This window comes from Pyxicephalus adspersus, chromosome 5 (genome assembly GCF_032062135.1).
Source record: "Pyxicephalus adspersus chromosome 5, UCB_Pads_2.0, whole genome shotgun sequence".
NCBI lineage: Eukaryota > Metazoa > Chordata > Amphibia > Anura > Pyxicephalidae > Pyxicephalus > Pyxicephalus adspersus.
Window position 1 is genome coordinate 63,563,308 of NC_092862.1, and position 72,089 is coordinate 63,635,396.

Here is a 72,089-nt window from a genome sequence, read left to right on the forward strand (position 1 = left end):
GTTATCATGGCTCAGCGAATCAAGATGACTGAAGATTGCAACTAGGAAGAGAAGAAGGAAGAAGATGGCAATGGGGACAGTAGAGTATAGAAGGGTTTAGTTTCAATTTAAAGGTTACCCCCAGGCACCAAAACTTTACTCGAAGTATAATTTTAAATAGCTGGATATAGGATATATGAAGTAACCACTTTTTGTGCACAAGATGCGAGTGACAATATCATTGTGCTCCATGTAGCTTGCGCAGAGAGCAGAGCTGTGGGACAGGGCCATCATTGCCATCCCATCTTTACACGTGTCATTGTTCAAGATGATGTCATGTAGAACAATCTGGGAACCCAGGAGTTTGGATTTCTTACCCACGTTTCGTTTTTACCTAAAAAGGCCTAAAGCCTTGTTTAGAAAACAACATTCGAAAATGGGTAATTCTTCAAATGCACACATTGATAGTTTAACAGGCAATGTTTGGATGAATAATTGACAACCTGTGAGTGAAAAGGAGGAGGTATTGACATGCATTAAAGGGCATTGGTTAAACGTTCTAGTAAGCGGTTGCAGTGTGATTTCCATTCACTTCTCAGGTCTCAAAGGATCATTTGGCTGTCCTTCAAAACACTTTTTAATGCTGAAAGTGTTCCTATTCAACTCTTTGGGGGGTTTTGGTGGCAAACTGTTTTCTTAGTTAGCTAAGTTTATGGAAATGATTGCTAAAAATGCTGAAGTTCCTGAATTTTCAACGTTTATTATGTAACAATGTATAAGCAAACTTATGCCATGTAACATTGTAGTTGTAAATATTTTTTACATTGCTCAGCATGTTATACTTGCATAAAGAAAACCTAGAGTGAGGAAATATAAGGGCTTCCTACTTTTTCTGATCTCTCCTAAAAATACTATTTGTCATGCTGGTCCAGTGGCAACAGTACATTTCAAGTCAATGACTCAGGACAAGTATACAGATTAAGACTATCAGACTTTCCTAATCCGCATGCTTGTTCCAGATAGGTTAAAAAGAAAATATTGAAGACATAGACGTCAAAGTTAGCATTGTCTAAAGGAGGTTGGCAATGTCAGGCCCTGTATTGCAGTACACACTCTAGTACATAGTCCCCATTCTTCATTTCCAAAATTAATTACATCATTAGACCTTAAATTATCCTGAATGGAAATGAGCTACCAGTTTATTGGGTTTCCAGTGTGCTGGTAATTATTTATTGAAAGTACACAAATCTTTGTGTATGAATGATCACATTTAATTAGAATTTTGAGAACTGAGAAAATTGAGATCTGAGAAAATTGATCAGAAGTTTTGAATATTATATACGTGGGTGCAGGGCTTTGGGACTTCTGACTGGTTATTTTACTATTGCAAAACTGATTTGATCGATTGTCAAGTGCAAAACTGGCAGCAGATCTGTCACTAGGTGTACCAGGCTTCACAGATTGCCATCAAATCAGTTCTCTTTAATTTTTTTTATACCAGCAGGCAATGGATGAAAGCACAGCTCAAAGCATAAGTGATGCATATCTGTAGGAACAAAAGCATGCTGTCTTACAGACCTTAATTTCTAGTTTATGTGTGAGAATATAAAAGTGCAGTTGTACACTTGCCGTTGTTTGCAACTGATTATATCCAATAGGACTACAGAATATACACGAGAAAATAGCTGTTCTCATTTTGCTATTGAACCCCTATCGCTGCATGGCTGGAGCAGTGTACACAGACTTTTCTCGCACAAGTTCAGATGTACTTTAATAGTTATAAAACTTGAACCAGTTTCCCCACCCACTCATAACTAATATATATAGATATTATACTATCAAAGCCAGTCTTATAGGCCTCAGATGATAAGTGAACCCACAATAAATGTCATCACAACCTGTAGGCAATTATCTGTGTTAGTAAATTTTGTAGACAGTGTAACAAATTGCATGCAATTCTTTTTTTTTACAGATATTTCTTGCATAATGTATACAAATGTACATTTGTGCCAACAAACAATATTGATAAATATGTCTGACATATCTATGTTGTGCACTGTAGATGATCCACATTAACATATGGAAGGGATGTTAGATTGTAGGATTGGACTTTTTCAACATACAAAGGGATCGCTTTGGTATGTGTGCATTGCTCTCAGAAATGCAGGCTGTGGCTCACCAAAAAACTGGCCTAATTAAACAACTATGTATGTGTGTTTATGGATAGTAATATGCACACTACAGCGAACTAGCGAGTGCAGTATATTAGTTCAGCTAGTTCACATGACCAGACAGCTGAAACATCACGTACAAACATTTAAAAGCTGACAGGTAACATATTACAGACTAATGAAAAGAATTCGTTTAACTACTGTTTAAAAAAAACACAAACCTGAAATAATAGAAAAATATGTATTTTAAAATTTGAAAAAATACATGATGGTGGATGCGATTGGTCCTGGACGCCTTTGTGACAAAACAATGCAAATCTCCAGTGATCACATTACACTCCTTCTGCTGAGTGTGTCAGAGTGCACACCTTTACCTGAGGGAAGGGAGAAAACTACACAACCATCAAAGTTCTCTCCCAGCTCCATTCTTGTAGTCAGGCAGTTTGGTATTGGGTGGAGATGGAAACACCCTCTTTCCACTCCAAGCACACACTAACCATCTCCTCGGCCATATAAACACTTGTACAGGTTGCAGCTTGTCCCTTTCATTCTGCCTGGAAATCATTCACAAAGCTTTTTTTCCAGGTTTCATTTAAAGAGTAACCCTGGACCACAAGAAGGATCAGTCACTCACCTTTAATTGTAATACTTTATATATTCACAAGGATCATCTGAGGCTTGTGGATATCATTGCACACTTTTTATGCTTTCTTTGCTGTCCAAGTTCCATTCAGGCAGCACAGACCTGCATTTTTTAAATGATATGATTTTGGCCTATTTAAAAAACAGCGTAACGTGCAACAGCTAATCCAGATGTCACTTGAGCTTTTTAGTACTGGTATATATAACAAAATTGGAAAAGTTCCAAAACCACATAATACTTTCTTGATGTGCCCTTTTTAAATTTTTACAAAACTTTTAAAAAATATGAACTGGCTGTGCCTATATTAATTACCTATTTATGTGATAGTTGCATGTTTAGATTTGAAAAGTAACTAGCATATACTTTTTATAATGACTTTTGAGATACAAAATACTCCTGGCACAATGTTATGTAACAGGTATCATTTTTCTGCCGGCTCTGAACACATCAATACTCATCTGTCCAAACTCAAACTGTTTTGGCAAATGTTCAGACACATGTGCAAATCGAATCACTATTATTAGAAGAATTCTGAAGCTTTTTTGTCTCTCAAACAAAGAGTAAAATGTAACAAAAAGTTGCCATGGGCATCATAAATATCACACTTAAAGTGTGCTGTTTTTCTTTAAATGATGACCCTATTGATCTCAGTTTTGCTTGATGACTTATTGGAAACTATCCCCCTCCTATTGTGTGTTACTTCCCCCACCTCCTAGATTCTTACCTCTTTGGGACAGGGTCCTCTCCTCCTCCTGTGTCACTCTCTGTATCTTTCTGTCATTTGCAACCTTTATTTATTGGTGCTGTATATTATGTTGACACTATATTATTCCTGTTTAATATTATTATTATTTATTATTATTATTCTCACAGATTACAACTGAAAAACCAAATTTAGAACCGGGGCAAATGAGTTACCTTCTGGCCTGGCATCTCAATTCAGTTAGATGTGGTGCAGAACTGCTGGTACCATAAATATGTATCTAATGTTGGGTAGATGTTTATCTATCTATCTATCTATCTATCTATCTATCTATCTATTCATCTACTGCACATAATTTCGTCTTGATGACAGTTCGAATAAGCACATTCCATTTCTTCAGTCTGGTTACACCTTTTCCCTAAGGCACATTGTCTTGATCTTGAGGAATAAATAAACTGGGCAGGTGTCTTAAAAGACAGCAAAGAGTGAGGCATATCTTATTACATACTTTTAATAAGTTGGAGAAGCTGTATCAGACTGTAAACTGTATCTGTATCTTTTCTAGAAACACCAAAACCAGCACTGCTGCTGGTAATGGTCTTGAGCACACAAGAATTAGAAAAGGGGTCGGCAAACTTTTATGGCCACTAGGCCATTTATGGGGTGGGCTGGAGCACACAAGGCCGGACTCTGGGTCCTGCCCTAATAGCTAAAAGGTAAATCCCTCTCCTCCGTGTGCATTGCTAAAAGTGGGATTTACCTTTAGGGAGCGTTTCCTATTTACCGCAGCGGCGGAAGTATCAACGGTGGCCACAGTAAATAGGGGAGCCACAGCAAGGAGGCAGCACCGAAGCTCTGGCGGCTTTGGCTCCAGTAGTTCCTAATGCCCCCTGGAAGATCCGGCCGGCAACCCGCGGCTCCGGAGCCACGGGTTGCCGGCCAGCATTAGGCCAGATCAGCCACGGGGCGTTTGGTCAGAACAAATTACCGGCTAGGCTGTGTCTGGCCTAAAGGACGGAGTTTGCCAACCCCTGACTTGGGATCTTATGCCTTGCTGTTATGTGTATGTGTTAATATAAAGGTTTTTGTGTGTGACACATTAAGAAATTAACATATTAACATATGAAAACTTACAGATTTTACAACTTTGAGGACTGATGACATTCCAAGTTCTTCATGCCTTTGGAATTCGGATCAGTACATTGGTCTGGTATCTGCCAAGTCAATGATCATTTATATATTTCCAGATATAAGACAGTACAAAAAGGCATAAGAAGGTAAAAAGATTAATGAAAACAAAGCTGTAATGGAATCCTCCCTCATTAGTGCAGCAACCATTGAATAACAAAATATTTACTAGTGGCTTGGCCTTGCAACCCAGCCTTAGGTTTGGGAGTAGCCTATAACAATGGTTAAAATCTAAAATAAAGAGTATGCTAATATAGTGCCTAGAACTTTAAATAAACACAGACCTGCTAAAATATTACACCTGAAGAAACCATACACTCATATACAACAGTGGGGCCACAATACAGATACAATGTCAGTCTATAATTCCATCAGATTAGCACAGTTGCAGTGTCTTCAAGACACTACTCCAAGCATAAGTAAACTGTTGACATAAGTACTTTACTTTGAAGCTAGTTGCAAGTGCTATTATCACCAGCCTCCTGTAATCTTGTAAAAAACCTATTGCATTTGGATTCTACAATCTTTGTAACATCTGTTTTAGAGCCTTCAAACTCTAAACTATCAATTCAGCTAGTAACCGGTATAAGAAAGTAGTGTAGTGGCTTGGGTGTGACACATGTCTATGTTTACCAAAACATTTACCTACAATTCTCTTGGACTCTTTATTTCTTCATAAAATCCTTCATATATGCAATCTGTGATTTGATCGTTACATTTCTATGAGAAAGCATCAGTGCTTAGACTTGCAGATAGAGTTTGTAACTTTTTGATTACATTTCATAAGCTCTACTTGCCTACACCTGTAAAACTCAAACTATAATTGAAGGTCTTAGTATTTAAGGAGTGGATCGCTGGAAAAGTATCAGACGCCCTGTTGTGTCTTTATGCTATGCTGGCATGTACTAATGTTGTAGTTAGCTGTATTCAAAACACTTTCGGAACCATTTGCTGTCTGGGTCTTACAAAGCTTAAAAACTATTTTACAAACTACATTGTATACAGTACAATTTAATTAAAAGCTTCATAACCTACTGTTCATAATATGCTTAATCTCAATGTAATATTTACCTAACATTCCCATAATATGTTCTCGCTGTGTGGCCTCATTGTTCCTGTTTCTCTGTAGTTCAGTAAAATTCTCTTTTCTAAGAGAGTAGCTTTAAGCAGTTCCAAGGATCTGAGAATTTAATAAGCTGCGGAATTGTGTTTACTTGACTTGGATGAAGGCCTAAAAAGAAAATTACTGCCTGGGACCTTTTAAACAAAAAATTAATAAATAAATAAATAAACACAATGTTATTTCACCAAGGGTGCTCAAACTGTCTCTTCCCTAGACACCCTTTGTAGAGAAGGAAATGCATTTCTGATTACCAAGTCCAGTTTAACTTAGTTTAGATCATTAATGTCACACTTTTTCAATTATTGTCAAACAAGTAAGTAAACACTGCAAGAGATTATTTTGTATGTTTTTGTCTATTGATTTTTAGCTTTAAAATTTTGAATTTTTTGCAATGTTTGAGTTCCCAACTGCCATAAATGTGAGCATTGTGAATAATTACAAAGGAATAACAAAAATAGATGATTAGGTAATAAAGTATGGAAATTCACATCCACGTCAATTTTATAGTCACTTGATTCCACATCTGACTGAATTAACTTGTATGCATACCTAGATGACAATAAAAAAAAAAATCCAATGTATACTGCTGAACCTGCCAGACTGTTAAAGAATTGGCTGACTTTTAATAATGCATATTGGTACATCTTGATGAATATACACTGATCAGCCAAAACAGTAAAATCCTAATAGTGTATAAGTGTCCTTTGTGTCCCCTAATCAGCTTAGACCCGTTTAAGCATGGAGTCCTCAAGACTTCAGACAGGGTCATGTGGTATGTGGTACCAAGTTGTTGGCAGCAGATTTTTTAAGTCACACATCCTCTGCCATCCTTCCTCCTACAGTACTGCATTTTTCTGCCCTAGGTAAAAATGCATGCAGCCAGTCATCCATAGGATCTAAAGGGAGAATGTGTTTATCAGACCAAGCCACTTTCTTCATTGCTCTATGTTCCAGTTCCTTTGCCCATTGTAGACACTTTCAGAAGTGTATAGGAGTCAGCATGGGCACTTTGACTGGTTCATGGTTGTGCAGTTCCATACATTGCAAACTGCAATATACTATGTGTTCTAACACTTTTTTTTCTCATAACCAGCATTATGTTTTGGTTGGTACCAACCACTGCATATCTGGAAAACACCACAAGGTCTGTGGTTTGGGAGATGCTCTGACACATTCCATTGTCCCTTCTTCCCACACCTTCAAGAACTAATTGTTCACTTGCTGCCTAATACCTAGCACATACCTTTTTAGGTACCATTTTATTTAATGAAGGCACATCATAGGGGGAGCACAGTGGCTCAGTGGTTAGCACTCTGGCCTTTGCAGCACTGGGTCCCAGGTTCAAATCTCGGCCAGGACTCTATCTGCATGGAGTTTGCAGGTTCTCCTTGTGTTTACTTGGGTTTTCCTCCTAGATGCAGTTAGGTAATTGGTTTCCCCTAAAAATTGACCTTAGACTGTATTAAAAACATATGACTATAGTAGGGACATTAGATTGTGAGCTCCTTTGAGGGACAGCTAGTGACATGAATATGGACTTACTATATAAATATATGTAATAATCACTTATATTATACTGATTTAGTATACCACATACCACACTTCCATTGCATACAACCCACTTTTTATTTCAGTGGTATCTCTATTTCCCCAACACAGAGGAGAGATGACACTGAAGTCTCCAGGGGCTATAAGATGCTGATGGGTGATTTAGCCTTCTAGATCTTGCTCAAAACGTATTTTATTGTTTAGTATATCAACACAGATAATCCTGATTTAAGTACATTTAGAAAACCGTGGTTCCAACCTTTTTTTTTTATCCAGGGTATCCGCCAGAGGTTGCTTGGGGTTCGTTGAGCTGTGGTTGATGTTCTACCATTTGATGGAGCTGGCATAATTCTGGCTTTAAAGCAATTTGCCAGATTCAGCAGCATGACACTTATCAGATGACTGTAAGGGTGGAATTCTGACTAAAGCTATAAGTGAAGCATTCTTTCCATTGACCACTGACATATATTTTAGTAGGGGTTCCCTGACATGTAACAAATATTCTAATGGTCCCTCTGGTTTAAAAAGGTTGGCAAAAAGGCTGGTTTACCATATGCCTCATACTGAAAGCTCCATAATCTCAGAAAAGCATTCTTGTTTTCTCATAAATTCCCCAAACACAAAAACCAAATAAATTAGGTGCAATTACACCCAAAGTAGGTTGAGCAGTTATCAATGGCACATCAATGTGTGTTCATCATAGTCAATCTCTACGGTTTAGAGATATTTGTGGCTGTGGGTAAAGTTTTCACCATTGTTGAAGAAGCAATGCCCCCTTGTGGGACATGTGGGCTGTTACAATGTAAAGACACGCCTGTCTGTATTCTTTTGTTACTCTGCTATTACAGTTATCTGCTATTGTTCATAGAGTTTGCAGACAACTAGTTATACACTGGCTTAGATCCGGCACATCATCTCATTTATTATCACTAGACACTCTCTATAATACCGCTTCCTATATACAGCTCCCTTTTCCCCTATTGAATAAATATTGCCACTAGGAATGTTTCTTCACCAATAGCGCAGGAGTAGCTGGAGTTATGATAGTGAGTCTTCTGTTAGGAGATGCTGTTAATCCACACACTACAGCTTGGCATGGAGGAAATCTTAATATGGTACATCCAAGCATGCCATTCCTCATCCTGTATCCTAAATATGGAACTCAGGGATGCAAATTGACCACAACAGCATGGTTGTATTTCCATGCTTGTATGAACAGAATAAAAAAGGAAACCAGGAAACTGGTAGGATCACCGGGTATTTTACAGAAAACCTAGTTAACTATCTAAAAATATAAATACACAAACACATGTTCCTTATTTTGGGGTTAACATTCACAGTATTTACAAAGTGTCCATTAATAGGTTAATAATTTGATTTATTAAAGGGTTTTGTAAGGGTTTAGGTAAACGATAATCTTATATTTACTAAAATATGAGTGAGTGAAGTAACGTACACTTGTATGCACTTCAGGCCTAGAATACCTGCACACTCAAGTCATTAGGCTCTCCAAATAAATTAGATAAATTGGATTAAAATACCAAAGTAGATAGCAGGAAATGCATCGTCATCTGAGTGATTATTGCAGAACCCATCAGTAAGGCACCATGGGTGGAATATGTGGATTCCAAATATGTAACTGTAACTTTAACAGAAATACAAAACAAACAGATTTAAACAAATACAGGTAGTCCCGGAGTTAAGAACATCCGACATACGGACCACTCCTAAATACAAACAGGGCTTCCTCAGGATGAAGGCTGGATGGGGAGAGGGGTGTTTTTCATGACTTGCAGAAAAATTCTTTTGCTAAACACAGCTGAGGTTGTGGGTGATCTTAAGGGCTGAGCTGTTCTGCAACCTTTTATAACTCTAATGCCCAAGACAAACTCTGCAGTTTCTTCTTTTTGCATATCAAAGCACAGCTTGCTCCAGAAGTTAATGAAGGTCTAGGCTTCATAAAGAATTTTTTTTGTTTTGTTTGTGATTAACTCACAGTGAGGATTTTATACAGTAACTGACACCACGCCGCCTAATAATATGTTGAGACAAACATCTGTCCTAATTGCATTTATTAAAATTAATTACCGGTTCCTACTACTCGTATGTAACCCAGGGACTACCTGTACTGATAAAATCTGAGCTATACAGGCATCATCATCTTTAAAAATTGTTAAGTTATACAATAAGGGCTCTATTTATAAAATAATGAATCTGACATGCCTGTAAAAAAAACACAGGGAATGTTTGAGGGAATGTCAGATTCCCTGTTTTATAAATAGAACCCCAAGAAAATGAAAATCATATAATGTCAGTAAATAAATCTATTTATTTGATTAGGATATGATAATATATCTGTAGGTTGACCAATTACTTTGTTACTTATGTTACTAACCAGTCTCGGTTGAATTTTTCTGGCACCATGAGTATCCTGTGATCTGGACAGATAAAACAATATTTCAGTCATCTGCAATGTCCAATGGTATTAGTATATTAATTTATATCACTTAAAGTGTTCCCTATATAACTCAATTTAATGAACCAGTAAACTAAATTATTACAAAATGTTGAAAACCTTTGCAATAAATGTTGATTAAAAGCCAGATTGCCTTCATTATTTGTGTCTTGTGAAATATAGGCTTGTAGGACAGAAAAGTAATTATATATTAATGATATTTTGTAACATAAAATTAGACAATAGGGACACTTTAACAACTAAACAAACATGTCCAGAATGATCTTTTGTCCAACAATAAACAATTAGACATTTTTATTGTTTGCACTGAATTATTGATATACTGTAATGTGATTAGATCTTGCGGCTCAAAATATTTTCCATCATTTCTTTTTATGCAAAACAATTCCTAGCTTTAAATATTCATACTGCAAACCATCTCCAGAATAATAGCACTGGGATCTGTCATATATACCTATCATTTTAATGACCTCAGGTTCCAAAAGTAAAACTGTAGACAAACAATAGCCAAAAAGACTTTATCTATCAAGCAAGGTTACAGTTAAAATTCCAAAATTCCTGCCCCAGCTTCAATGTGATCACAGGTATTGCAGAGTAGGGTTATTAGCGTTAATTAATTATTCATTATTAATGAACCACAATCTTTAAACCCACCCCCGCCAAAAAAAGAAGGTAGTTTTTACCTTGTATAAAACGGTTGTCTATCCTTTTATCTTAGGTAAAGTTTTTAGTTTAGGTCTGATTTAAATGGGATTTGGAAGGTAAAGGGTGTTTGGCCTGTCCAATGCACCTTTAATTAAAGTTCCATATTTTAGGTAAAAAAGGAGTATATTGTTTGATTATTTTGGACCTTCCAATTTTCTATCCTATGTGTATTATCCTTCTGCAGAGGGAATTATTTCTTTCAACTTTAAAACAGTTAAAGTTTTTTGATAAACTCAGTATTGTGACCCATGAAATGAGTAGTAACATTGGCCTAACTGGCTCTGGTGTTAGAAAGTCATTGGGGCAAGCCCATACTGATATAATTAGACAAACACACTGGCATCCTATATTGACCACATGATGAGCATTAAGTCCAATTTGTTGTGTTTGAAAGCTCTAAACATTTGGTTTTCCAAGATTAACAAGTTCTTTGCAAAGACAAAGATTTGTTCTCGGCAGTTGTTGGCACATGGAATTCTTGGCACATATTTGTGTCAAGGGTGTGGTTCAAAAATGTGTGGTCCTTTTTCATGAAGGAATCTTCCAGATTTCAAGACTTGTTTATTGTTTATCCAGTATCACCATCAAAATCTTGGTTTCCCAGAATTCGATAAAATTCATATATTTCATATAATTCATAGACCTATATGTCCCCATCTCTAAACTATTCCATATCATCCAATACTTCAAACATGCTGTTTGAAAAACTGGAATTTTTGCAAACATCATTATTATTACAAAGACGGAGGTTCTGGCAAGTAATCCACCTATATAGATTCTATACATCTAAGAATTCATTATGATAAGCTGTATGTATAAATTCTTTTTTAGCATTCCAGATACTTCCCCTCCCACTGCTGGAGCAATTCGGAATAGTATTGGTTCCATATATATGCTGTAAAACTAACATCAGAATTCTTGGCTGTTTTTTTTGGTGTGGTTGATCTACACATGCAGGTAACAGCACATGTAATGCTATCGAGATATACATTGTTTATCATAAGATTTAGATTGATTACATATATGTGCATATATATGGTTCTTAGACACTTTTGTCTTTTATTTTTAGAAAAATACTCTTAAAAAGCAGCATTATTAGCCGCGAAACGTGTCGAGAGGAAGCAAGCTCATGTGGAGCCCATATACAGTATATTTTGGTATTTTTCTGAGGTTTTGTTAAATATTGTTAAGATTTAGAAGAGAAAAACTCCCTGTTTTTCAAACTGCATGTTTGAAGTATATTATAATTTCACAGAATTTAGCCAAAAGAAGTTGGACACAAACTTTCCATGGTAATATAAAACTTGTGAATAGGCAGGGATGCTTCTCCCTTTTGTTTGCAGCTAATTTTATGCACACACTATGCCACACATCTTTGCCTGCTCCTCTTCCGGGTTCAGAATCTTCAGACCTCTTAATTTGTGTGGACTGTAATGTTTGTTCATTTCTAGCAGTTGGCCATGTTAGGATCATATATTGAGCTATGCATGCATTACATTATATTAAAAATTAGATTATTATGCATGTGTACATTAAAAAAAAGAAGATTGTGAATCCTTTAATCATAGAAATATTAATTTTGCTTTTTTTTTATATTGAAAACCTATTTCTTTATCAAGGGTACAGGAAAGGTCATCTGCTACCCAGACAAATTATCATTAACTCCAGAGGAGCATTGCGACTGCATCTCTTTTAGCCCAGTTCCCAAGTGTTTCTAGGAGGCTTTCCTATTCCCTGGGACAAATATTTGTAGAATGTATATTCCTGCTAACTGTGCTTACTGCTGTAGCTTGCTTATCTTTTGTACAGTAACCTGCCCACACTATACTTCCTAATCCCCTTAGCCTGCTCCTGCAAGGTACAAACCTAAATTAGGTAAAAAGACTTCTTTAAAAACAAGAGATTACACACTCTATTCTTGTATATTAAAATATGCAGAAAACAATGAGGTTTTAGATTAACTTTATACAACAATTAATTCCCACCTATGACGGAAATTTTGATTAGTACAGTCTTTGTTTAGAAATGTTCATTTGTGGCTGTTGGTTGTGTGCACATATAAAGATTATTATGTAAGATGTTTGATGCTTGCAGATTATAGTGTTGGCTAATAACTCACTGTGCTGATGTGCAGGAGTGGTATGTAAGGAAATTAGGTTTAAAATGAACCTTGCCAAAAAATGTAAATCCAATTTATTACATCAGGCCCCCTCTCTGCATACCAATAGTTGAAAAATATTTCTGAAGAGAAAAGTTAGCATATATACCAATCTAACAAATACAGAATGTTTGGACAATACTGTTTATGTAAGTGTCAGGATTACCATGCTATCTGTGTTTCAGACAAAACCTTTGCTTCCCTGCCTTCTCCACACCCAGGTGTGGCAGCATAGAAGCCAGTACAGAACCAACTTATGTATCATGGGGATTTCTCCCCAGGAGTCAACCCTGATAAAAAATTCTTCAAGCATGGTATCACTGTGAATCCATTCCAGTCACACCCATGCTACAACAAAGCCGGTTTTACATGCTTTCTAGCCAAGGTGATTACCACACCTAAATGTCCATCTAAATTAAAAATGTAAGCAAGTTTGTCTATACAGCCTGCTGCAGCGCTGATGACTAACTTGTCGGCTGGTATTCTGGATAAAAAGACCTCAGGTCTTTATGAACAAATGGGAATTGTTCTCATAAAGCCTAATTCATTTTCTTAGTCACTGTAAGAGGTTGCTTAACATGTAATTTACATTCTTCTGTATGTTATACTGCCACAAATCATTTCATTCTCACACCAGTATGTTTTCTATGTGCTAGTGAATGCAAAATAGACATCACAAACACACCTTCTTATCAATCAGTTATAATTGTAAGGAAAGGAATATCACTTATCAAAACTCAATACCATCTCTTTAAGATAGTCAAATGTTTCTCAGATTTTATTAAGAAAGAAACTGAAGCATAAACTGCATCACCTAAAGAGGAATATAAATATTTATCACCCAATATGCATTTTACCTAAAACAAATGCAAATACTTTTTACCAATCCCTTATCTTTTCCTCCACCCCTCCTCCCCCTTCCCCGGTTATCTGAACAAGCACCATCATAACAGGGTCACCATGTATTATTTTAATGAAAGGTCCTCCTGCTTGCTCCCATATTCCCTATCCTTCCTTTCATCCCTACTTTCTCTCCCCCATCCCTCTATTTTACCCCCCCCCCCCCTTTTCCGGAAAATAATACTCCTACTTCCCAAAAGTAGACCTAAGGAGGAAAAGTTACTGGCATACCTATATAAAAAAAATAGAAATTTCATTTCAAACATGTACTTCTAAAAACATATACAACATACAATAAATAAAATGACCATCACATAGCTTTAACTCACAATTTGTGCACAAATATAATACAAAGCGATCAGGTTTTTTGTGGTAGTAGCCGCTTTTTCAGAGGATTTGATAGCAGAACAACAAAGCAAACAAACATATATCCAAAGCACCAAGGTGATGTTAAAATCCAGGTCAGTCCCACACTGTATGCAAGGTAGGTATTATAGAGAGCTTTGCATTAGCGTCATTGGTCTCAGGTGAAGGTAAATTTCACAGGTGCCCCTTTCCTGGGTCAGTGAATCAAAGGTTGTTTGATACGCTCACTTCCGCCTGATCCCACTATTCACCCAGCAAACAAGAAAGCATGCCATAAGTGGTCCCAAAAAGCACATAAGGTGCAGAGTAAAGGATAAATAAAGAGATTAATTAAAGCCTAAACACCATTAACCTCCCTGGCGGGGAGGCTAAGCATACTTTTTAAATGTAAAAGCGGTACATTTAATAATACTTATTTTAAATTTCCCACCTGGTCCCGCCTCCCAGCCTCAGGCTTGCATCCCCAATGTTCACAATCCAGGGACGCAGACGCCGGGCACCGCTTAACAGGTAAGCTTTTTAAACTCCCTGGCAATTACACCCCGAGGGTGCTCAGGGTTACCGCTTTTGGTACTGAAAATAACCCTCGAGCCACAAAGGATTACCGTCAGGGAGGTTAAGGACCAAAAAAGGTGGGGAAAGGAGAAAACAGAAAGAGAAAAATAACATACAGGAGTATGGTAAGTGCCATATTATTATTCAATGATAAGAGATAATAGGGAGGATATAAAATGCAATATGTAATGATATAGAAAGAGAATTTACTTCGATATAATTTGATACTTTAAACTCAATATGTTTTTAAGGAGGATATATAATGGGCACTAATCTAATGCATGATTAAAATTATAAATATGACAGGACATGTTAGGGTAACACTAAATATTGTATACAAACACAGTAAGTTTTGAATTACTAATGTTTGTATTGTGAATAATAAGACAATCTATGAGACACAATTTAATTAAATACATTTGGAATAAAAAAAAGTTGAGGGAAAATGACAACATATATTTGATTTTATAGTTGATGTAATAAAGTTGGAAATTGTATTTAAACATGGAAGAGGATATGATGCACATTAGGTAAATAGTATTTGCATAAATGGTAATATATTTCATGTATTTAGTGATATATATGTATATTCCTCTTTAGATGATGCAGTTTATGCCACGGTTTCTTTCCTAATAAACTCTGGCAGAGAAACCTTTGACATCCTCTTAAAGAGATGGTATTGAGTTTTGATAAGTGATATACCTTTTCTCACAATTATCATTACTTTGTGATTGATAAGAGTGTGTGTTTTTTGTGTGTAATATATACACTCTTTCCTTCCAAAGTGACCCATCCTTGCTTTACCCTTTGTGTTCAATCACATAAAAGAAAGAAGCTGGTGAGTGGCATCTCTGTTTATAAATAGGTGTGGATTTTGTAGTTATTATAAATAAATTGTATATATTTTTGTAGAAAATATTAGGAGAAATCCCTTTGCTGTGTTCTGATGAAGCTTGAAAGCAAAACGTGTCAAGAACAGGGATAGGCTACAGTAAAAGTATTGAGAACTGCAAACATTCAGCAGGAGGTTGTCAGAGATTACAGGCATACTGCAAGAGATGGTCAGAGGCTCTTGGAATTATTGAAGACCTGCTTCCAGAGACAGTTATAGACTAAAAATATAATACAGAAGAGGGTTAGGGATCACTTTTATTACAGCACTGTGATGCCCTGGTATTATCAGTCACCAGTAGTATATAATAAAGAGTGCGGGGGTCAGTGGTCAGTATCCAGCACTCAGGCATCAGCAGTATGTAATGTAAAAAGCAGAAGTCAGTCATATGTAACTAAGTGCAAAAGTCAGTAGTATGTAAAAAAAAAAGGGTCAGTAAGACATAACGTATAATGCAGAAGTCCGTAGTGTGTAAAGCAGAGTGCAGAGGTCAGGAGTTAGTAAGTGATTGTGCAGAAGCCAGTAGTATGTTATGCAGAGCTCACACACCAAAGACCAGTCCTGCATACAAATACATACAGAACATACATTTACACACTATCTTACATCCACACAATCACATACATACACACCATCACACACACAGACACTAACACACAAATATACCAGTTACCACTTTTGTGAGTCCCTCTTGAGTCATGGCTGTCTCTCACTCCAGCCTTTTCAGTGTCTGGTTCCCACATGTTTCTCATATATAAAAGACTATTATACTTTTCACATGCTGCTCAAAATGTATAACATTACAAAACTCAATTTATTCTTTAAATATTACTACATAGTTTTGCAAGACTTGGCTGTAACGGTACCTCTCCCAAACACTATGTTTTGTGTTGCGTGTTTAAGCATTACTACCCCAATCTAATATTGCATGCTTCACCTAAACTTCAGTCCCCTTTCAGTCTCATAAAGCCTAGTATAGCTGTTCCAGCTCTCGGTTGCACCCTGGACACAAAATTTGTGCACAAAATATGACCTTTGAGAAGGGAGAGGACTGATGAAAGAGCAACTAGAATGGAAGAAGAGCAGATGATGAAAAGAATGAAGGCCAAATTACAGAAGGAGACCAGGGCAGGGACAAAGCAAAAGGTCATGTACAGTTACAAAGGGTATCTGAGGGCTAGAGCAAGAGCAGTCCATTCCTGATATTGATGCCTATACTTGACAATCAGTCAACTAGGTACCCAACAGAAGAGCTCAAGGACAAATCTAAGGACAAAGTCATGAGCAGTCATGATTCACATTTTTAACTCCCCTAGGCCGTCTACCTTGTGTCCCCCACGTCACAGAATGTATACTACACATACCACATGTAAACATCATGTTTACTGTTCCTCATACAAATTCAGGAATAATTATATTGGACTACATTTACCACTAGAAGTAAAGGAAATTAAAAATAATGCATTAGTAAAATGTAAACACTGAATAAAATATAGTATTTTTCAATAATCTAAACAGCAATATTAACCCCCCACCCAGGAGCAGTGAGTGTCGATGGCAGCTATATTAACCCCCAGGAGAAGTAGTGTCAGTAGCAGCGTTACCACCCTTTCCAGGAACGGTGTCAGTACCTGTAAATGACCCGCTAAGAGCGGTGTCAGGGGTATTATTATTGCCCCCTCAGGAGTGGTTCTTTTCACACCAGAAACAGATTATTCCATATTACAAGGTATTGTTTTAACTCATCTTTTTCATTTTTTCTGTTTCCTTTATTTCCATTCTACCTCTCAGCTGATCAGCACTCTTCTTGCAGGCAATGAATGACAGCTGGTGTTGCCACTAAAATTAGAGCACTGGTGATGGGACCTGCGGGTTCCCCAGTGGACATTTTGAAGCCTGACTGAGATGCTAGGTGCCACCCCAGGCAATGACCTAGGTCATGGGTGTCAAAGTCAAATACACAGTGGGCCAAAATAAAAAAATTTGAACAAAGTCCTTGATATTTGTTTATATATATATTTATCTAACCTTGATACTTATTGAAAAAATATGTACAATTGAGAAATGTCACTAATGAATGCTAACAGAGGAGCATTCTGAGATTTGTAGTATTAGCGGTGCATGCACGGTCTACTGGTGGGCCAGCTCTTGTAGACGTTTGGTATTTTCTCGCGGGCCAAATATATTATATTATATATATTATATATAATATATATAATATAATATTATATTATGTAATATTATATATTATATATATTATATTACAGTGCGGGCCGCATTTGGCCCGCATTCCTGAGTTTGACACCCCTGGCCTAGTTAGTCTAGTAAGAAATTTGACCCTGGTCATAACAGAAGATGTTCTGGCTATCTAAAGTAATAGCAGGCAACTTGTGGTGTCCTCATCTCAGGCAGGACATCTCTAGGTTTAAAATAGCCAACAGATTTATTTTTTAGAAAACTTAGGTAAATAATTCTATTAGGTAATTAACATACATTTATTTTCGCAACAAACCAAATTGTTTCAATTTACATGAACATGTTTGGGCTTATGACTGTAAATCTTCCACAGATCACACATTTATTTCTTCCAGCAACAATTATGGAAAACATTTAAGCTAATTAAATGTTGGGGTTGTAACTTGTTTGTTTATATGTGCTTGCAATACTGTAACCTCTAATCATTTTTGTATAATTCTGACATTCACCTATATCTTTGGACTAGAAAAGTGGGGGAGCACACTTCCTTTATACCACCTTCCTCTCTTTTCTGGCTTTATTTCTTACCTTCATGCTTTCTCTTTTTATCATTTGCCTTTTTTTTATTACATTTACAGTAATTGTTTCTTTTGAGAAACACAAAGACTGCAAATGCTGACCATTAGCTCTCCAAGACTGGAAAAGATAGAGTACCATGGCAGAACCTGGTTGATCCAGCAAACCTGGAATGGATCTGGGCTAATGTTTAAAGCAATTGCCAGCTAATAGCAAATGTTTTTTAGGAAATCCATTCCAGATGTTCTGGATCACCCAGGTTCTCCCAAGTCAACGTAAGTACACCCTTACCATTTCCATAGGAATTAGGATAAGTAGCAGCCCAGTGCTACTAGTCAAATGAACTTGATTAATTTATCATCAGCAAGTGGTGACCACCTAAAAAAAAGCAGAAGTTTTGGCAATTTGCTGGTCTGGATACTTTAGGTTTGTGTTAACCCAATGTCAAGTGGGAAAGACAACAATATACGCTCACAAGCCTCAATAAGCTGAAGCAATGTTGTAAAGACGAGTGGGTCAAAATTCCTCCACAACAATGTGAGAGACTGATAAAGCAATACAGAATATGATTACTTATTGCTGCTGAAGGTGGTTCTGCAAGCTAATAAATCATATGGTGTACTTTTTTTTTCACACAAGAATTTCGTTTTTTGGCTTCATTTTTGTTAAATAATCGTGGTTGAATTTATTGTGTGCTGTTCTACACCGGAAAAATTTTAGCGTAATGTAAACACATATACACATGTGTGTATATATATATATATATATATATATATATATATATATATATAATTATATATTTATATATTATATATACTTATGCATATAAAGGCAATTGATCAATTAGCTTTTAGCAATTTGTCTCAAAAAATTCCAATATTGAAGCCTAAACAGTGGTAACTATCAACATAATGGAATAATGAAATCACTAATCTATGGTAATGCTTGCAAATCTGCAATGTCCTCAATCTCATTATAAAACACATTAATTGGAGCTTGGTCACATTATTCTGCCCGAGTATAAAGAAATCTAAATGTTTTGACAAATCAGGGCTAAAGACTCACCCCAGTGCTTGACTACAAAAGAATGTTGTTCAGGTTGAAAAAAAAAAACATAGGTGCTAAGCATGTTAACAGACTGATACTTGCATTGGCATATAAAGCTGGTGTGATCAGTCTGCATTCAAACTGACATATTTGCAAGTAAAATAAAAAGCAAACAGAACTAACATTTTACACATTTCCTTTGTCTACAGATAAGCAAAAATATGTTCATGTAAACATTTTTGTGAAAGAAGCTCAGTGCAATTGACTTGTAGTAGTCATTAGTTTGTTTGGATAATTTTATATTAATATATATATATATATATATATATATATATATATATTTACCACAAGTTGTTATATCATTACTATTTTGTCAGTGATGACCCAATATTAAATGTATCTTTTGAGCAATGTTACAAAGTGTAGAATTCATAATCCTCTGATTTAATTTGTAAAATGTAAGATTTTTGTAGACTAAATGAAATAGCTGTTTTAGCCTCTTTCTTTTCATGAACAAGTTATAAATCCATAGTCTGGAGTTGCTTGGTTTAACAAGCACAACAAATAAGGATTTCTGAGTTGTTAAAAGAGCATAACTAAATATGAGAGAATATATCATGGCTTTTGATCATAATTCTAACTTTGACCTACATCAAAAAGGCCATGATTCATAATAATTTCCAGAAAAATGAGCAGCTTTTTTTTTCTTGTGTGTGTGAGTAGCAATAAAGGCAAATGAGAATATAATAAAAAGTACATATACTGACATCATTCTCTTCTTATCCAACGTTTTTAACATTTAGAAATGGTGCTAAAATGGAAGGTAAAGCAACATGTTATCTATTTTAGTAGTTAGCCCTAACCAATGTGCTTTATTAATTATATCAGTGAATTGTAGCCACTAAATTTAGGTAATACATAGGGCACAGTAGTCTCAATTAAAAATGCAGTAGCCAGGCTTTTCTGAAGACCTTTTGATTAGAGCCAGCCTTACTCTTTGGCAGTAGTACATTTTTTTATACTGTTGGTGAATGATGCACCACACAATTAGGTCTTTCGCCTTTTCAGATTGTTTGACTTGTATGGTCAGATATATAATGAGTGTTTACATCTATAAAGCTATCATAAACATAGCATGCAGAAATTATGCATTTGTTGAATAATGTTACCTTTCACACAAGTCAGGATGTCCAGTTGGCTATTTTCCCTTGTACCTCACAAGCATATCTATTGGTCCTTTACTTTGATAGATTGTATTACAGACCATACAGAAGACTTTACCAAATGTGAAATTCACAGAAAAAAACTTGTAATCTGCCAAGAATTCAGTATGTATATATCTGTGACTACAGATTATTTTGTTTTGCCATTTTCAATTAACTTGACCCCTGCCTATGAGGAAGTAGGAAGAGAGCGGTAGAGAAAGGGAAAGAATTGATCTTAGGGATGATTTTCTTTCCTGTCGTATCTTCTTGGATATCTACACAACATACAGCTAGGTCCATAATAATTTGGACAGAGACAACTTTTTTCTAATTTTAGTTCTGTACATTACCACAATTAATTTTAAATGAAACTCAGCTCAAAAGTAATTGGACAAATTAAAAAGCTGAAAATAAAATGTTCATTTCTAATACTTGGTTGAAAACCCTTTGCTGGCAATGACAGCCTGTAGTTCTGAACTCATGGACATCACCAGATGCTGGGTTTCCTCCTTTTTAATGCTCTGCTAGGCCTTACTGCAGCGGCTTTCAGTTGCTGTTTGTTTGTGGGCCTTTCTGTCCGAAGTTTAGTCTTCAACAAGTGAAATGCATGCTCAGTTGGGTTCAGATCAGGTGACTGACTTGGCCATTCAAGAATATTGCACTTCTTTGCTTTAATAAACTTCTGGGTTGCTTTGGCTGTATGTTTTGGGTCATTGTCCATCTGTAATATGAAATGCCTCCCAATCAATGTGACTGCATTTAGCTGGATTTGAGCAGACAGTATGTCTCTGAACACCTCAGAATTCATTCGGCTGCTTCTGTCCTGTGTCACATCATGGATAAACATTAGTGTCCCAGTGCCACTGGCAGCCATGCACGCCCAAGCCATCACACTGCCTCCGCCATGTTTTACGGATGATGTGCTATGCTTTGGATCATGAGCTGTTCCATGCCTTCTCCATACTTTTTTCTTGCTATCATTCTGGTAAAGGTTTATCTTGGTTTAATCTATCCAAAGAATGTTTTTCCAGAACTGTGCTGGCTTTTTTAGAAGTTTTTGAGCAAAGTCCAATTCTTGAGGCTTATGAGTGGCTTGCACCTTGTAGTGCACCCTCTGTATTTACTTTCATGCAGTCTTCTCTTTATGATAGACTTGGATATCGATAGGCCTACTTCCTGGAGAGTGTTGTTCACTTTGTTGTTGTGAAAGGGTTTCTCTTCACCATGGAAATGATTCTGTGATCATCCACCACTGTAGTCTTCTGTGGACGTTCAGGTCTTTTGGCGTTGCTGAGTTCACCAGTGCTTTGTTTCTTTCTCATGATGCACCAAACTGTGGATTTTGCCACTCCTAATATTGTAGCAATTTCTCCAAAGGGATTTTTCTGTTTTTGCAGCTTAAGGATGGCTTGTTTCACCTGCATGGAGAGCTACATTGTGGTAATGTACAGAACCAAAATTAGAAAAAAGTTGTCTCTGTCCAAATATTTATGGACCTAACTGTAACTCTGCACTGGACCACAAGAAGAAAAATTAGCTATTAATAAACGGGTTTGCAAATTGTTCAAACTTTTTATATCAGCTCATTTTCTTATCTGCAAATAACTGTTTAACGTCCATATAACTAAAATATTTTAGGATATGACAATTTCTTAGAAATATTTACTTTTAAATACTTGACTGTATGTAAATTTATTTTAAACATGATACAGAATGTTACTCTAACTCATGGTTTACACATTAGTAGTTTTTAACCTTGGGTTCAGTCACCATTGCCGGTTTGATCTTTTCCATTTCCTGTAGATACTTTTATGTCTAAAGAGCTAGCCAACAACAGAAAATGGTCACTGACATTAGGAAAGGAAAGATCATGTAGAAAATGACACCGAACAAATCTTTAGGTACATAAGTAACAAATAATGATCAGGTAAATCCGTTATTGTCCAATTTGGTCAGCCTGTTTTTCAATGAAGGTGATATGAAGTCCAATACAATATGTCACATAGACATCAGGGTGGTTCTTGAATTATAGAATAGATTACAATAGTCTAATTGTCTATGAGAATTTTATACGTTGTGTGTCAATACACACAGTGCAATGTTGCCAGCTCATCTGTAAGATGGAATAGTTAAACAGCAAGTATTCTTCAGAGTCTTTGCTGTACATTATTTGCCTTTCTTCATCTTTGCAGTCTTCTCTTTTCTTTTCTTCACGTGTTTTGGGATCTTGCTTTTCCTCTTTTCCCTCTGTGCTTCTTTGACCAGCTTTTTCCTTTCCTATTAAAAAGGGCATGAAATAATGAACTGGACGTAGGGCATTTGAAAGCCACAGGGAGCATTGTAGGAATTCACACAAACAAGATTAAGAAAGGCGAGGCCTAATGTGGGAGTGTAAAACAAAATAAAATGAACAAAGTGGATGTTTCAGCAGCTATGAGGGGGGGCGGCAATCATCTTTTGTGCTTATTTGAAGCAAATAGTACTATTGTACAATTCAAAGTAGTACTGAAGTATAATACTAGATAGTTTGTCATTTGCTGCCATCTATGAAAAAGAGTTAAAAATTATTTTTTGCTTTTATTTTGTTTTTATCTTTTAGCAAAGATAATCCAAGGAGTCTTGAAGCCAGAACATCATGGTTGAATGCACTAATGCAATTTCTGGGCTCCAATAATGCCAGTCACAAAATCATTTAAAATTTTAATCAGCTTTATCATAGGAAAAATATCATCACCACTCACTTTCTTATCCATTTCTGGGTTTGGGGGCTGATCTTTTGGGTGAACTTCTTCTTCAGAGTCTGAAGCAGAGTCATCTCCACTGGCACCATCAGTATCTGAGTCGTCCTGCTGCTCATGATCAGAGTTCTGCAGCAGAGCTGGTATCTGCACAAGGATAATAGGAACATTCAAATGTTTTACATGACACTTATACTGATCAAAATTCAAATACCATATTTATTTTTACTATTATTTCTTATACCAACAATACTTTTCAAAAGAAAACTTTGAATATTTAACATTTTTGCTTTCAAGATAACTGTTGCCAAATAAAATAATGTTTTGGGGTTTTTTTTGTAAAATAAAATATCTGCATTACACAACATGATGGGCATAAGATATTACAATATGAGTAGACTACATTGGTGTTTTTGCCTGTAATAGAAATTAAAATTTCAGCAATTGGCTTAATATATACCATAATTGCATTCAGCAACTAGGCCAATGAACATGGAGCGACAACAGGAAAAAATATAAAATGCTAAATATATAATGAAAGAACTATTACTATGTTATGACATTATTTGTTAAAATGATATTACTCTATCTTGGCATTGATGCAAAAAAAGCAATATCAACAGTTTTAGCAATGTGATCATGTCTGTCTTAATATCAATATACAAAAACAAACATTACTCCATACTAATGGAGCCAAAGAAATCTGGTGTGCTTTAGCGATAGCTTACCTAACAGAGCAGCAAAGTGTAAATAAATTTCAATAAAATAATTTTCTTACCATTTCAGCACCTGACAAGTCCTTCCTTAGTCCAGTGACAGTCTGATAGAGAATCTACAAATGAAAAAAAATAAAGCCTAATCTTTTAAACTTGCTTCTCGCTACTGGAAATTTATGTGGCCATTACATGGTCTTTTTTATTTTTCAGTTTAATGAATTTCAGAGGATTATTACAGATATTCTATTAACCAGCAGTAAGGTAAACCCACAAAATAAGTGCACAGATACATGGAGGCAAAGAGCGAGAGCTTAATCCCCTGTAGGGAATCCTCCATGGCCAAATGCACAGGATTGCTTCAAGGTGAACTCCATCCTCTATAATTTTAAAGTAGTATATAAAATATTCTTTGTTTGCTTTTTGACAGCTATGATTCAACATGACTGCTAGCTGTCAAACTGGATACCATGAAAAGTTCTGATCCTAATGAATGTTTTGGAACTAGTCAGAGGTGCTCCTGCTCATGTCAACTATGATGGCGATTGCATGCAGGCTTCATTCAGAAACAAGGCTATCAGATTATCAGTGTGCAAATGTGTAAATGCTTCTTTAATTGCCAGATACAGTAACAGCTTAAAAAGAAAGAATACACTAGTTTAACAAAAAAAAAAAAAAATATATATATATATATAGTGACATGGAACTTATACTGAGTTTTTTATCAAATGACAGCAAAGTGGGCTGTCATTTAAATTACCCTGTTGCTTTGTCCATCCAGGGTTCCATATCACATCATATAATCATTGCTATATAAAACCTATAATAAAAAATGATTTTTTTTATTTAATCTGCCTACAAAACTGCAGATCAGCTACACTAGGGTATGTTACTCACATTATCATGTTGGGTGTTCAGTGACAGGTCTTCTTCTTTTAACTTCTGCATTGTGTCAACATCCCGTTCATAGTTTTTCACCTCATTCAGAGTACGAGGAATATATGCCTTCTTAAACACCTACAAATTAAAAGTTGTGATGAATCACAAGGCCTAAATAGATACACATTTAATTCAACAGTACATTTTTATGTGATAAACCTACTGATGCAGATTTTTTGGTGGAAATTAGGAGTGTCACATTCATGAAGTCAAACGAAGTTAATTATAACTTGGACCATGTATTATATTTGCACTGAGAGTCACACAGCAAAATTAACTTTAACACAATGCAGCTACATGACACTTGAAATGACGTGCAATCATGCACAGCCAATTGTCAACAAGAATAACATTTGTACATTTGAATAACATAATAACATTTTACCCACTTACAGAGAAAGTATGTCATTCCCTATCTGAGATGCAGCATTAGACAAATATACCTATTGTAGCCTGCTGTGTGTGCAGCTCTGGTAGACCTGACACATCATCCAAGTGGCACACACTACTTGGAGAAGTGCCAGGTCTACCTTTGGATATAAAGTACACTCCGCTTCTATAGTTGTTTATGGGGTTACTACTACTTGGAGGAATAGACCTTGAGTTTAGGTATCTCAATCTAATGGCTTCATAACATGTTTTTCATAACAGCAGACCATTTAAGACTAAACTCTATTTTAGTCTAGGGCTAAACTACTATTTCTAACACATCAAAAAAAGGTGCATAGCAAGGGTTTTATTTTTTACACTGAAAATTAATATTTTTTTGTTCAAAACAAATTTTAGACAGAGAACTTTTATGCTTTGGAGTCTGCTTTGGAGTACATTCAAGGCTGTCAAATAGCTTTGAATTTGTGACTGCTTTTGCAAAAATCTAGAGCAGCCTTTCTTGGACTTTTTAACATTGTGGAACCCTTTAGAAAAACCCCTGCTGTATTTCTTATATTCAGTGCTCACAGTTCATTGGCATGGTGGTCGTTGGGCAGAATGCCTTCTTCATTGCTGGATACTTTTCATATTACCAGTCCAAAGTATCCCATGTAACCCTTATTGATAGCCAAAAATATCATTAGTGTCACTAGAATTTGCTTATTGCCCAAGCAACCCCTAGCAACCTCTGGAGGAACCCTGGTTGAAAAACACTGTTCTAGAGGCCTATTTACTGGAGAGTTTAGAATGTTCACACAATAAATGAAATGAATATTGATTTCAATTATATGCCCATGTAAAATACAGATTCCTGTTTAATTTTTTTTTTTTTGCACAGGACTAGATAACTAGTAAAATGTATATATCATTTTATAAATACAATTTATTATGGGAAAAATATCAGCTCCACAACCCTTCTACAAAAGGAGTGGGGAAGCAAGGAAACTGGATAACAGGAACGACAGATTTAGGAAAATATAACTTGGAAAAGAAAAAACATTCAGGATGAGGTAAATATGGCCGGAGATGGGCTTTAAAACCTTGTTATTTGCAAGGTACTTACCTCTTCATCAACCTTATCCTGACTTGATCTTTCTTCTTCTGTTCTTTGAGCTGCTATCTCCATAGCCTAGAACATGCAAAACAATAATATTTAATAGCAGTTGGTTATATTGGTATCATAGATTTCTAGTGTAGAATAAACTAATTAGTCTTTGAGCTCAAATTACCTTATAAGAATATGTGGGATGAACACTGGTGTCAAAAAAGACATAATCATACCCATAAAAATACATAGGGTATGGGCCAGAAGAACATTTATATCACAGGGGTCTTGTTTCGGCGGGCCTACTGCTGTTCTAGATTTATAAACAATTTTTATATAATTTAAATATATTTTAGCAATTATATTGGTTTAAATTTGTTCTATTTAAGCTCCAGAAAAACATAAAGACTACAATAATGTAAAGACAATTATTTTCCTTACTAGCATTTGCAGTTTTGTTATTCCGAATACAGCAAAACTCAGAAATTCTGTGAAAGTTGTGTTCAATGTAAAGGCAAGGCAGCGATTTCTGTTAAACAACTAGTCAGTTATGCTTGCTCTCCTTGATCAGGTGACTGGTAGGGTTACAGTACTTCTGCAGTTCAAATTTACACTGCTGATGTAGTTTTGTCATCACTCCAGGTAAGGGTTGAGCTATGCATATAACCCCTCTTTTCCCATCCCCATATAGAGAATTTGAATGGCAAGTAAACTTAAGTTAGTTAGCAATAGTGTGTAGAGAAGTTGACAAAGCAGATAAAGCTTGCTGCTTTGGGGGCAGTGACAGAAGACAAAGGAACGAACCCCTGTAATATTCTACATAACAGCCCAAAAATGTCACAAAATGCCTACTGAATCATGTGACATGAATTATTTTAGGCACCTGCACAGCTGCATTTTACTATTAGGTGCCTGTACAATGCCTTACCTGACCCCCTCCTAATGATTAGGATTACTCATGTAACAAGTAGTAAATCCCTTTTTTCCCCTCAATGAATAGGACTATTATGATAATACCAGTAAACAGGCAGTAGAGGGATAATCCTAAAATCTGCACATTAGGCAAATACGGTAAAGTAAATGAGTAATACCGTAATAATAAAAATTAGGGTAAACATTAAACTCAACATGTCCTCTTATAATTATTTTAAATTATGTGCAATCAGAACATGTAAAAATAAAATCATTTATAGAAAGAAAAGAAAAACAATGCAAGTTAAATGTGCACGGATAGGTTTTCAATAATGTAAGAACAAATGACCTTTTCTAAATAGGCATCCAGGTTATCCTGAGTAATGGATGGATCTGTAATAAACTCAAACAGCTCTCGTACAGTCATTACTGCAACATCGTACTTCACGAAGAAATCTGCCAAATACAAAAAATATATATATAATATATCAAGTCTGGTCTGCAGAATTCAAAATCTAGATTTTTCACCAGTAAAGAAAGTGTTCATCTACATTTGCAGCCAAACTTGTGTACTACAGACACCAGGGTTTATACAGTAAAATCAAGAGAGTGCAGTTGTGATTAGCCATGGTCCTTAGGAAAAATCAGTGGGCTCCTAAGCTTTTCAGCATAAACTGTAAATTGTGATGATGCCAGAAAGACCCCAATTTTATAATAAATATTACCAGTACCTTTGAAAAATGTGTGATTAAATTAATCACTGGCCAACCATAACCCCACCATGAGCTAACTTAGGTCAAGTACTGGGAGCTGGGGGGTGTCCGGCGTCTGGTCCCGCGTCGTCCTGACATTCGTACTGGATCCGGCGCTCCGGGCGCAGTCATTCTACTACCCAAGCGCGAGATCAGGTGACAATAGTAGATAAAAAGGCTCTTTCTGCGCATGCGTAGAAGAAGCACCCAAGAGCTTTGCGCTCCAATTCATTCTCGACTGCCAAGGCCGAGAATTAGAGTGGAATGTACCCTTAAGTTAGGACTAGATTTGAAAATCATAGGTTAAATCAAGATGTAAAGAAAATCTGAAAACATACCATTTATATTGGCACAGTCCTTACGAAGAAATTCCAGAGCATGTGGGTGATCATGCTCCACCGACTGAGATACATCAATTATATAAACTTGTCCATTATGATAGCTTTTGGAAGGAGTAGGAAAAAACACATCATTAGTTTATCTAAATACACTTCAGAATAACCAAAAATAAAACCAAAACAGAAATAGGACATTAAAAAGTTCTATCTGGAGCTACACATAGAAAGCAGTGAGCAATGTGTGACATACTTGTTTTCCACAACTGCACATGACTTTACTGCATAAGTACATCCATACAATAAATGTACAAGAGGGCTGTTTAAAATAGTATGAATAACCAGCCTGAATGCATAGAGGATCACTGTAGAAAAGTCTGAACCCACTCCAGCTAACACGAAAGTTAAATCTTTTTAACAAGACATAGTTCCATTGGTAGGAATTCCTACAGAGCTATACTTTAACTTCCTTCTGTTTATGCCTTGGTACTGCACAACCTACGTCTTTCATTCTAAATCACAAATGGAATGTGGCCACATGTAATACCTACAGCATATTAAATTCACTGAGATCTGCATGCACAAGCCGTGCATCCTGGTACATTCTTCGCATATACTGAATGACATCCAAGTACATCTCTCGGGCTTTGGAATCGGATAACTGGGCATTCTTCAGCAAAGGAGCCGGCCTTACAATAGAAAAATAACAATAGTGAAAACAGAGAAAGCGTAAATGCTAAAAGAATACAGAGAAATATTGTTAAAATGTTTCTCCTATAATAAACCTCATATTGCAATATGCCTAAAAAAAGAGTCTGTTTGATCTACAACTAATAACCAAACAGCAATTCCAACAACAGCTTTGAACTCAGATCAGTTGCTGCATGGCAATATAAATATATACATGTGCAGGTACTTAACAAGGGTTATGAACTGTGATAAAATGTAGTCCACTAACTGTTACAAGCTCAAATAATTTAATCCTCTTAAAGTTCCCTTTGAAAATGGAATTTGGGAAGTTACTCACATCTCATTTTTCCCAATAAATCTCATCACGAGGACATGACTCTTTAACAAAATTGGCTCTGGACAAGGAATTCCTGCAGTGTTTAACCTTGAGTGGTAAAAGAAAACAATTAACATGATTTATATTGTCACTTCATTTTATTTAGCAAAATAAAAAGTGGTTGTGAAGTCAGAGAAAAGTTTCTAATTATAGAAGAATTTCACATGAATTGGTATGGTACGGTCTGTACACTGTGCAAACAAGCATGAGGCTTAGGAGCCATCATGACCTAGTGGCAAACAGCAAGTCACATTTAAAATAAATTACTGTTCTTTAGTGTTCTTACTTGTTGTCCTACAAAGAATAATAATCCTTTGCCTAGTTTTCTTCTGCCAGCTAGTGTCTATCTTCAAATACCTGGTACTTCAAAAATGTAATCCCACAATGCAAAGTCGTCCACCCCAGTATGCCCCTCAACAACTCCACATCCTGATCAGTATCTAGACTTCAATATATATATTATATTATCAAAGGTCTCCTTTGGTCCAAACTCAAAAAATCAATATATGATATGATATTAAATGATTTATTTAAATAGTTATTCAATTATTCATACATTTATTTGAATCCGCTTTTCATATCATAGACTGCACAATTTTCCCCATGCATTAATTCTGGGGGAAAATGCTCATTCCTGACAGAATGAGGTAGTGTGATTCAGTAATTCACCTGATTAAATTTCTCATTTCCTTTTCTGCCCAGGTTTTAACCATTTTTCGGGGATTCCCTTTGCAATATCCATGTCGAAATCTGAAAAAAGCCAAGAGAATTACAGACTGCAAATAAAAAAATATAATTTTTATTTACCAATAAAAAAACTAATGTAATCTTGCTTTTCATTTCCACAAATATTCCTATAACTACTAATACATTTTTACATCTGTTTGATTGATGACCAGAGTAAAGATGGACGTGCACAAATGACATGAATTGTGCACATTTATTTCTACCAGCAGTATGACACCATCCTTGGTGACAACCTAATCAGAAGTGTCATTGACCATGCAATTCAACCAAGTCTAATTGAACATTTCAGGTGTTCAGGTGGCAGTGGGTCTTTACATTCATTTATTTATTTTCTGAATTGCTCACAATTATCCCAAAGAAACAAATAGATAATTTAAAGGCTAACACTTGTACTATTGTATAGCACTGTTGTTGCTATATTAGATGTTTGCCCAAGTCAGGTTTATTGTATTGGTATATATTATTAGGTTTAAGTTTGTACATACAAAGACAGCTAATTTTTATTAATAGTTTAAGGTACGTGAGATTAATCAATTTCATTGACATGTGGAACTGAACTGGGCTGCTTTTGCATGTCCACAGACGTGTATGAGGGCAGTAAGGTTCTGATGTACACAAAAGCCTGAAACTGCATATCTAAAGCAGGTATGTTCTGGGATAATGCCATACTTTGTACTCACCTGAATTCCCCACTGACATATTTATCACGATCTTTAAACATTAAAATTGAGGTTTTGTAAATTTTGATAGCTCTGCTTTCTCCATCTGCAGTACTGGCATGGTAGACATTAGCCTAAAGAGAAATAAAAATGTAAAATGAACATGTGAAAAAAGGGCTATGGTAAAATGTCATGTTTACCAATAAATTCCTAAATATCCTTTTTGCTCTTTTAAAAAGTCCCAAGTCTTCTCTTTATCTGTTTAGAGTCCTTATTTGGGTATCCATGACATTGCTTGCACAACATCAGCACTTTCAACTGGCTCTCCACTGGAAAAGTCCTTTCAGCAGAAAGAGCAATCTATAACAATGATGTCACCACAATGGGAAAGGTAGGAGGACCCCCTACGACCAGAAATGGTGGTGGCAAGGGACCAAACAGCACAGCAGGTCTATTTTACAAGGTAACCAAAAAACATTTTCAGGATGGGTTACAGAGAAGTGGCAATGTGTTAATATTTTTCGGAGATAGGCTTTATTCTGCACAAAATCTATCCTCAACCTGTAAAATGATCCACTTTTTTGTGACACTCACAAATATACACAAATAACTTATTAGTATACTTACTTCTTTACCTGTGCTGATACAACCGTTGATTTCTGATATTACTCCTCTTGTAAGCATTTTAAAGAGAATCATCCGTGTCCTTGGGTCTAGCACCTTAAATGCAGATAAAATCAATTATGTCACAGGGAGAAACATTTAAATGTTTTATATTAACATTACTTTTAACACCAAAAATGAGCAAATTAGACCTGCTCCCCCTAACACTAGCCCAATAAAAAAGGCCTATGATTTCTCTACACAGTTAAGAGGTTTCCTTCTCAGAAACATATACTTACAATTACTTTTTTCTACTCTACTGCTGATCTAGTAAACTTTAGGAAAAAATACCTATAACTTCTGAGTATGAAGGCTGAATGTAACAGGGATGGTGGATGGTGCTGGTAGAGTCCTTAGTCACTCCAATTTTTCTACACTCCTTGCAGCTAAATAGAGAGATAAAAGTAGGTATATACTTTTAAAAAGAAGCCATTAAACCTACCTGGTGTATGGGTTTGCTGCAACATCTTATACTAAATGACTTAATTTGTCTACTTATAGTACTTTATCAGCCATACCTAATCCGAAATACTGTGCATACCAAAAATGTGACTTATTTGTTTGTGTTGAATGTAAAAATCGAACATAAAATATATTGATACCTGTTCGACTGTAGCTCTGTCAGATTTATCTTTAACCCGATATCTGTTGTTAAAAAAAGAAAAAAATTTGTGTAAATAATGTACTGCATATTTCTTTATACATTTTAAAAAGGTAAATATGTTAATAGTAATAAGAGCCTGTCTAGACAGAAATACGTGATCAGCCATTGCAAGCTTAGGGGTGTCATCGTTATAATTGCTTAGCTATTTAAACTTCATATACAACATATTAGGTATTTCTCAGTTGCAATAACTCACGACAGGTTACTATACTTAATAAAGTTATTCATTTTTTCCTGCAGATATATACTGGCAAAGTAGTTCTGAATGATTTGAATCACACAATTTGCATTGGACTGCATGGAGGGTGGTATTCATAAATGCACACTAACAAGGATGGCAGCCCTGTTACATTTACCTTTTTAAAACTTTGGTATAGCAGCTCTTTTATTTCTATCCTGACAGCTTTAAGTAGTAAATGTATAAGGTTTAGGTGCTTATTTTTGGAAGAAAATATCAAAACCAATGATTTTTCTAAATAAGTAGAAATAATTTATATATCTAGAATGGTGGACAAAGTCACCAAAGGGCTCTATGAATAGATGAAAGGGAAATGTAACCTTTGTAATACCCTGAACCCTCCTGTGGTTCCTAACATAAAGTGACTTTGGACAGCAAGCAGCACCAGCAGTTCCAGTTCTAATGACACTTATAGGAAAATGACAAAGCCCTCTACATATCTTGGTGCTGATTAGGGAGAGTGTAAAAGAAGTGCCTCCTGAACAATGCTTCTATTTCTCAACTGCATTGTTTGGATACATGTAACAACAAGAAGAGGTTCTGCTCAAGCCACTTTTGGTATAATTGGGCTCCTAAATCCTGGAGGGCCCCTGTGTAGCTGAACGAACACCATAAATATTTTGTCGGCCACTTTGCGTAAAATAAACCCCAAAAAAAGGATTTTGAGTATTTGTTAAATAAAGACAATCTGTTATACTCACGAGTCTACTTCCTTTTGCCTGGATTTTTCTGTGACTTTATTCATGACCGAATCAGAAAGATTAAGTTTTCCTGAAGAAAATATTAAATATTTCCTTACAAAATCACTAAAACACATTTGGTAATACATTCGCACACTCTACATTTAAAAATAATCATGTTTCCAGTTACAGGCAGGAGGTTTCTAATTTATAAAATACATTTTTTTTACCAGTATTTAAAATAAAAAGGAAAGTATTTTGCATTGTAAGTGACCATTAATTTAAATAACAATTGCAATGTTTATCAGAATTATGCTTCAAACAAAACTTTACATCTCATTGTTTTATTGTATCAACTGCTTTGTTGTGGGTTACAGTCATGAGATGCATAACTATTAATATGAAACATCAATATATTATAAATATTGTAATTTTATATCTTTCATTTGGAAAGATGACTGTAAACTGTAAGTTTAGGTACACTTACACCGTCTATTGCCACACATTATCCCCATACTGTTCACATCACATGCAGTTAAAGAGGAACTTTACTCAAAAACTCAAAAACACAAAACAAAAACACACTTACCTTCAATCCCGCAGGGCAGTTCGATCACTCCAGGGGTGTCCGGCATCGGGTCCCACGTCGTCTTGGCATCTGTTCCGGAGCCGGCGCTTCCATCTTCGTCTTCTCTTTCGGGTTCTTCATCTATGTCACCCAACCCACGTGCAAGATCAGTTGTTGTAGGATAGGGGAAAAAAATTTGCCGATCTCACTGCGCATGCGTGAGATCGAAAAATGTTTCTCTTTGAGCAAAAAGGCTCCATCTGAGCAAGCTTGAGATGCTCAGGCATGCGCAGAAGGAGCACCCAAAAGCCTCCCTGGATGCCTGACGCAGGTATCCCGGGAGGCTTTGTGCTCCCATTTATTCACGACTGCCTAGGTGGCCGAGAATTAGGGGGTGGTGCTGCACCCTTTTTTATTAAAAAAAGGGTGTTGCACTTAAAAAAATAAAAACAAAATTTTTACCTTACATAAAAGGGTTCTCTACTCCAAGAGTTTAGGTACACTTTAAACAAAATGTCAATTTATTATTCATTAGTTAATAATAAAGTTATTACAACAACCTTCCTAGTCCAGGATATGGCATATAGTACTTATATATGCATTTTATGTGTGTTTTTAGCAGTTTGCCTAGTGTTCAGCAATGAGAGCTGTTTGTTTGCTATAGGATTTGTATTTTAGTCTATCCAATCCTCATATACGCAGATCTGCCTTAACAGTCAAGCTTGCCAGGGATGGGGACCCGAAATTTCTCTAAAGCAGTTTTACTTTTACTCTTAGGTCTGCTTCCCCACCATCCTATGATTGGATAGAGTCCTTGTAACATTTCACCCTCACCCTCTCTACGCTTGGCTGTATAGGAGAGGAGGAGGCTGATACCAATTCAAATCCAGGTACCTAACCTGCTAGCATGAAGTTTAGCTTTAAGTACTTTCAAACGGCATGTTCTGCATATAAATTATTTCCCATTGTATTTAGTATCACATATGCTTACCTAGATTAATTTTATTTTCATACTTTTGTAGGACCTTATCAGTCACTGTATATGCTTTCGATGAACTGTTCTGCATTTCTTGCCTGTTGGTCTAAAATAAAAATTTACTGGTTAGAAACATACAAACTAGACAACATATTTCCCCCTAACTTACTTCCCTGGTCTGATCCCTAATCCATTTACAGCATGGATGGCACCAGGTTTGCTTACAAAGCTCCTAATTGTTCTGCAGGAACGGCAGATTATCTAAAAGCCTGGTTTCAACTCTCAACAATTTTAGTTTTTTAAAACCAAGATTTCACTGAGCAGTAAAACCCTGGGTTCAAAATACTAACAAGCTGCATCGGTCCTCTCCTAAACACTTGCTGGTTTAGTGCACAAATGAGAACTTCCAGGTCCGGGATCAGAAAACTGTGTATTGTGTCAGCAGAATATAGAAGACTTTGTATCACTGATCCCTATCTACAAGACAGTGGAGATGTCAAAGAACATAAAGCAAGGGCTTCCAATGGTGGTGGTATAGATATATTTTGTTCATAGGCAAAATTATAATGATTTATAAGGACCATTTATACTCAAGTTTTAAATGTTAAATGGAGTAAAAAATTATGCAGTAAACAATTATGGAGTAAAAATAACCAAACAACTGTTTACAGGGAATGTAAAAAATATAACCAGTAGAAGCTTGATAATTTAATGTCTGCTGTGAACACAGCCATTCCATATTCCCAGGAAGAAATCCTTCAACCCACAGACATATAGCAATGATTAAATAAAAGGCGTAGATCGTGCACAGTAAGTTACAAGTATAAACCAAGCGGTCATTAATACCTGAGGGTTGGATCCTCTTCCATATAACTGCTTAGCAAGATTTGTGCTACCATCCTCCCAGTACCATCCATCATCCTCATCATCTTCATCATCCTCCACTTCTTCTTCACTTGCATAACCAGAGTTCTCCTGGGAAGCGAGTTGTTCTTTTCTCTCCAGAAACTTCTCATACCCGTCATCACTATTATAAAACATTGACAAATAGCATTGTTAATAAATGAATAGTAAGACTACTTATAAATACACAGCCTTCCCAAAAACAAGCACACGTGCTAATATGACATGGGACTTTGCCTTTAGCTTTGATTACGGCAGACATCCACTGTTTGAGCTTTTTTTAATGTGATCTTGTTTTGAAAGTTGAGCTACAATGTAAAGTCTTCCCCAGCACATCTCAAATATTCTCAATGAGGTTAGGGTCTGGATCGTGTTAGCCAATCCACATATGTCTCATGCTCCCTGAACCACAACTTCACAATCTGCTATTGTCATCTTAGTATATACTCATGACATCAGTAAAAAAAAAAATCCATACATATAAAAACCTGGCCATTAAGTATATTCAGGGAGTCAGCTGACTTCATTTATGGGCACAGGACACTGAACCTAAACCTGGCCACCTGAAACAACGCCAGGTCACAACACTGCCCCACTGGTCAGGAGACTTTTTGGCCTGGCAATGTACGATTACTTTTTTGCAGTAACACATATTGGGAAATAGATTGAAAACAACATATTCATATCAGGATATAAAATAATGGCAATCATAGAATCCACCAGTTGACAACTTTAAAAGTAACTCAGGCATCAATGCTGCAGTTACAGAACACCAAATATACATCTTCCAAACACTGAATCTCAGCTGACAACATAATGTAAATCATTGCAGAAAACACAGCAGCCACAATTATTAGAAATAAATAAAGATCCTAAGGTAGGAAAATCACAGTATTACTCCCCTTGACACTCATTGATCTTTCAATTAAACTCCAAGCTACACGAATAATCATAAATTGCAATGGCAATCAGTTTTTTTTCTTTAATCCTGGTCTGGTTTATTCTGGCGTTTCTTTCAGATATGAGTAGTAACCCAGTATGAAATAACTTTCTTGCCTCTGTGCAGGGGTTTCCTGTGATTGAGACCGGTTACTCCTGCCCTCTTTTGTTGTGCAGGGTAACTGGTCTTGTATCAGCCCCCCACTCAAGAAGCCTGCACTAGGAGGAACTACTGGGTCCCACTCACTGCATTGCTGTCTGCAAATGATATCAGAAGCACAATAATGAATTTACAAAGTGATAAATGGGATTACAAAGGAATTTGGCCTCATGGGTATATGGTGAATGCTCCAAGTATTCTTTACCATCGGCCTGACCCCAGATTATGTGCTAAAAATGTACAATACTCTCCCTGATTGGGGAATAAGCGAGAATTTTTTTCCTGAATTTTTGAAAACTGCCAGCTGGAAAGTAGTAAATTATTGCTGCTGGGTTATGTTCACAGCAGTGCAGGTGATGGGGCTTTCTGTGATGTGTGGAGGATGTCATTGTGTTTGATGGGTGAATAATGGCATTGGAATGTTGGGTGGATAGTATATAGGTGGGTATGGTGTGCAAGAATTATATGGAGGTTGCCATGGTGTGTAATGGGTACAGTGTGGATCTTGTGGGATGGGGTACATATGGAGGGTGTAAGAGTATATGGAATGGGCTATATATGAAAGGTGTCCCAGTATATGGGGATGTGTCATGGGTACAATGTGGATGTTGTGAGATGGGGTATATATGGAGGGTGTCATGGAGTATAAGGGGCACTAGGTTGTTGTAACAGGGTATATATGGAGGGGTGTTAAGTTTAATGAGGATTTGTCATGGGATGTGATGGGCACAATGTGGATGTTGTGAGATGGGGTATATATGGAGGGTGTTAGGGTATATGGGGATGTGTCATGGAGTGTCATGGGTACAATGTGGATGTTGTAGGATGGGGTATATATGGAGGATATATGGGGTGTGATGGGCACAATGGGGATGTTGTGGGACGGGGTATATATGGAGGGTGTTATGGAGTATAAGGGGCTCTAGGTTTTTGTAACATAGTGTATATATGGAGGGTGTTAGGGTATATGGAGTGTGATGGGCACAAAGTGAATGTTCTGGGACAGGGTATATATGGAGGGTGTTAGGGTATATGGAGTGTGATGGGCACAAAGTGAATGTTCTGGGACAGGGTATATATGGAGGGTGTTAGGGTATATGGGGTGTGATGGGCACAATGGGAATGTTGTGGGACGGGGTATATATGGGGGGTGTTATGGAGTATAAGGGGCTCTAGGCTGTTGTAACATAGTGTATATATGGAGGGTGTTAGGGCACATGGTGCTATATATATATATATATATATATATGGGTGCCATTTGCTGTGAAGCATGTGAAGAGGGGGTAAAGAATCAGAGCTCCATGTTCCTCTTTCCTGTATAATTTGTTTATAGTGAGGGGCATTGCCTAGTTGCACTCTACCCAAAATGTCTATATCCCAGGAAAATGTCCCAGACATCTCCCAGTCAGCCCACACAAGGTATCTCCGGTGCCCCATTCACCTACAAGCATTGTGTAATGACCGGGTGACCCGCCTATACATCACACACAATGTATGCGGACAGCCGTCGGTCAGCCCGGTGATATCCCGCTATAACACCCCGCACTAGTCACCTATCCTCCAGCTGCTCCGGATCCGCCGCCATCTTGGTACTCCGGAGTGCAGACATGCGGCCGGCCGTGTGACAACACTTCCCCCGTGTGACTAATTCATCACCTCATTCCAAGTACACCATTCCTAAAACAGCTGGAAACATGAATTTTGGTCTTTGCCACAGATCGTAATACACAAGGGAGGCCTTTTATAAAATATGTTATATGCACCAAAAAATCTCATGTTTAAAAATAGTTTTAGGACATCGCTACCATCATAAAACATACACATGTGCATTTTATTATATTGTTGGTGAGTTTTAGGTTGGTAGACTTTCCATTACAATACATCCAATGATTCCCTGTGATTAATTAGACGCCATTTGGCTAACCGGTAGTAATATTACCTGGTGCAGCATGAGGGCGCTGTGCAAATCTCCCCATAGAGCTCGGCGCAGTGTCTTCCTATCTTTCCGGCAGAAGTACGCGGGAAGTGGTAGTCGGCGCATGTGCAGAACACGGGCAGGGCTGTAACGGAGGTTTGCTGTTCAAGATGGCTACGTCCCTTGGATCAAATACTTACAACCGGCAGAACTGGGAGGACGCGGTATGTAGAAGAGTTATTGGGCATTCAAGGTGATTGGTCACGCTTAGCTATATTCCGGGGCTCCCGGTAGTAGGCAGTGAGAGTAATGCCCTGGCGTAGACGAAGCCTGAGTTGTAGGCCTCAGCGTATGTGTGTGTACATGGTGGTCAGGGATAGCTAGTATTGTATGATGGGACGGGGTAGAAGGTTCTGGGCAGGCGGGCTTTGCCCATTAATACTGCTGAGTTTATCCTACCAGACTTTGTTTAATGACTTCAGCAAAGTGAATTGGTCTTCTGTGCTTTGTTATAAATGCCTACTGACCATGCCAGGTAGTTTGTGAGGTGGCCGTTCCCTGTTACTGCTGGCAATGTTCCCAGCTCTCTCTGTGGAATACAGAACCCCCAGGGAAGAGGAGGCATTCTGTCTACCAATCACACAACCTGCCTCAGGGTGATGGCCCAGCTCCTGCATAAATGCAAGGAATGAGTGTTGTTATCCTAGGACAGGAAATGTTGCTGGCTGGATCACCAGGTGACAAAGTGTACCTAAATTTAGAAATTTCACTTTACATAAAAGAGTAGACAACCCTTTATTGTAAGGTAGAAATTCTGTCTGTTTTGGTTTTTTTAAGTGCAACACCCTTGTTTAAAAAAAAAAAAAAAAAAAGGGTGCAGCCTACTCCCTAATTCTCAATCGCCTAGGGGATTGCAAATGAATGGGACTGCAAAGCCTCCTGGGAATTCCTACGACACGCATCCCGGGAGCCTCTTGGGTGCTCCTGCTGCCCATGCCCAAACATCTCGGGCATGCGCAGAAGGAGCCTTATCGTATAAACAGAAACATTTGCCGATCTCAAGCATGCGCAGTGAGATCCGAAATTCTTTTTTCCATCCTACGTCACCTGAACTCGCGCCTGGGTCGGGTGACGTAGGGTGAAGAGGGATCGGACTGCACTGTGGGATTGAAGGTAAGTGTATTTTTTTTTTAGTTTAGTTTCCTCTTAAAGCAGAAAAAGCCTAAAAAGTAATAGTGCAGCCATAACTTCTAAACACTTGTATTCTGAAATATATTACATTTTCTCAGTTTTATATAATATTTTTTGTTTGTATTTTTCAGGACTTCCCAATTCTTTGTCAAACATGTCTGGGAGAAAATCCATATATCAGAATGGTAAGAAAATAATAAATGTTTGGTGATATTATTGTGACACTAAGGGCATTAGAACAAGATTTGAAAATATTGTATTTAATGAAAATACCAGTAATTGGATGTAATAGAAAATATCCCGGACATCTGACTTGTGGTGCCTGGCATTTGTTTGCAGTCTGTTTTAATAACATGAAAAGACAAAAGTGCCTGGGACTCGTTCTTTCATCCTAACCTGGACTGGGAAACTTTGACCATTTTGATTGGCCGGGCCATACTCATGTAACACCTGCACAGGAGTTCATTTATTCCTGGCACTGAGCTACATATACACAACTAGGCGTACATAATCACCTGCAAATCTGGTTAGCTTTCCTCTTCAATGTCTAGATCAGTGGTCACCAAGCTTTTTGGACCGGCGCACCACTAAGTTTACTGGCTCCGGACCACGCATGCGCAGGAGGCCAGGTGTCGCTCAAAGGGTAAGAAGCTTCCCCTTTAGTGACGTCACGATACCAGAATCCGCCCACTCGCCCATCACAGGTCTGAGCCTACGATGGGAAAGTGGGTGGGTTGTGTCCAGAGAAAGAACCCATCCACTTCCCTGAGTTTGCGATCCGTACAGTAGACATGGTCTGCGGCTCTGGCCGTTGCATCCCCCCAGCGAGGTTCTTCTCCTGACCCCACTCGGGGATGCACCAGCAAGAGCTGCGGAACACCGGTTGGCGACCGCTGGTCTAGATGACCCCTATCCTGATCTACTCTGCAACATGGATATCAACACCACTTCTCAGGTCAAGATCCTGGCCCTTGTTCTCCACATTTCTCTCACAAGTGGCTCATTACTGTGATTGTGTCCTCACAGATTAAAGCACCTACTTAGTGACCATTGGGAACACCCAATAAAATGATGGGCCAGTTGTAAAGGTTAGATAGTGGTTTATGGTCCTGGAAAGCTGGGTTGAATTGTTACAGAAAAGCTTTGGATGTGAGGAACCTGGGCACCTAAAAGCAAGGTTCACTTTAACATGCACATTGCACTAACTAGGAATATTTGGTTCATACATCATGGCTTCTTCATATTCAGAAATATCTTCAAAAAGGTTAACTAAAACCTCTTTCCTGCCTGGCTTCTGCACTGCATGGGGAGACTGAACACTTCTTACTGCAAGATCTTGAAGAATACAAAGTCTCCCTAATTGTGCAAAAAATACTCTAGCACAGTGTAGGATTTTGGATCCTCTGCATCTCCTAGAATCTCACGATGTGGAGAGTGACCTCCTGTTCACCTAGGCACTGAGAGGTCTGGGATCTCTGTATAGTAGATTCAAAAGCAAAAACAGTCCCCATAATATGAGTAATGGAGTAAGGTCTGCCACGTCCCAAATGAGAAACACACTAAAACTACCCAAATATTGTACTTATGATTGCTCATAAAGTAGCGTTTCTGTGGTGAAAAGCTTAATAAAGCATCAAAAATACTTTACTAAGCTATTCATAAAAACAATATAAACAATAAAACAACATAAATACAAAACAAAATTGTTTTTATGATTAGCTTATCAATAAAGTATTTTTGATACTTTATTAAGCTTTGCACCAAAGAAACTCCACTTTATGAGCAATCATAAGCCCATCTCTGTACAGTAATCTGTTTCTATTCCATTCCTGTGTTTACAAAGTTTATAGAGCTGAAAAGAGGACAAACATGTACAGCAGCCCCTGATGTAGTCAGCTGAAAGCTGTGTGATTCTAGTTATTACTGCAATCTGATTTTATTTATTTTTATTTTCCAGACCAAAGAGAAATATGGAAAGGAATGCAAGGTAAGATACATTACACCTACAGGATATAACCACATTTTATATCGCTATATTTATCCTAAATACTCTAGAATTTCTTACAACGTCCCTAAATTCAGCTGCATTCGTATTTGTCTCTACATTTGTTTAAAATGATGATTACAGCATTACGCTTTCTGTTACAATTTTTTTACACAAACATTTGCCAGTTTGTATTTTCACTCTTCCACTTCCTGGCTCAGCTTCCTATATAATATAGGAAAGAAGTATTTGATCCCCTGCTGATTTTGTACGTTTGCCCTCTGACAAAGAAATGACCAGTCTATAATTGTAATGGTAGGTTTATTGTAGATGTGAGAGACAGAATAACAACAAAAGAACCTTCAAAAACCCAGTGCCTAAAATTCAGAGCTTGATGTGCATTGTAATGAGTGAAATAAGTATTTGATTCCCTATCAACCTGGCTAGGCCAATCCAGGACCATCATGTGCTTCTTCTTGAGCCATTCCTTTGTTGCCTTGGCCATGTGTTTTGGGTCATTGTCATGCTGGAATACCCATCCACGAACCATTTTCAATGCCCTGGCTGAGGGAAGGAGGTGCTCACCTAAAATTTGATGGTACATGACCCCATCCATTGTCCCTTTCGATGCGGTGAAGGTGTCCTGTCCCCTTAGCAGAAAAACACCCCCAAAGCATATTGTGTCCACCTCCATGTTTGACGGTGGGGATGGTGTTCTTGGGGTCATAGGCAGCATTCCTTCTCCTCCTCCTCCAAACACAGCGAGTTGAGTTGATGCCGAAGAGCTTAACTGTGGTCTCACATGACCACAACGCTTTCAACCTATTCTTCTCTGGATTGGCAGACTGCAAATGGGCCTGTACATGTGCTGTCTTGAACAGGGGGACCTTGTGGGCTCTGCAAGTTTTCAGGCCCTCACGGCCCAGTGTGTTACCAATTGTTTTCTTGGTGACTATGGTCCCAGCTGCTCTGAGATCATTGATAGTTCCCCCCGTGTAGTTCTGGGTAGCTTCATCACCGTTCTCATGATCATTGTAACTCCACGACGGGGGATCTTGCATGGAGCCCCAGACCGAGGGAGATTGACAGTTATTTTGTGTTTCTTCCGTTTGCGAATTGACGCACCAACTGTTGTCACCTTCTCACCAAGCTGCTTGGCGATAGTCTTGTAGCCCAGTTCAGCCTTGTGTAGGTCAACAATCTTGTCCCTGACATCCTTAGACAGCTCTATGGTCTTGGCCATGGTGGCTAGTTTGCAATCTGATTGATTGATTGCTTCTGTGGACAGGTGTCTTTTATACAGGTACTGTAACAAGCTTGGATTAGGAGAACTCCCTTACAGAGGTTGCTCCTAATCTCAGCTTGTTGCCTGCATACAGTGAAGACACCTAGGAGCCTGAAATCTTGCTGGTTGATCAGGGGATCAAATACTTAATTCACTCATTACAATGCACATCAAGCTCTGACTTTTGAGCACTGGGTTTTTGAGGGTTCTTTTGCTGTTTCTGTCTCTCACAGGCACAATAAACCTACCATTACAATTCTAAACTGGTCATTTCTTTGTCAGAGGGCAAATGTACAAAATTAGCAGGCGATCAAATCTCTCTCGCGCTCTCTCTCGCGCTCTCTCTCTCGCTCTCTCGCTCGCTCTCTCTTTTATCAGGTAAAGCACCAAATGTTTTTGTGTTTCCACCATGTTTTTGCTATTTGCCTAAAATTCAGATTAAAGCTGTCAAAGGTCTCTCCCAGTTATTTATTACCCTGTACAACAGGATTACTACCATACATTTTTATTTATTTTTTTGCCTATAGCTTGTAACTCTTTGTGTCTTACTTTCAGATTTGTGCTCGACCGTTCACAGTTTTTCGCTGGTGCCCAGGTGTGCGCATGCGTTTTAAGAAGACAGAGGTGTGCCAGACATGTAGCAAGCTGAAAAATGTCTGTCAGACCTGTCTACTAGATCTGGAGTATGGTGAGTTGAAACCTTGTGAGATGGTGGCAGTTGGGTATTTTATGCTGCAAGTGTTTACTTCATGCACATAAAGTGAAATAATGGTTTTTGAACCGTTTTTTTTTTTATTATAATTGCCAATATTAAAAATATTTTATTTGTATGTGGTTAATACTCTTAGTAACTGTATTCAGTATATGAATGCCTATTCTTCCACATGTAGGCATTAAGACCAAATTATCACAGATAATTCCCATGGTTTTTAATTTGTTTAATGATTTTACCCTTCAACTTCTCAAGCATGTATATTCAATATAACACAAGAAGTGACAAAACTAATCGAGTTTGTGCAGCATTTTTGCCAATCTTTTACATTGACCTAGTGTTTTTTTTTTTATTAATAATATAGATATCATCTGTTTACTAACATTAATGAATATTTACAGGACTACCTATCCAAGTACGAGATGCTGGAATTTCCCTAAAGGATGACATGCCAAGGTCTGATGTTAATAAAGAATACTACACTCAGAACATGGAGAGAGAGGTAATTCAGAGTACCAACCTTGAGAATGCCATGTATCTTTTATAAAGTGCATTGAAAAGACTGAATCAAACAAGTTTACTATGGAAGTATTTTAGTAACTGTACTGTAAAACCCATCAGCCATTTTTTTTTTTTTTTTTTTTTTTTTTGGAACCACGGGGTTGCTCCAGAGGTTCTTAAAGCTGTGGCTGATTGCCCTCCAATTTGATAAGACCTGCTTATTTCCTGAGCCAACATCACTTGCCAAAGTCAGTGGCATGCCATCGATGATCTTTTTAGCTGTTTGTAAGAGTAGCTTTCTGACCAGAATTGTAAGGAAAGCATTCTTCCAACTGACCACCACAATAGAGGCATTGTTTCCCCCACTGTCCACCAATGAAACAGTCATTTTTCTCACTGACCCCAAAGAATTTAATACTAGTAGGTTTCTCAAGACCTGAAATTAATTTTAAGCGTTTATCTGGAGTAAAAATATTTTATATATATATATAATTTATTATAAGACTGTCCTAGAGAGATTAGTTGTATAAGACAAAAGTTTGGAGATGATGCTTGGAAATATTAGTGTTTTCTGTAAAATTTAGGATGTGCTTTAAATAAAAAATTGAACTTTCTTATAACACCTAACTTTTTTTTTTTTTATCGTGGTAGATATCAAATTCTGACGGCTCTCGCGCAGTTGGAGCTTTGGGCAAAGCCACATCGAGCAGTGACATGCTCCTGAAACTGGCTCGTACTACCCCTTACTACAAGCGTAACCGTCCCCACATCTGCTCATTTTGGGTGAAAGGAGAATGTAAAAGAGGAGAGGAGTGCCCATACAGGTTAGTACAAACATAGCAAAATCTTTTTTTAACTTGTGATATGTTATTTATTATTCTAGGGATTATGTTTTGACAATTTGATTCTCAACAGCAATAATCTAGTATAGTCTGAGCATTCAAAATTACTGTTTTCTGCTATATGGAGATGAATGAGAATTCAGATATGCTACTGGAGCTAGAAACTTTTATTCTCCCTCCCTTTGTTTCTTTGAAACATTGCAGCTGTTTAAGTCCACTTAGTTTTACCTAATAAATATATATTTATTAGGTAATATATATATATATATATATATATATATATATATATATATATATATATATATATAAATATTTATATTCCATTGCCATTAGATGTAGGAAGCTTATGGTGATTCTGGGCAGAAATTGTGATTATATTATTTGCAGCCTCCCTCACACTGTCTAGCATGTGTTGGTGAAGATTTGGGGTTTAAAAAAAAGAGCAGTGCTTAAACCAGTAAACACTCATTGGTCTGTATTTTCATGGTTTCTATTCAGGATTCTTTAGAAAGTAGACAATTACTACTAGCATTTTGTAAAATAACCATAAATAACTGTCGGAGTGAAAATGGTTTCTTGCTTGACTTGAATACTGTTTGAGTTACTTTGTGACCTAAATAACTTAATACATCCATAAGAATTATAAAGAGTATTTCTCTTTTAGGGGAAAAACTATTTTAAGCGCAAAGATTTTTGTCTTTTAAAGTCAACCAAGATTTTGCTTGGCCAACTAGCTATGGCCAGTTCTCTTTGTTCTCTATGGCCTGTTCTCTTTTGTTTGTGCTGCAACTTTCATCGTTCTCTGCAATTTATTCTTTTGTTGAGAAGAGATGGCAGCAAAAAAGATGCCCTCCCCATGACCAGTGTGCACTTTTTTTAAGCGGCATGCAGTTTAATGTTTTTCTAATATCCAATAATGTCTTTGTTTTCCAGGCATGAGAAACCAACAGATCCTGACGATCCTCTTGCTGATCAGAATATCAAAGACCGTTACTATGGTATTAATGACCCTGTGGCAGACAAACTATTAAAGCGGGCTTCTACAATGCCTCGTCTAGACCCTCCAGAGGACAAAAGCATCACCACCCTGTATGTTGGAGGGCTGGGTGATAACATCAGCGAGTCTGAGCTTAGGTAGGTATTTGTTTCTCATATCTATGTCTTAGATTAGTTACAGTCTGCGGATTTTGTGTTTGTGCATATGCTGAAAAAAAAACAATTTCTTCCTTCCTTCATACAGGAATCACTTTTACCAGTTTGGTGAAATCCGAACGATTACAGTAGTACAGCGACAACAATGTGCCTTCATTCAGTTTGCTACCAGGCAGTCAGCAGAAATGGCAGCAGAGAAATCTTTTAACAAACTTATTGTTAATGGTCGCAGACTCAACGTCAAGTGGGGAAGGTGAGTGACCTTTAAAACAGCAGTCGCCAACCGGTGGTCCGAGAAAGTTTTGGCGGCACCAGCTAGAGCCGCGGACCATGTCTCCCATTCAGTTCCTAGGCTCAGGGTGGGCAGGCTGTGTCCCTGGACACAACCCACCCACTCTCCCATTGCAGGCTCAGATCTGAGATGGCAAAATAGGCGGGGTTATGTCATAATGACATCACTCTGGGGGAGTTTCTCCCCCTTTGAATGACAACCGGCTCCCCGCGCATGCGCAGTCAGGAGCCTATGATTTTAGTGGTCCGCGGAACCGAAAAGGTTGGCGACCACTGCTTTAAAATACACACTAAAATGAAACAAAACTTTGCCTTATGAATAGTTACTTATGAGATGGGGTTTTAAAGACAGATTATTTTCTTTTACCTCAAGATACCCATTCTGATTTACTTTGTTTAATATTGTAGATCTCAAGCGGCCCGTGGGAAAGATAGAGAACATGAAGGCGTTGCTGATTCTGGATTGAAACTTGAACCTGTCCCTGGTCTCCCTGGAGGTATGATTTTGGTTAAAGCCGTGCCTTGCTGTTTAGTTTTTCGTATTGCTCATCATAGACATTTCTAGGAAAATCAGCAAACACTACTACTATGCTTTTACCTAGTAGTGTGTATGTGTGTGTAATATATATATTTGGACATCATAAGAACTTTTTGACTTGTCTTTTGTTTTGATTTTATCTTTGATCAAGTTTATACACATTACAGAGTTAGTGCTTATAAACCTGGAGATCTTTAGTTTAGTGAAGAGAGCTATAGTCTCCACAGGGGAGTGGGAAGACTAGATACTTATATGTTAATTACTTTGTATATGGTCAACAACCCACATAATTTTGTCTGGATATTGTGCCTGAATATTGGTGCTGTAAAAATCTCGGTGTGGAGACTGTAAACAGTTGAAACAAGGCACTTGCCATATAATGGTTGGGTATCAAATTTTAGGGAATGTTATACTTAAAAAAGGGTAAGAATGGTGTACAAGAGTTAACAAACAATGTTGGTATAAATGTTTGTAACAATTTAACTTGTTTTTAGTTAGTGGTAAGACTGTTTTTATATTACCATAGTCTTGCTTTGCAAAGGAGGAGTTTTGAGACTGCAATTTTTTTTCGTAGATCTTCAAAACTGCTCCTCTGTGCACACTAAAGTCTAAAATGTAACTTCAGCTCAGATTCTTTTGTTTTTGTTTTTTTATAAAGGATGAGCACCCCCGTTCCGAATATTTTGTTTTTCATTTGTCCCAGAAAAGAAAAAAAAACTAGTTGCTAAACAAAGCTTTAGTGGAGACATCTTTTTTTTTTTTTTTTTTTTTTCCTTGACAGCATTACTGGTGTGGTTTCCATTTTTTTTTCTTTTTTTAGGGGTAGATTTCTGTTTGCTTTCTGTGGAAAATACATACAGCAGTAAAGCAAAAAGTCTTTCAGTGGCTCTAACCTCACACAATGCTGACCAAAACCTAAAAAATATCTGGAGTTCTAATTTATCTTCCCTGTTTATTTGCCAATTAAATATGTTGTAGAAATCTGCTTTGAATGTGATGTTTATGCCGCAAATGTTTGTTTCATCTACAGTGTTGCCGCCTCCACCAACAGAAGAGGAAGCTTCTGCCAATTACTTCAATCTTCCTCCAAATGGATCTCCTGCATTGGTTAACATAGCTATGCCTCCTCCCGGCCTAAGTGGACCCCCTCCAGGTAATATTGGTTTTTAGTTGTTCCCACAGCTGTGCTGTGAGCTAACACTTTATTGCACCAATTGAACAGATATGACACTCGCAACTGTATAATTCACAGACAAAAAATTATTAGGCTTTTCATAAACTTCAACTTAGCTTTTTGGTAATATTTGAATACTGTCATCCAGCATACTAGGATGCACTTAAACTGGCTGAAAATGGGGACATAATATATTTGCAAGGTTTTATCACTTTTCGTCTACAACTGGCTTCCCCACTAACACAAACTCATTGTTCTCTCCAAAAAAAATGATTAAATTAAAATTGTTGAGCTTTTTTAAACGGGATACCCTGGGATATTATAATGCAGTCAATTTAATTTGCACTGTTAGATAATAAACTTATTTTAGGTTGTAAACTCGGCAGAGCTTAATATACACATTGAAGACATTTGAAAACAGAGGCAAGACTCTTTTACTACTGACATAGTATGTCTCTACTGCAAAAATAAAAAACATTTCTTCCTGGTTACTCTTTTTTTGATAAATGCCTTTTTAGAAATCTACATGCTGACTTAAGGTTTTCCTCTTTTATTTTTTAGGATTTAGCCCACACATGTTTCCTCCCATGGCACCTCCACCATTCCTCCGGGCTCCTGGTCATATACATTATCCATCTCAAGATCCTCAACGGATGGGTGCACATTCAGGCAAGCCCAGCAGTTCCTAGATCCAAGAAGATGTTTTTCTTCAATGAAACTGAATAATGGCTTGGCAATGAAGCAGTGTGCGATTGCAAAGCACAGACCTCTTGTAATATAAAATCCACACATGGTGGTGGTGTATTGTCTATCCATGTACTAAGGACCATTCTAGTAACTGAAGCAAAATAGTGGCTTATTTTGAATGTGATGGGATTTTAAAAATTTGTCTTCATGTTGAGAAAAGATGAAAATTGGGGGAAAAACAGGATACATATGGAATGTGTTTTTACAAGTGTGGCGGTATTTTCAAATCTGCCCCCTCCGAATTCGTTTTTTTTTTTATTTTAATAAATTATCAGAACATCCATGTCTGTTAGCCAATAAATATCCATCTATATTCTTAGTGTCAGTATGGGTTTAGCTTGTGCATGTTCTGCAGGAAGAATGCACGGTTATATTTATTTTTCCTTTCTTTTTTTAACACATTTTTTACTTCATTTTCAAGTTGTTACATTTTGGGCTCTATTTATAAAACAGAGAATCTGATATTTCCTCAAACATTCCCTAATGAGAATGAATTACTGCCATTTAAACACATTGACCAGGAAAATTCCCACAAGGGAATGTTTAAGAGATTGTCTGATTCTCTTTTTATAAATAGAGCCCTTTGAGTCCAGTATGTTACATAACTGCAAGTAACCCCTTCAAGACTAAATGTAATCAACGCTATGATGCTCAGACTGAATATAGTCAGAATGCATTGGGAAACTGGACAATAATTCTTTGGCCTAATACCTAAATTGTTTTTCTAAGGACATGCAAGGCCTTTATTTGTGTTAAATGTTTAAACAAATATCCTGATCATGTTTTTTTAATATGGACTGACAAATATACATTTTTGGTTATCACACTTTGTTAGTAACTTTTTAGGGTTTTTTTTTTTTCTTTAAACATTTTAATCCACAGTGGTCTGTAAATAAACTTCACAATTTCCATGACTGGCTATTGAGGCGATTACATGATCAGGGACAATGCTCATCCATTCTTTCTGTTGGTGTGATACCAGCAGCTGTTGGTGACAGTGAATAATTGGTTGTAAAGTGGGTGGAACATACAATAAATCTTTCAGCACAGGAAACTATATTGTACAGAATACAATATTAAAAAGTGTTATTATAAAACAAAAAAAAATTATTTTCCACTATCAAAAAACTTATCCAACTGAAACGTGTAACCCAAGGATCAGGCCTTTTGCCCCAGAGATCTGTCTGCCCAATAAAGTATTTTACACTGAATACAAAAATAACTTTACAGTTCACTAAAATGTTATAATATTTTTTGTATGTAAGAATAAATGTACAAAGATTATTGCATGGGTTATTGAGTAAAAAGCAATTTCCTTTATGTGAAGTTTATACGTTCACAAGGTAGAATTATCAGAAGACAAACAGTGCCAGATCATCTGTTCTCCCATGACAGGTGTATCTTAAAGTACCAGTTGTGACATTCTTTGAGATGTGTAATATGATGTGCAGAAAAGGTAGCATGGTAGGGGTAAACAGTTTGCAAACCTAAAGCATATACTGGAAGAAAAAAAAACATCTGTAGTAAATCTCATCAATATGCGTGTTTTTCCATGTATCACTGTGTTTTGAGAGGCTCCATTTACAGCAAGATACATTTCTATGTCTGAGAAATGTATTTGTATGTGCTTGGCTTATGTATAGGGGATTATATATAAAATGTTTTCAGTGGTATTTTTAAGTATATACTGCAAGCTTGACAGCTGCTGCCTATGCAATCAGCAGCAGCACCAAGTGATATTAGCTTGCAAAGAAAGTGCTGATACTGGCAAAATCTCCTGGCAGTGTGTTTAAAAATGATTTGCTTAAAAAACTGTATACAGTCAAGTGTAATGTAATATATAATGAAAGATAGCATTGGCAAACTTTTTTCTTTTTTAACACACAATGCCTAAAAGATCTAACGAAAGAGCTATAAGCACCTATAGATATTACAGAACAGTTTGGTGAAGCAGGCAAGGCCAACCTATAAGTGAAATACTGTGTATAATAATATCCTATTGTTAAGTAGATGTATAGTAAAAATTAGTCTGGATACCCAATGAATATCAACACCAAATTGCAGCTTAATCCATTTTTAGTATGCTCCATCACACTTCTTTTCAAAGGTGCTTGTCTCTTACTTGCAGCTTTCCAATAATCCACTACAATCTAAAGAAGCTGTTTGTAGATTCTGCTGGATAGGACAGTCAGGATGCAACCTGGAGGTACCCCTGGGTGGACTGGGTGCTGGGCTCTGTGTACAGGTTAAGTGAGCCATGGTGCACTTTTCAGGTTCAGAGGCATAGCAATGTCCCTGTGCTTTTCCTGTCTCCAAAGGCTCAATTACATATGTAGACTGGTCAGACCATGATGACGTGTTTCCTCAATAGGTTATTGGGCACCCTTTTTAAAAAGCTTGCCATTCCATCAGTCAAGCCACCTGATTACTGGGAACTTCTGTCCCACAATCATAGTACTACTATATCAACAATCAATAGTACTACTAGCTAGAACTTGGAGGTCTGTGTGGTCTTCCAATAATATGCGCCACTGACCCACTGCCAAACTGGTCATGCTGGATGATGTTGCAGGCAGGCATTCACTTTTCATCTCAACACTTCCACCTCTGTCTCATGTCCCATGTAAACTTGCTCTCATCTTTGAAGAGAACTGCATGGTGCTGGGCTGTGAGCACTGGTTCCCCTACATAAAGATGGGACAACATTGAACCTCTTTTTAGAAAACCTAATTTAACCCCCCCAAGAAAACTCAGATCAGATGACCTTCCAGCAACACAGTCCAAGGTGAAGAGTTAGAAACTGGACAGGGTGTGTAGGATTCATCACTAGCCTGGCAGACTGGCATCCTCTAAATAGATCTTCCCAAAACATAAAGGTGGACTTCACTGATACCTATGTGGTCATTAATTCCGGACAAAAAGATACACATATTGACAGCAACATCACTGTCTGCATACCCTACTGGTCACACCATCACTGGATATTTCTTTAACGGGATGATCAAGACTTGCCACATATGCATCCCAGGTACACTAGACAGTCTTGTCTCTATGCACAGCCAACCTGCCAAAAACTGGAGCAGGCAGTGGGCCAGACGTGGAGATTATTGGCCTGATTTGTTTACACTTCTACAGTTCTATGAACAGAAAAAATAAGTGTTGGAGCACCTGAGGATGCAGATTACTCCAGGTAAAGGTACATTCCATGGTCAGGTTGCACAGCCCCCCATGCTGCTCCACAATTTCTGTGTGCACGAGGACCAGTGAGATTGGCTCCACCCTGAGAAGAATCGCAGTGAAAGGGGAATTTAGGAAAACAACATAAAGGAGTAGAACAATGTGTTTTCAGGAGGCAGAAAACACAAGAACTGAGGAATCTATAAACTTTTACACTTTTCTGTCTCTTGTGTTCCTGAAGGTTAACTTTCCCTGAGGATGATGGGAGAAATTGTTATTAGTCTAAAAAAAAAAAAAAACAAGCCACCACATCTAAGGAGTTGTAAGCTGCAATATATTACATTTTGACATAGCCAACAATGGGCACCTGTGCAATATTATTATTATTATTATTATTATTATTATTAATAAGCAGGATTTATATAGCGCCAACATATTACGCAGCACTGTACATTAAATAGGGATTGCAAATGACAGACTAATACAGAGAGTGATATAGGAGGAGAGGACCCTGCCCCAAAGAGCTTACAATCTAGTAGGTGGGGGAGTTTCACACACAATAGGATGGGAGATATGCAGTGGTGGGAAGTAGTGGTGGTTTCAAAAAACAGAAGAAGACGGGTAGGCAAGTTTGAAAAAATGAGAAAGTAGGAGCAAGCCGAATAGGACGAGGAAGACCATTGCAGAGAGTCGGGGCAGCTCTAGAGAAGTCTTGTATCCGTGCGTGTGATGAGGTTATGAGTGAGGAAGTCATTATTAGGTCATTGGAGGAGCAGAGAGAGCGGCAGGGGGAGTATTTTTTACCAAGTCAGAAATGTAAGTGGGACAATAACTGTGTAGGGTTTTGAAGGCAAAGCACAGGAGCTTGAATTTGATTCTAAGGTGAAATGGAAGCCAATGGAGAGAACTACAAGGAGATGCAGCGGAAGAGGAGCGGAGGGAAGGATGGATGAGTCTGACTGCAGCATTCATGATAGATTGTAGAGGAGAGAGTCAGGTTAGTGGAATACCAGAGAGATGAATGTTACAGTAGTCCAGATGGGAGATGATAAGAGCATGTACAAGGAGTTTGGTGGTCTCTGGGGACAGGTAGGGGCGGATTTTGGAGATGTTGCGTAGGTGAAAGTGACAGGACCTGGAAATGTTCTGAATATGGGAGGTGAATGAGAGGGCCGAGTCAAAGGTGACACCAAGACAACGTGCCTGAGGGGAGGGCCAAATAACAGTGTTGTTAACAGTTAGATAAATGTCGGGGAGATTTGGAATTTGAGGGGGGGATGATGATGAGTTCTGTTTTATCCAGGTTGAGTTACAGGAATCGGTCAGACATCCATGATGAGATGGCTGACAGGCAGCATGAGACCTTATCCAGGACTGAGGGAGACAGGTCAGGGGTGGACAGATAGATTTGAGTGTCATCAGCATACAGATGGTACTGTAAGCCAAAGGAGGATATGAGACTACCAAGGGAGGAGGTGTACAGAGAAAAGAGGACCGGTTCAAGGACTGACCCTTGGGGAACACCAACAGGGAGAAGAGTGGGCGAGGAGGAGTTACCATTGAAAGAAACTTGAAAGGAGCTGTCAGACAGATAGGAAGCAAACCAAGAGAGAGCAGTGTCACTGATACCAATGGAGTGCATGATTTGTATTAGAAGGGGGTGATCAACAGTACTGACTTGAAGGCCCTTGTGCAGTGGCACAGTTTGCATCCCCCCTCCCCTTCCAACGTCCAACCCTGCCTTTAGGTGAGTTATAGAAAGCAACATCAATGGCCATGCAAGCAATGCACTTACCTAGAAACAACATATTATGTGATATTACCTAACTCTAAAATTTCTATTGAGGGAACCTGAAAACATTGCAACATCTGTCCCTTGCTTATCCCTTGCTTATGGGCCTAATAAAAGAACACGGCTACATTTAAAGTGACTTAAACTAAGAAAGTTCTGTCCAAAAAAGGCAAGCAGAAGACTAATCACCATATTGCATGTAGATTCCCCAAGAATGGTTTACAATGCTTTGGTCTGCACCATGTCTTACTGTGAAGGCGATCTGATAACTGATGGAGAAAGAAAAGAATGACTGAAGCAGAGACAGGGATTCTTGCACTAAAGTTCCATGGATGCAGCTTCCTCACTAGCAAGGAGAATGTGAGCACCACAGGAGTGACATGTTATTCCAAGTCTTCAGAGACTATCAGTCAGAGGCAGAAACACTTTCCTTTAAATTCCCTCACACTACAGATATACAGCTATGTTTTGGTCATTTCCATTGAACACCTTTTGATGCATGTGAAATGTATATAGCAGATTTAAAGTGATGTTTCCATCCATATGCCCCCTCCCCCCATGTAGATGTACTCAGCCACATCCCATTGGAATACTGTAATGCATGAGTTATCTCATAACAACATACATGCAAGCCATTATTTTTTAAAGGGCAACCCTAGGCACTAAAAAGTACATAGAGGGTGGTGCTGTGTCCAGTGTAATGTGAATATGGTGCCTTGACACAACGCTTGTTAGGGTGCATGTGTTATTTTACTGAATAGCATTGGATTGGTGTCAATGGTCCCCTAAGGTATACAAGCATTTATTGAATGCACCCCCTCCTCTGACCTAATCTAACCCACCATTCCCCTCCATGGATACAGACTTACTGATATCTGGAGGCTGTGGTTCTGGTGTCTGCTTACATCCAGTGCTGCCCACCTTTGCTATCCTGGCCACATCTGTCCATCACAACTCCATAGACTTCTATGAGCCAAGCTTAGATTCAGTTTAAACTGTTTTTATTTCCCCGGCTTACACAGAAGTAACACAACTCTATTTGTCAGATTTTTTGGTGCCATATGGCATTATTTTGGAATGGTTGTTGGCTGATATAGTAATCAGATCTGGTTTTCCAGGTCATGTTCTCCTAATGGCAGCCACAGTTTCATCCTCTGAAAATGCCATTTTCCTGGCTGCTCTGTATACAGGGTGAATGTCTCTGACAATATTCACTTTCCTGCATAAAATCAGACAAGGCAATCTTCTTTAGCAATCTCCGTCATCCTTGTTACCCCTGGGATGAATGATTGGAAAGATGTTCATGTTTTGGGTCCCCCCTGTGAGGTGTGTGGAAACACTTTACATTGGTAGTGAAAGGAAAGAAAGCCCCCTATAGATAGCTAAGGAGAGCTTTGGTGTTATGGTATTGGCTCTGTCTGGTAGTATTGGCTACAAAATATTCGGGTCACTATTATAATGGAGAATAATCCGCCATATGAGCCCCAGCAAGCTCTGCAGGAGCCCTAGCTAAGAATGGCTGCCCAGAGCACTGGCCACATAGGAATCTGCGCACTGGATTCGGCCACTTCTCATTGGCTGATTTAGCTGTGACTGACACAGGCCCCGCCTCCCTAAACCCTGCGGCTTCTTCCAGTCAGCACAGCCACGTCCGCTTCCCCCGCCGCCCGGAAAAGGCGGGACTAGTGACGAGTTTGTGCCTGGCCACGCCCAGCCCAGCCCAGCCCCTTTCTGGAGGATACGTATCACGTCGCTATTGACTAAGGGTCCTGATAATTGTGCGGGAGGCGGCGAGAAGCAGACCCTCCACCCCCTTCACTTTCTTTCGGACTCGACGGCAACGACGCGCACGGTGACACCGACATGATACCGCTCCGGAACGTGCTGCTTCTGCTGCTCCTGGCCTTCCCGGTCACACTGCTCGGCAATGGCAGAGGTGAGGTGCTATAGGAATGCTATGGCGGGGTGTAACGTGCTATGGCGGGGTGTCTCGTTAGTGTGGGCTCGGTGCTCCATGGCTGCTCGGTGTGTGCAGTGCCCGGGGGTGACCATAGTCCGTGTTCTGTGCTCCCTCCTGTGTGCTGTACAGGCCGGCCATGTCAGTGTATGCCGGCCATTGCCGTGTATACATGGGGCCCATGGCTGACGTGTCATTCTGCGGCTCATTCATTCCATGGCTCCTCCCCGGCCAGGACTGATGGGGGCTCTGCCTGCACTTTCCCCAGTCATTATACACACAATATATATGTGACATGTGTACCGCCATCCATGCCTTGTGTATACACAGATCAGCCACACTGCCTGGGGGTTCCTGTGTATATGCACATTGTTTCATCCAAATTATCACTCCAGCCAAGCAATGCAATGCCTGGCAGTCCATTTGTGCCATCTGTGTCCCATTTTTGCTTCCTGTCATGCAGACTAAACCGGAAGTGAGAGGAAATTTCCCCCATGTGAGTGAAATCTCCTGGTAACAGCTGTCATGGTGTGCTCAGTGAAAGAATTCTCCCTGGGGCCAAATCTAGGGTTGAATTGGTTCACCTTCATTCCTGATGACTTGCTGATAAGGATAATGAGAGATGGAATCTCCCTAATGTATAAAATCCTGATATGTCCTCCCCAAATCTAATGTACTGATCTCCTTACCCCTCCTAGATGTTTGCTACTGTCTTTGCCTGAAAAAGTTGTTTTTGTAATGTAAAAAGTTTTTTAACAACCCCCCCAACCCCTTTTTTGGTGCCAGCACATATCTCCCCCCCCCCCCCCCCCAGCTGTGTCTTTACCTGTGATCCCTGCTCATGGGGGTCACTAAATCAGAAAGGGTATTGGTTCCATCTCTGTTTTAGGTTTTTGAGTTTTGCTGAGATGTAAGATGTGATGGTGTGGTGATCCCTGAGGACACGTTTGGGAGATGCTAGGTGACCGATGACCGATGTGTCCTCAGGTGTGTCACTGCCACAACATGCTGACCATCAGCATTTATAAAGTTCCACATGTAAACGCCACTGACATTGCCAGCATCATTCTAGTACATTGGTTTCCTCAAATCTGCAGTGCCCCTCACAGATGGCTCTGATCGTAAGTTTGTAGTAAATGGCAAAAGCTTCACCAGGCAAATGACCGATTCTAGTTGCTATTATCCAATTTCTGTGTTCTATTAACACATGGGCAGTCCTAGGTGAAAGCTCAGCCTGTCCTTATCCCAGAGTAATGTTTATCATGCTCAGCATATCTTGAGTTGGCATGACCTGGAAAGTTTATTTTTGACTTCTTTGGATGTCCTTCAAATAGTACACATGATAACACTTCTTCATCTCGTATCATGATGGAGGGCAGATCTTGGATATCTTCCTCTTGTTCTTACCTGTAATCTGTTTCCAGCTTTGAGATTTTGTTAGTGTGTGTGTGTGTATATGTATATATATATATATAATATTATACACACATTTTTTTTTCTAGTAAATGACATTTTTGGCTTAAATATTTGTTTAGATTTATGGATATGACCTGCACATGTTTTAGCTTTTAATACTTTGCTATGCACAGGGCCATTTGCTGCTGCTCAGGATGCAACAGAGGATGAAGAAGCCCTCGATGACTCTGTAGTTGAAGATGATGATGATGAGGCCGAAGTAGAAGAAGATGAAACTACAGATCTGGTAATTTTATTTTTGTAATGTTTTGTTTGCATTTTACTTGTTCCCCTGTTCCTTTTTTCCATGTGCACATTCAGCTTTCACATTCAGCCATAGCAGTGTCTCACCCCTTTTTCTTCTTATTATTAATATTTTTAAACAGGATTTATATAGCGCCAACATATTACACAGCGCTGTACATTAAATAGGGTTTGCAAATGACAGACTAATACAGACAGTGATAGAGGAGGGGAGGACCCTGCCCCGAAGAGCTTACAATCCAGGAGGTGGGGGAAGTAACACACAATAGGAGGGAAGATATGTAGTGGTGGGAAGTAGTGACGGTTTCAAAAGACAGAAAAAGATGGGTAGGCAAGTTTGAAAAAATGGGTTTTGAGTTCTCTTTTAAATGAGCAGAATGTAGGAGCAAGACGAATAGGACGAGGAAGACCATTCCAGAGAGTCGGGGCAGCTCTAGAGAAGTCTTGGGACCGTGTGTGTGATGAGGTTATGAGTGAGGAAGTCATTAGTAGGTCATTGGAGGAGCGGAGAGAGCCGCTGGGGGTGTAATTTTGTATCGTGTCAGAAAGGTAAATGAGACAAGAACTGTGGAGGGATTTGAAGGCAAAGCACAGGAGCTTAAATTTGATTCTAAGGTGAAATGGAAGCCAATGAACAGAACTGCAAAGAGATACAGTGGAGGAGGAGCGGTGGGAAGGATGGATAAGTCTGGCTGCAGCATTCATAATAGATTGTAGAGGGGAGAGTGGGGTTAGAGGAATACCAGAGAGGAGGAGGAGTAGGATGTTACAGTAGTTCAGACGAGAGATAAGAGCATGTACAAGGAGTTTGGTGGTCTCAGGGGACAGGTAGGGGCGGATTTTTGAGATGTTGTGTAGGTAAAAGTGACAGGACCTGGAAATGTTCTGAATATGGGAGGTAAATGGGAGGGCAGAATAGAAAGTGACGCCAAGACGTGTGAATACACTCCGCACTTTCTTTACTATATAATTTCAGAAATGCTATTACCATGACATTTTGTTGTAGCCTTGCATAATGTTTTGCTTGTGCTTTTGCACTTTGCATTTAGTAAGTGTCAGAGCAGATGGTATTTTGTTTGGACACCAGTAAAGGTGTAGTTGGGAGATGGGAACATAACAAGTGATTTCAATCAAGGGTAAAAATAAGTTTCCCCTTGGTGCAATCTGGGCACCCTGCTATAGTATAGTAGTTGGCCAAACCAATGAAAGATGTCATTGTAAAAACATTGTACATATACAGTTACTGTTTTTGGTTTGCAAACCTGTGGAATTCTGTTGATAAATTTGCTCATATGAAATAAAAATATATATTATGAACCTTTATAAAGCTAATATCTGTAGTTTTGCTGACAACAGAGAAGGAGATCATCAGAACAATATACTAGTAAGAGGATTTTGTTTACTTAAGAGTGATTCCCAATGCGTGTACAGCCAAGGCCTTGACGTATTTTGCACTGATGTTTGGTCAAAAGAAACTTAAGAGCATTGCTCTGTGCAGAACAATGCAAAGGATTTGAAGTAAAGCTTTTGCACCTCACCTTAAATTCCTGATGTGCTGGTTAGTGGATCTTTTTTGCATTGTATGCTATATGCTGGCAAGGCTCTGAATTTTGGTATATGGGGTGTGTAGAAGAAGATGATTTTCCCTGGGGAAAGCAATGATTTTTCTAAATAAAAACTTTTTCAGTACTTTTAAAACAGGTAAATGTATTAGTTAGCTTTGGACTTCTATGTTTCTCTTAGTACAGCTTTCACCTAGGCTGCTAATTATATTTTTAACCCCTCTGTGGTCTTGAACCCTAGGCAGAAGAAAAAGAGGAAGAAGAAGATTTGACGTCTGGTGAACCGAAAGCCTCTCCCAATGCGGACACCACTATTTTGTTTGTTAAAGGAGAAGGTAACTTTAATTTTCTACCACTATCACCTGACATTACAGAGGTAAAACATATTTAACATAGAGAAACTTTTTAGTCCTTCTACAAACTTTCTTTGCATTCTTGTAATGTGCTTTGACCACCCAAAGGGGAACTGTTTTTCTATTTAACAAACGTTACACTTTAGGGGAAAAATACTTCTGTACCCCAAAGTGCTTTGCACATTTTTGCATGTTGTAATTGAACTTCCTATTCCTTTTTTTAACCCATTGGGAACAAGAACTATACATCTTAATACTTTGCCTATACCTTGTTTACTCTGGTCCTCCTACTTTTCTTGGTCCATCCTGTCCGAATATCAGTAAGGTATCGGGCCTTCTCTGTCTCAGGAGCTGCTACATTGGCTCCTATCTAAATGAGGAGGTAAAAGTCTTGTTAGGAGACCTCTATAGCTTAAGTGTAAAAATTGCTCTGATCCATTACGTATGTTCAGGTTTGGGAGGTGACTAAATGTACCATATTTTTCACTAAAAGTGTAAAACTTGTATGATAGTTTGAAAAGTTGTGCAAAAGTATTTTATTAAATGCAAAAAAAAATTGATTTCTTTTTTCCAGACTTCCCTGCTAATGACATTGTGAAGTTTTTAGTGGGCTTCACAAACAAGGGTACTGAAGATTTTATAGTTGAATCGCTGGATGCCTCTTTCCGTTATCCTCAAGATTACCAGTTTTATATCCAGAATTTTACTGCTTTGCCACTGAACACCGTTGTTCCTCCTCAGAGACAAGCCACCTTTGAATACTCCTTCATTCCTGCCGAGCCAATGGGTGGTCGTCCCTTTGGGCTGGTTATCAATTTGAACTACAAGGATGCCAATGTAAGATTTCTGATTTTTATAGCAAAAGTATTAAAAATGCGAAGCTGACATTCTTTGTGTTTAGAAGGACTGTGTGTGAATAAAAGTAGTCAGTTATCCAATTCTGGCATTCCCAGACTTTGCTTGTTAACAAAAGTGCAGATATTTTCGAGACTGAAATTGCAAGCAGTGGTTTCATCCTGGCTCAGTTTCATGTTTTGCTGGATTATAAAATCATGCCCCCTCACCTAGGCTCCATAATATTGGGTTGTTCTGTAGTCCTAGATGTCCTGCTCCAGATTTATAATGTGCCAAGATGTCCATGTCAATAAAAAGTAAATCATATAATAATGTGACGTGTACAATGATTTATAATTTGTTTGTCATTTTAAGGTCAGACATCTTAATATAGAACAATCCTTTTTTAAGGGTTCAATATTTACAGATCTTGTCTAAAAAGATTCAGGAGTTTGTCAATCAAATTTGGTTTGTGACCCTTTTTTTTTTTCCATCAGGGAAATGCATTCCAAGATGCTGTGTTCAATCAGACTGTCACAATAATAGAGAAAGAAGATGGTCTGGATGGAGAGACGTAAGTTCATAGGTTCTATCCCAGCTCTGCCCAATAGGAAAATATAGAATATCTGACCATTAAAGGACCAAACCTTATCCTTCAGAATTTTAATCTAGCACTTATTTTCCTGCAGAGATAGAAAATATGTTGCTCAATATGCCGCATTTGTAATGTTTGTGTTTTATATTGTATATGAGTTACACAATATATGACAAGTAATGGCCTTCCTGTCTGGATTTGGGGAGGGTACCCGGAGTGGAGTGGCACAAATTTGTTAGGCATACTCGGTACAACTTTTCTCAGTGATGTTTTCACATTACAAATACCATAAAAATTGATCCTTTTGCTATACAATGTTATTTGTAGTCTCATCATACACTTGTCTGGTAGTTGATTTGTATTTGTATGCCCATACTAGATGGTAGAATAAAATGGTTCCCTTTGGTTGTGATATATCGTGTGTGTATGTATATGTCTATATGTGTGTGTATCTTCAAGTTTAATTCCCTCCTATGTGACTTTATTTTTTTACTTTTATTCTATTCTGTTCTTTTCTAGAGTCTTCATGTACTTGTTCCTCGGTGGGCTTGGCTTACTTGTAATTGTTGGTCTGCATCAGCTTCTGGAGTCCAGAAAGGTATAGTGCAAGTTGTATATGTATAACATGTCATGAGTATTGCTGTATTGCTTATCATTGAATGTTCTCTTGACTCGACAAATGTTACCCAAGAAATTAAGAGCCAATTTTTTTCAACTCAGCATTTGAATATAAAATAGTTGCTATATTTTCTAAAATTGTTTTTCCCCCTATAGATTCCCCCCTAACTTTTTAAAGAGCATACTTTGTTTCTATGTGTGGTTGGCTGTGTATGCAGCATTTTTTTTATTCCATGTTTACATTCATCATTCTGATCACATTTTGTATTCTATATTACAAATATTTGCCATTTATGGCTATGCCAGGAAATACATGGACTATGGACAAATTATTCAAAAGGCTACATACATTCTTGGCCAATGAACACACATATTTTTTTTTTTTTTTTTTAGATGAGTGCAAAGAATATTATGTTGTTGCAATGTGTGTAATGGTGTCTCATGCATTTTTTGTTTCTACAGAGAAAAAGGCCAGCCCAGAAAGTAGAAATGGGTACATCTAACCAAAATGATGTTGATATGAGTTGGATTCCTCCTGAGACTTTGAGCCAGATCAGTAAGTGCTTGGATTTTCTTTTGATTTTTGTTATTTCATTTAGGTAGCTTACCCCATATAGTTATAGTACAAAAGTGTACAGATAATCACTAATGTGATGTTTGTATATAATGTGTGTTTGATGTAGTCCACAGCTTTTAGTATTTGTTTGAATGAGTGAGTGTGACCCCCCCCCCCCTTCGCCATGTAAATATATACACTGGGAAACATTTTGTGATCATTTGACTAACATCATTGGCTTTTTTTTATTATTGGTATTGCCCAGTTGTACTGTATTTATGTGAATTATATTTTTTAGGGGTAGACTGAAGTGTAGGTAGCAGATAGGAGGCAATACCTTTTGTACAGTTCCAAATTACTTGTTACTGCTGCTGAAGTAGCAATAGAGTTTAAGGACAAGCGAAAAACTTTGATTTGTGTGCAAATATAAATGTAAGTATAGCCCTTTAGGTAGTGAAGAGTAAAATTTCCAAACCACAATGCAATTTTATGTTTACTTCCCATCTGGGAAATTTGAAAAATTTTCCCAAAGTAAGGAGAATGCCCCCCACTCACACACTGGGACAGGGGGTGTCTATTGGAAGAATTTCCCTAGCATTTTAGTTCTGGGGACAGCTGGTAAATTTCTCCTCCCTCTCTTAGATTGCAATGATTAACAGTACCTATAGAGGAAAAGTGCTGAAATATTATAAATTGTTTTAGTTTTACATTAGGCAAGCATTACCTTTTTCTAACAGTACAAAAGGTTTCATTATTTTACCTATTGTCTCTTCTAAAGTATTACTGATGCATTTCGCTTGCTTCTATTTCTTATTGCAGTCTGACCTGTAACTCTTCTTCTTGTTCTCTAATACATCTTACTGTCTTTTTTTGCTTCCTTGCAACTTCAGTGCAAAGTAGAAGAGGTGAGACCCCTTGAATTTCCTTTCTGAGAATTTCCCATATGTCATGTGTGCATGCTGGGGCTGTTTAAAGTGGAACTCTGCCACTCCTGCAGATAAACGAAATGTAACTCTGTAGGTGGAGATCTCCCCGCTTGGGTAATAGGCAGAAAAAAAAACTTGGCAGACCCCAAGTCTAATTCTAGGAGAGAAAATAGGATGGAGTTCCACTTTGAGATTATTTCATGAAAATAACTAGTATATTTGAATGTATGTAATTCTTAAAAACTAGTTCTAAGAAAAAAAAAGTAGATTTTAACAGTTTGTGACCCATATGACTAATTATTAGGAAGTTTTGTATTATGTGAGCATGATTTGTATCATCACATAACTGCTTTCCATAAGATGACAACTTGAAGTATGCATGCCTTTAAAATATACTCCATGTGTGTCACAATAATACTTTTACACTGCCATTAGAATATCACTATACTAGTTTGTCACTAATGTCAATAATGCACCATGAAACTAGCAATGTTAGATACCAGAAAACCTGCACAAGGAGTAACTTGTAGGACAAGTGTCAATGGAAGCATTAGGGATATGTACACATCTTAATTTTTATACAAAACTCAGCCTCGTGTAAATAAATTGTAAATAATCAGCTCCCAACTGATGCCGCAATGTTACAGCGGGCTGTCGTACTGTTCTGGTGACATCTTGTGTGACCCCAGCAGCAAACACAGCTTGGTCTATTCTCCATCAGTCTATCACCTGCAGAACAATACAGTTTGGGGTGTTTACAATGGGAATAGAAAGGGTTGAAATTGACCCTAAATGTAGTAATCCATTATGCAAAGACGTTTATTTTCATCTGCTTATTATTGGCTAAGCTATCAGATTTCCATATTTTTCTATCCATTTACCAATAGCACATTTATCAATGACATCATTTTTTTTTTTTTTTTTTTTTTTTTTTTTTTTTTTCCTTCTTTAATAGACAAAGCTTCCCCAAGAAGATCTCCACGCAAACGAGCCCAGAAGCGATCAGCAGGATCTGATGAATGAGCAGGCTTGGTGCTCAGCAATCTGTACTGTCCACTAGTGCTGCCCTCTCCTGACCAGGGTGGATAATATTTGACATCCATAATGGCAAACTGGAGTGGGAAACAAATCCTCAATAACATTAAGACTGCAAAAAAAACTTTAATTCTTCCCCCAATGTTTTTTTTCTTTCTGTCAAAAAACTCAAACCCAGAATATCCTCATTGCGTGTATCAGAATCTTGCACTGCATCCCTGGGGACGCTGCTGTGAAGTCCTAGGTTGGGACTTCATGTTGACTTCATGTGGTTGGTGCATTTTCTGACCTATATTCTTCTTCTGAGAGAAATGTGACTTTTTTTCTTTTTATCATGTGTTCTTTTTTTTTTTTTTTCTCCATTTCTAGTTCGGCATAAGTAGAGACTCTTGCTCACATCAGTATGCCTGTGATCTTGTGGGCTGGTCACAGAGTGCATTGTGCTGCTATGTAATACATGTAGGAAGGAGAAGCCTTGAGCTTTTTTTTTGCCTGTCTGTCTGCAGCTTATGCACCAACTTCACCAATATTTACGCTAAAACTTCAAGAAGAAGTTTTGCACTATGGATATCTTGGTTTGTGTGGAATATTAAATAAAGGGTTTTAAAAAGGTTGTCCTATAAATTGGTAAAATAAAAACGTCCAAGTGGGTGGGCAGATGGCTGTCTGGGGAAGCTGATTTCTTTTTTTTCTTTTTTTTTTGTAAATGGACAAAAATGTCTTCAACAAACCGTCTGCCTGCAACTGTACAAAGGAAAACATTCTTAAATAAAAATGAAATACTTTTCCTAATTTGTTTTAGCTTGTTTTTTTATTGCTGCACTCTAGGCAATACTTGGTCATAATTAACATTTTAGACTTTCTTGCCTACCAAGTTTTCCAGCAGTATATGGGATTCTCATTTTCTTTTTTTCCCTTTGATAAAAGATTTATTTAAAAATGTAATGTACACCAAAGCCTAACCCCAGTGTTACAAAAGCTGAAAACACAGCCCAAAAATACTATTTCCTATAATCTCTATAGTCCATCATTGTATCCACAGTAATTCCATTCTGCCCATATTCCATGTTGATGACCGCTCCTATCTTCCAACTGAGTTCAGGTTTGTTGGGGGACACATGGCCTTGGGGTGTAATCATTATCCCACCCCAGGCTCTGAGTAGTGATGAGTACAGTGCAGACAAAGTGCAGTCACACCAGTGTGACAGGGGAGAGAGGAAGGAGATGTCATCTCACCACAACACTCTTATTTTTGGGTTTTCTTTTAAATGTTATGAAAGAACATTATATTTTTTTTTTCTTTGAAACATTGATGCCATGGAGGTGTATTAGAGGTAATATTAGGCCTTGGTGTAGTGCCCAAAGTAGTTGTTGGATGTGATGCTGGGAGAGCAATGTGTGGAAAATACATGTGAAGATTTCAGAGCACCAAAAACATTGGCAACTGATTAAATTGACAGGGAGGATCTAGTAGATTACCTAGATTATCTATAAAAGATTGGTAAATTTTATTGATATTGAGGAATCTAGGCACACCACTAAAACAAGAAGTTGATACATGCATGAGAAATTGCATGTATGACTGAATATTGCCAGCTGGCACAATCTTAGTTTTAGGGTTTTTATCTATGGAAACTGGGGAAGCAAATTTCCACTTTTAAAATGCTTCAATGGATGTTATGATTACAGCAGACCACATCTTCACCTCTTCAGCAGTCTAGGGAGGTTTCAGAATTTTGTAACAAACCGTTTGCTTACACCACATACATGTATAATTCACATAAATCTGAAGTGCGGTATTTGCCTGTAAATGACAAGTTTAGTTGTAAAAGGTCAAATAGATGCAAAGTAAAGTGAAAAAATCAACCATCTTTCAAATCTAGGGTTTTTGAATAGAGGGATATAATAAAAAAAACATGGCCCTTTTGTGTGTCCTAATTTAAGGTACATAAAATCTCAGCGAACAAAATTACATGATATGTTAGTCATTATTTAACAAAGCTAAGTAATATTACGTAAACTCTGACAAATGAGGAAAAAAGAATATACAGTGAAGAACACCAATTTTTGTAGCAGGATTTTTTAGGCCAATATCAACAACATATAATTTGAAAAATAACACATTTTTGTAATAATATTTACATTACAAAGCTCATTTCCAGTACATAAAAACCAATATTAACCACAATAATCTCTCCTTTCAGAGTGTCCCTGTGAGGGATACATTCTGGGTAAATTCTCTATGCACTTCGCAGAAATATCCGCTTCCTCAGGAGAGAGAATCTGATGCTTGTGTTCTTAGCAACACTCTCTGTTAGGAACAGTTAGTGGGGAACAGATCAGTAGTCATGGCAGTGAAGCTGTTATATGTTTTGCCCTGTTATCAATTTTAAATCACATCTAGGTATTACAATTTTGAAGTCCTTAAGTTTTAATGTTATTTCTATTAGTCAATTTTGTATGGAACTTTAAGCAAACAATAATACCGGACTGAAATCTCACAGCTGAGCCACACGTTTACACACCAGCTCCCCTGCATGCTGCAGTCGATTAATATGCTGCAGTTTTATAATATATGTTGTTGATATTGGCCTAAAAAATCCTGCTACAAAAATTGGTGTAAAATTTTCCATATATTCTTTTTTTCTGGGTTTAATAAGGGATGTGGCCTACATGATATAAAACATATGTATAGGTGGAAATCTTCTTTGTAAAGCTCTGCCAAATGAAGTATATACCCTTACCACTCCTATAAGGATTAAAAGGGTAAGTAATAACTAGGTGCTGCTAACCAAATGCATTTGATGAATTGATCATCAGCGAGTGCTGACCACTTCTATTATAGCAGAATGTGGCAGTTGTCAAGTGTGTGTTAACACAATGCCAAGGAGAAGACATCAGCAATGATTTTAGAGAAACAACTGTTGCTGCTCATTTCCAAACAATTTGAATTAAATAATAAAACAGTAATACATATATTTCGCAAGTGGAATTGCATTTAAAAAACATGTGAAAACATTTAAGACAATTGCCAAGATGTCCCAGCAAATTCACTGCAATGCTCATAAAACCTAGGAGCTCCATCTCACACTCTACAGGCCTCAGTTATGTTTAGTGTTAAAGTTCATGACAGTACACACTGAACACATATGGCTTGTTTGGAAGGATTTACTGGAGAAAATCTATTCACAAGTATTTATTTAATAGAAATATGTTTTTTGTAGATTTATGTAAAGATTCTGTCATCACAAAATATCAACAATATATAGTAATATCATTTGCTAATATTAATACTGATGAATAAATGAATAAGATGGGGCTTATGATAAAAGCTGCCTCCTACAGTTAGGTCCATAACTATTTGGACAGAGACAACTTTTTTTCAAATGTTGGTTCTGTACATTACCACAATTAGTTTAAATGAAACAACTCAGATGCAGTTGAACTGGGGGAGGGGTGCTTGTATTTGGAAGATTTTGCTGTGAACAGACAACATGCGGTCAAAGGAGCTCTCCATGCAGGTGAAACAAGCCATCCTTAAGCTGCAAAAACAGAAAAGAAAAAAAAAAGAGAAATTGCTACAATATTAGGAGTGGCAAAATCTACAGTTTGGTACATCATGAGAAAGAAGCAAAGCACTGGTGAACTCAGCAACGCCAAAAGACCCGGACGTCCACGGAAGACAACAGTGGTGGATGATCGCAGTAGGAACGAAGTAGGCGTATCGATATCCAAGTCTACCATAAAGAGAAGACTGCATGAAAGTAAATACAGGGGGTGCACTGCAAGGTGCAAGACACTCATAAACCTCAAGAATAGAAAGGCTAGATTGGAATTTGCTCAAAAACATCTAAAAAAGCCAGCACAGTTCTGGAAAACCATTCTCTGGACAGATAAAACCAAGATAAACCTTTACCAGAATGATAGCAAGAAAAAAGTATGGAGAAGGAGTGGAACATCTCATAATACAAAGCATAGCACATCATCTGTAAAACATGGCGGAGGCAGTGTGATGGCTTGGGCGTCCATGGCTGCCTGGCACTGGGACACTAGTGTTTATCTATGATGTGACACAGGACAGAAGCAGCTGAATGAATTCTGAGGTGTTCAGAGACATACTGTCTGCTCAAATCCAGCTAAATGCAGTCACATTGATTGGGAGGTGTTTCATAATACAGATAGACAATGACCCAAAACATACAGCCAAAGCAACCCAGGAGTTTAATAAAGCAAAGAAGTAGAATATTCTTGAATGGCCATGTAAGTCATCTGATCTGAACCCAACTGAGCATGCATTTCACTTGTTGAACACTAAACTTCGGACAGAAAGGCCCACAAACAAACAGCAAATGAAAGCCGCTGCCGTAAAGGCCTGGCAGAGCATTACAAAGGAGGAAACCCAGCATCTGGCGATGTCCATGAGTTCAAGACTACAGGCCGTCATTGCCAGCAAAGGGTTTTGAACCAAGTATTAGAAATGAACATTTTATTTTCAGCTTTTTAATTTTTCCAATTACTTTTGAGCCCCTGAAATGAAGTGATTGTGTAAAAAAAAAGGCTTAAGTTCCTCACATTTTTATGCAATCTTTTTGTTCAACCCACTGAATTAAAGCTGAAAGTCTGCAGTTCAACTGCATCTGAGTTGTTTCATTTAAAATTATTAGTGGTAATGTACAGAACCAAAATTAGTTGTCTCTGTCCAAATATTTATGGACCTAACTGTATATGCAAGGCAGTATTTAGATGTTTAGATAAGGAGTAATGCAGAATGTAATTTGGGGTAATAATCTAACCTTCTGTCATTGTTACATGGTACCCTGTGACCTGTGTACAACTTAGTCTGCAGCTAAACCTTATATTCCAAAACTTTAGACTATATGTCCAAGTTTATGAAAGAAGCCTATCGGCGACACTGCCACAAAAGCTCACTGATGCCAGCTGTCAAATGTGCAGACACCGGTGTTCAATGCTCGAGCGATTGGCCAAGTGTCGTCATGGGGAGCTACACGGGATTGTGCAATCTATAGGCAGGTTCCATCTTAAAATAAATGGCTCCAAAGCATGTATGGTGCATTGCTGTACATTGCAGTAACTTGCATGTCATTTCAATAGATAGGGGGGAATGGATCCTAACATTTCACCCCTACTTACCCTTATAATAACATTTATTCTTTCTAGACACGGCCATGACAGTTCTGTTACAGCTTGACAATTGTTTAGGGTGTGAATGTCAGTTAGTTTAATTTATAACTTTTTAAATGGTTAGTTTACTAAAACAATTATCGTTATTGCATTTTACTGCTTGTAGAGGTTCTGAATTATAACAACTCCATGCTAATGAATTAGACTGCTGTATTGTCAAAATAAGTATTCTAGCACCACCTGGTGTTCCAAATCAAGACTGCAGCACATTGATGAAAAAATATAAACACCATACATGTGTGTAATCTATTGCAAACACTTGGGTAGAGTAAAATGCATTTAGGTTCGACAGTTTGAGAATGTGGTATTAACTCAGAATACTAAAAGGGCACTTGTATTGTGAACTAATCCTTTTTTGTGGGTCCTAGGTAAATTGGCAACTGACTACATCTTCAAAATATTACTTCCTCCCATCTTAAAGAAGACCTGAACTACGCAGGCTTTTCCCAAACAGACAAGCTGAGGGTTAATTAGCTGGTCATCATTATGCCTGTACACTCCTTGCAGCCATTCTTTGCCCCATTGTCACTATACATACACTATGCAAAGTTTTTAAATCTATTATATTAATTAAAAATACCCAAGATAAAAATCACAGTGCATGCTTAGCATTACCATACCTTGTTCTGCAGTGTATTTCTGGGTGGAGGCACATTCTTGGCAGAGGCAGGACTTTGTACCATGGCTGCCCCTCTGATGGCCTGCTGATTTGACAATTGCTGGAGGAATAGGAAGCACCAGGAGAGGTACAGAAAGCACATACTTACAAAATGAAACAGGCCACCCATCCACATCTCAGAACCAAAGCATTTACAGTGGTATTTGAAAGTTTGTGATTACTTTCATATTTTCTATATTTTTATATGAATGTGAAATTTCAAACAAAATATAAAAAGTAGATGAAGAAAACCTAGTTAAACAAATAAAACAAAAATGATTATATTTGGTCATGTATTTATTGAAAAAAATGATCCAATAACATATCTTCATGTGACAAAACTAAGTAAAACCCAGAAATAGAGACCCTGTTTTACTTAAAGAAGGGGGATCCAGCGAAGCCTGATCACACAAACAACACACTTGTGGATGTGTATCATTCCTTGAACAAAGAAGGTGTCTGTGGACCCCAGTTATTGATGCCCATAAAGCTGGAAAAGGTTACTTACAAGATCATCTCCAAGGAGTTTAGACTCCAACAGTCAACAGTCAGACAGATTGTTTATAAATGGAGGAAATCCAAGACCATCATTACCCTACCCAGAAATGGTCCACTATCAAAGATAACTCCAACTGCAAGGCGTGTAATAGTTCCAGAGGTTACAAAGGAACCCAGAGTAACTTCTAAGCAACTGATGGAGAATATTGGTATTCATGAGTCCACTAACAAGGGAACACTGAACAGCAAAGGGATGAAGGGTAGCAAAGAGAAAGCCACTGTTCTCCCCCCAAAATATTGCCAACCAACCACAGCTTGCTAGAGATCATGTGTACAAACCAGAAGGTTACTGTAAAATGATTTGTGGAGGGATTTTTCCATAATAAAACTACATTACTTTATTTTTCCAAAAGGAATAACACTGCATTCAAGTATAAGAATCGGATCCCATCTGTGAAACATGGTGGTGGAAGTGTTATGGATTGGGCCTGGATGGCTTGCCATCTTTGATGGAACAAAGAATTCTGAACTATACCAGAAAATCCAAAAGCAAAATGTCAAGACATCTGTCCATGAACTGAATCTCAAGAAACATTGTGTTATGCAGCAGGACAACTATTCTAAACACACATATTGTACTAACAAAGAATGGTTAAAAAGAAGAATAAAGTGAATGCTCTGGAATGGCTGAGTCAAAGTCCTGACTTTAATTCAATTGAAATATTGTGGAAAGACCTAAAGTTTAGAACACACAGTTCAGGAAGTGGTGAGGAAACCCACCAACATAAGAAGACTGGGCTATAAAATCATGTACAGTACTGATCAATAGTTACCTACAGGTAATTCTTCTCATTAGCGCCACCTTACCTAGAACCATTTTTCCTTAGCATTATTTGCAAATTAATAAATAAAAACAATATTCTTCTTGGTCCTAATTTTTTCTGGAACCTACTAGCGAACATAAATAATTTTTTTAAAAAAACTATGTGAGAATTTAAACATTTAATACTATCTATTACTATATATTATTACTTTATTTATACATATATCTTTCCACATTTATCCCCCCAAAAATTATTACCTTTTCTAACAATATCACTGAGACATAAAATTTAAACCCTCACCTTTCTTATTCTAGATAGTGTTGTGAGATGACAAATCCATACCTACCTCTGTGACATCCCTTATATGATAATTGCAACCTATTATATATATATATATATATATATATATATAATCTATTACTTTAATTGTATGTACACAGTCCACAAATCAAAAGAAGGGGAAAGGGATCAAGTAACCTAAATTATATTGCCTATTACTATAATATATTATATATTCTTGTACTTAACTGATAATCAGGATACAGACTGTGTAGTGTAAACCTAAGAAATATATGCTCCATTAATATCTAGCTTTGGATAATATACCGGTTATATCATTTACATGCAAGTACACCTGTCTCACATTTTATTGTACTATAATGTATGGCATTATGGAAATTTTGTACCTCAACTTGTATGTATACTATTTCCATGTACAGATTTCGAACAAATGTTCTTCAAATCCCCTGAGGAAGCCAACAGGTGAAACACCTTGGGATACGAGACGTTTTCTTCCTTTTGCTAACACTTCATTAGGGATACCATTGTATAGTTCGTCAGTCACTTTTCCCATAATTTAATATATGTGAAAGACCATTTAAAACACTGTGTGTT

General features: G+C 37.7%; 3 protein-coding genes across 5 annotated transcripts; 2 read left to right on the forward strand and 1 right to left on the reverse strand.

The window, feature by feature from the left end:
• Positions 1-21,991: 21,991 nt before the first annotated feature.
• On the reverse strand, positions 21,992-38,180 carry RIOK1 (RIO kinase 1). The gene is made up of 17 exons (XM_072411743.1): positions 38,111-38,180; positions 35,402-35,582; positions 34,571-34,661; positions 33,033-33,102; positions 32,032-32,074; positions 31,394-31,486; positions 30,788-30,900; positions 30,030-30,110; positions 29,322-29,408; positions 28,846-28,983; positions 28,298-28,401; positions 27,557-27,663; positions 26,314-26,379; positions 24,780-24,899; positions 23,948-24,001; positions 23,173-23,316; positions 21,992-22,708 (listed from the first exon to the last, which is right to left on the reverse strand). Exons 1-17 carry the CDS (start codon positions 38,164-38,166, stop codon positions 22,598-22,600), a joined length of 1,659 nt encoding a protein of 552 aa, XP_072267844.1. The 5' UTR covers positions 38,167-38,180; the 3' UTR covers positions 21,992-22,597.
• Positions 38,181-38,554: 374 nt separating this feature from the next.
• On the forward strand, positions 38,555-50,182 carry RBM22 (RNA binding motif protein 22). Of its 2 annotated transcripts, none has more exons than XM_072411745.1 (11): positions 38,555-38,696; positions 39,795-39,848; positions 41,621-41,650; positions 43,488-43,620; positions 44,046-44,146; positions 44,797-44,969; positions 45,921-46,121; positions 46,228-46,392; positions 46,839-46,927; positions 47,999-48,121; positions 48,704-50,182. In XM_072411745.1, exons 1-11 carry the CDS (start codon positions 38,643-38,645, stop codon positions 48,829-48,831), a joined length of 1,251 nt encoding a protein of 416 aa, XP_072267846.1. In that variant the 5' UTR covers positions 38,555-38,642; the 3' UTR covers positions 48,832-50,182. The 2 variants fall into 2 exon arrangements, with proteins under 2 accessions (XP_072267846.1, XP_072267847.1); XM_072411746.1 differs by having other exon boundaries at positions 38,625-38,725.
• Positions 50,183-55,571: 5,389 nt separating this feature from the next.
• On the forward strand, positions 55,572-64,805 carry SSR1 (signal sequence receptor subunit 1). 2 transcript variants are annotated; one of them, XM_072411748.1, is made up of 8 exons: positions 55,572-55,794; positions 57,405-57,517; positions 59,338-59,431; positions 60,024-60,286; positions 60,781-60,857; positions 61,398-61,476; positions 61,959-62,052; positions 62,943-62,986. In XM_072411748.1, exons 1-8 carry the CDS (start codon positions 55,722-55,724, stop codon positions 62,969-62,971), a joined length of 822 nt encoding a protein of 273 aa, XP_072267849.1. In that variant the 5' UTR covers positions 55,572-55,721; the 3' UTR covers positions 62,972-62,986. The 2 variants fall into 2 exon arrangements, with proteins under 2 accessions (XP_072267849.1, XP_072267848.1); XM_072411747.1 differs by lacking the exon at positions 62,943-62,986 and adding an exon at positions 63,934-64,805 and having other exon boundaries at positions 55,573-55,794.
• The last annotated feature ends 7,284 nt before the right edge of the window (positions 64,806-72,089 follow it).

Bases quoted from the DNA above. Each gene is read 5' to 3' on its own strand.
- RIOK1 (XM_072411743.1), bottom strand. From the start codon at position 38,166: ATGTCTGCACTCCGGAGTACCAAGATGGCGGCGGATCCGGAGCAGCTG. The intron at 35,583-38,110 runs GTGACTAGTGCG...GTTTTATAATAG, and splicing joins CCGGAGCAGCTGGAGGATAG to TGATGACGGGTATGAGAAGT. The intron at 23,317-23,947 runs GTAAGAAAATTA...ATCCTTGTGCAG, and splicing joins ACTTGTCAGGTGCTGAAATG to ATACCAGCTCTGCTGCAGAA.
- RBM22 (XM_072411745.1), top strand. From the start codon at position 38,643: ATGGCTACGTCCCTTGGATCAAATACTTACAACCGGCAGAACTGGGAG. The intron at 39,849-41,620 runs GTAAGAAAATAA...TTTATTTTCCAG, and splicing joins AAAATCCATATATCAGAATG to ACCAAAGAGAAATATGGAAA. The intron at 48,122-48,703 runs GTAATATTGGTT...TTTATTTTTTAG, and splicing joins CCTAAGTGGACCCCCTCCAG to GATTTAGCCCACACATGTTT.
- SSR1 (XM_072411747.1), top strand. From the start codon at position 55,722: ATGATACCGCTCCGGAACGTGCTGCTTCTGCTGCTCCTGGCCTTCCCG. The intron at 59,432-60,023 runs GTAACTTTAATT...TCTTTTTTCCAG, and splicing joins TTTGTTTGTTAAAGGAGAAG to ACTTCCCTGCTAATGACATT. The intron at 61,477-61,958 runs GTATAGTGCAAG...TTGTTTCTACAG, and splicing joins AGCTTCTGGAGTCCAGAAAG to AGAAAAAGGCCAGCCCAGAA.